Source organism: Arachis hypogaea, chromosome 14 (assembly GCF_003086295.3).
Source record: "Arachis hypogaea cultivar Tifrunner chromosome 14, arahy.Tifrunner.gnm2.J5K5, whole genome shotgun sequence".
Classification (NCBI taxonomy): Eukaryota; Viridiplantae; Streptophyta; class Magnoliopsida; order Fabales; family Fabaceae; genus Arachis; species Arachis hypogaea.
Window position 1 is genome coordinate 79,031,630 of NC_092049.1, and position 57,315 is coordinate 79,088,944.

A 57,315-nucleotide genomic window follows, 5' to 3' on the forward strand; every position below is an offset into this window, starting at 1 on the left:
CTATAAATGCACTGGAGCGCCCAGGTATAACTCATACTCTGATTCTACATAAAAACCTGCTTAATACCCGTGCTAACTTAAGCATTGGAGTCTCTTGCAGGTACCCCCACCCTCCGGTGGCAAGGATCAGCAGTACTACAAGTCCAACGAGTCGGACCCAACAGCTTCGGCCGTCATCAGCCAGCCGGACACATCATCTCCGACCAGTACAGAAGATCTCATCCGAGATCGGCCTCCAGTTTCAGGTAACCTCGGAACAGTTTCCAAATAGGTGGAAGCAATTCCTACCCGCACTGATGATACTAACACTGTTGTTTCCTTTGTGAGAAACCACATTATTTGTCGCTTTGGATCACCACGAGCAATCGTGAGTGATCAAGGCACCCATTTTTGTAATAGGAGACTATCAGGATTAATGAAAAAGCATGGATAATTCATAAGTTGCAACAGCCTACCATCCTCAGACTAATGGGCAAGCCGAGGTGTCAAACAGAGAGATAAAGTGTATCTTGTAGAAGATAGTCAAACCTCATAGAAGAGATTGAAACACTAGGCTACAAGATACACTCTGGGCATACAGAACCGCATACAAAACACCCATTGGGATGAGTCCTTTCTGCTTAGTTTATGGAAAAGCTTGTCATCTCCCTGTTGAAATAGAGCACAAAGCCTTTTGGGCAGTAAAGGAGTGCAACATGGGAATTGAGAAAGCCGAAGCTGAAAGAAAGTTGCAACTGCAAGAACTAGAAAGCCTTCGCCTAGAAGCTTATGAGAACTCAAGGATTTACAAGGAGAAGATGAATGTTGTACATGATCAGCACATCAAGAGAAAAGAGTTCCAACCTGGGGACTTAGTCCTCCTTTACAAATCTCGACTGAGGCTCATGCCAGGCAAGTTGAGATCAAGATGGGAAGGTCCATACATTTTGTAGCATCTGCATTTACATACTTTATTTTTAAAAAAATAAAATGAAAAAAAAAAAAAAAAAAAAAAAAAATATTTTTCACGCTATCGCGACCGCATCATTTGACGGCGTCCGTGCGCCGCAGGTGATGGGAGAAATAATAAACGAACAGAGAGTCACGCAAGAGCATGGCTGGAGGCATCCCCAGTGGCACAAATCGCCCCCATCCGACCGCGTCGCGACGCGTCCGCGTCAAATGGAAACATTGGCCTCCCACGCGACCGCATCACTCACGCGGCGCGTGCCTGGATTCGACGTGAAAAGGGTGCCACCGAAATTGTGCCAGAGTAGTGCTGGATGGCGCTGAATGCATAATTCTTCCCACGCGGCCGTGTGACCGCCGATCGCGTCATATCCTTCAATGGCCACTCACGCGATCGCATGCCCTACGCAATCGCATCACCCAAAATTTGGCAAAATAAGATTTGACAGAGAGTTGTGCGAGTGTAGGCTGCCCTCGGCCAGTAGCATAAAACGGGTCACCGACGCGTCAATCAGTATAAGTGCAAGTCGCGCGACTGCGTGCCACGCGACCGCGTCGCTTGCGCCGCAAAACTTCCCTAATTTTCCAATTTCTTATCTTTTTCTCCCCAAATCCTATTTTCTCGTTTCCCTCCTTACTTCTCCCTTCTCTTCCCTTCTTTCTCCCTTTCTATCTCTCTCTCTCTCTCATCCCTATTCACAAGGTTCTTTTCTTTTCTTCTTCCCCCTCTTTACTTTTCCATTATTCTCCTTATTTTTTTATGTTATCTTCTTTCTTTTCTTTTTACTTCCATTATCCATATTTTCTTTTTCTTTCTTTTTCCTTTTTACTTGGTGTTGGATATTTATTTGAGTCATGTTTCTCATATATACTTGTGGATTGTTGTAAATTTTTTGGCAATTACATATTGCTTTTAAAAGGGTTGCTTGCATGTTTAATTTAATACTTTCTATACCCAATTTACCATGCATACTATGTGTTTGTGAAAAAGCCCATATGGCATTATGCACTTTCCTACGTTATTCTACTCTAACATTCAATGCTTGCTTTTCACAAATTCCCTTTTACTATTGTATTAATTAAATTTAATTGTCAATACAAACGTGATGGCTAGTTTGTACGAGTGATACAAATTGACTAATTAAATGCTTGATCTATGCTACTCATGCCTTTTCCTGGCAACCTCTTCAACTGCGGTTAAACCCTCAACAAAAAGAACTAAGAGGATTATAAAGGTTGATGATAAAGAAAAAGCCTTCCCAGCAAAGGACACTGCACGATTTTCCAATCGCTACTGTGAGCAGATGTTCCCCACCCTGGCAGAAAGGAGTTACAACAATGATACCTTCTTCTCCTCCCAAACCATATTGCTACCTTTGTTGAGCCGCAAATTGCACAAAGACAATGGGGTTTCCTACAGAGACAGCCGAGGCAGGTCAATCTTTCTTGGGTAGTCGAGTTCTACTCCAACTTCCACCTGCCAACCCTGCAGTCTGTCTTTGTCCGTCAGAAGCAAGTCCCCATTACAGAAGAGGCCATTCAAAGAGCTCTAGGTCTTCCCCCTGTTCCAGAAGGATTGGACGCCTTTCATGAAGCCGCACTCAAGCGCCAGATGTACCAATTTAACTAGGACGCCGTTCTCAGAGTTATCACACTACCTGGCAGCCGTTGGATCTACGGATACTATCGTACCCGCCCTAAGGGAATATCGGCTTCAGCACTTACCTTGGAGGCTCGTGTATGGGCACAGATCATGTCCCATTACGTCTTTCCGAGCACTCACGAGTCCTCCTTCACTGCGGACATGGCCGTTCTACTACGGTGCATCCTTATAGACCAACCTCTGAACCTACCAAGACACATCCGGAATGCCATGGGACACGTACAAATTGCGGGCAACTTACCTTTTCCCGCCTTGGTCTCAGATCTTGTCTCAGCAACCGGAGTCTCCTACAGAGCTGGGGACACCAAAGCCATGCTTCCACGGGATGATCAGTATGTCCCTAACGGGAAATACATCAGACCTCTACCAGCCGCCACAAGCCATCCTACTGAACCGGTTGAAAATATTCCTTCTTCAACACCACAAGCACCTACAACAGACCAACTGCTCCATCAGATACTCGAAAGGTTGGATCGGCAGGAACACAAAGCTAAGATGAGAGATCACTATAACAAGCGCCGATTCACATACCTCAAGGAGCTGATTATGGGAAAATTCAAGGATTCAGACACCCCGGACTCCACTTTCTTTACCAACACAGGAAGACATGATGGTTCTGCCTGTGGAGATACTGCTACCAGCCCCCTTTGTTCTTGACAGATGGCACCGAGGACGGTGCAAAGCCATAGGTGTGGGGAGGTCGGTTAGTACTTTACTTCCGGAGGTAATTTCTCTTCCCTAAACACCAATAAATTAGGATATTTAGTTAGTTTTTCTTTTGTAGAATAGGATAAATTGCATAGTAATAGATTAGTTGCATGCATGTTCTACTTGATTGAAAAGACAATAAGTTTCTTCTAAGACTCTATTTTTGGAACAAAATTTCACTAATTTTAATTAAAACTTTTATGTTAAATTTGCTTGAAATTGTATTTGGAACATGATTTTTGAGCTAAAGAACACACAACTTGTGAGATTCGAGCCTTTATGCATGGTTACATTATTTAACCATAATTATTTTATTCTTGTGTGTTTACTTCTCTATGATTGTGATCTATATTTTGTTCCATCCTATATGTCCAATGTTTATTATATTTATATGTTTGCATATGATTGAGGCCATTAATTGTTTAGCTCACTTATCCAAATTAAGCCTACCCTTTCAATTACCTTTGTTAGCCACTTTGAGCCTTTAAATCCCATTTGTTCTATATTTTACCAAATTACTAGCCTTATGCAGAAAAATAATTATATATCGTAAATTGAATCTTTGGTTAGCTTAAGATAGAATTGTGTGTACTAATTAAGTATGGGAAATTGTGGGAACAAAAGATAATAAGGGAATGTGTCATGATAATATAATGGGAATTTGGACACCTACTCATGTGAAACTATAAGAATCGAAAATCTATGTGCATTGATAAGCTATGTTTATTTTTATGTTTATGTTGAAAAAAAAAACCAAAAATATTCAATAAATAAATAAGGGGACAAAATTACCCCAATGTTAGGTTAAGAATTCAAAGATCAATGCATGTATGATAAAATTAAGATAAAAAGCTGATACATGAGTGTGGAATGTGAAAGGAAAATTCTGGGTAGCTAGGTATGAATTCTAAAGTTATATAGAATATACATATGTTATGTTAAAGCTTGGGTTAATTAAAGATTCAGTTTATAAGCTTACTTAGCCATATATGTATCCTTACCATTACCTTGGCCCCATTACAACCTTGAAAAGACCTCATGATGTTTGCATTGGTATATTAAATGTTGTTGATTGATTAGGAGAAGAACAAAAATTAGAGAGCATGATTAGAGAAGGATAGAGTGATTGCCCTATACACCAGAGAGATTAGAGCGTACATACATCATCAGTGAGGGTTCAATGCTTAAAATTCTATGTTCCCTGCTTTCATGAGCTACCTTCTTGCATTTTTATCTGTTCTTACTGTATGAGAATTGAATTAGTAGAATCTGATTTGTAATGGTTTTGAAGAGCTTATTTACTATTGATCAAGTGGACAAAATCATATAGTTGCATTCACATATATAGGTTGCATTGCATTGCATGAGTTTTACATGTTCCTACTCATGTATTTTATCTCCTTTAACTAAGCATGAGGACATGCTAATGTTTAAGTGTGGGGAGGTTGATAAACCACTATTTTATGGTTTATAATGTGCTTAATTGTGTGGTTTTATCATGATCTTTACCCACTTATTCATATGATTAGCATGCATTTATATTTCCTTCCTAAAATTATTACAGGATTGAAGACTTGCTTCCTAAGAGAGTTTTAATTATGTATTTTAATTCTCCTTTATTCCATTCAATGTTGTGATCTGTGTGTTAAATGTTTCAGGCTTTATAGGGCATGAATGAGTTGGAGATTAGAAAGGAAGCTTGCAAAAATGGAAGGAACACAAGAAATTAAGGAGATGACCAGCGAGAAGTGACGCGGCCGCATGGCTCACACGACCGCGCGGATTGCAATAGCATAAATGACGCGGAGGCGTGGACGACGCGCCCGCATGGCAAAGCAAAACGCCGAATGATGCGTCCGCATGAATGACTCGATCGCGTGACGTGCGCGATCTGCATAATCTGCAGAATTCGCTGGGGGCGATTTTGGTCCCTGTTTTGACCCAGTTTTCGGCCCAGAAAAGCAGACTAGAGCCAGAGAACATGCAGAAACCAGAACAACATTCATTCCACACAATTTTTAGCTTTTAGATCTAGTTTTACTCTTCCTCTAGGTTTTCTCTCTACACATTCATAGTTCTTAGGATTTTATTTCTATTGCTCTTTGCATTGTGATATTGAGAAGAGTTATTACCTCATCAAGACTTCGTCATTCTAGTTCATTTTCTTTACTTGGCTTTACTCTTCCATGTCCTTTAATTTACTCAATTTTACTATTGGATTATTTTAGAATTTATTAATACAAGAATTACTTTTATTTTTAATTGATTCCTTTGAGTTTTGTTTATCATGTCTTTCTTTAATTCCCTTTCCTATGTTATGAGTTCTACATTCACAATGAGCGAGTAGTTCCCTAACTTGATATGGAGTTGATTGAAAGGAACTCTTGAGTTGGGATGCTTAAAAGAAAAATTGTAATTGGGTTTATTGTTGGAATGCTCTCTAGTCACTGACACTAATCCTTTTCAATTGAGCAGATTGGAACTTGTGAATAGAAACAGCATTCCAACTTGTTTGACTTTCCTTTACCTAGTAAGGGATAACTAAACAAAACAACCTTCAATTATCAATTAATCTTGAGAGTATTTCAACAAGAATAGGGCTTCCAACTAATCTACTCCCAGTCAAGGCTTTTATTTAAATTACTTAATTTCGCCAATTTAATTTCCTGTTTATTCAACTCAAAACCTTTTTTTGAAAACATCTGATTAATAAAATAGCACACCTTTCTGCAACTCATTGGGAGACGACCTGGGATTCATACTCCCAGTATTTTAATTTTAATTTTTGTGACAACCCTTCTAAATTGATAAGCGGATTTCTGGTTGGTTAAGAACTATACTTGCAATGCATATCTCATAACAATTCTTAATTCACCGATTTCTGCCACGTCAGACGTGCAGAAGTTTGTTATGCCTCTGTCCTAATACTGCACCAATGGCGTAGTCACTGGTATCACACATTAGTTCAAATGGTAATGTCCAGTCTGGTGCAGAAATCACTGGTGCTGTGACCAGCTTAGCTTTCAGAGTTTCAAACGCCTGCAGACACTCTGGGTCAAACACAAATGGAGTGTCAGCAGCTAGTAGATTGGTCAGAGGTTTTACAATTTTTGAAAAATTCTTTATAAACCCCCTATAGAATTCTGCATGCCCCAGAAAGCTTCTGATTGCCTTAACGTTGGCAGGGTGTGGTAATTTTTCAATTACTTCTACTTTAGCTTGATCCACCTCTATTCCCTTGTTTGAAATTTTATGCCCAAGGACAATTCCTTCAGTCACCATAAAGTAACATTTTTCCCAGTTTAAAACTAGGTTAGTCTCCTAGCATCTTTTTAGAACAAGTGCCAAATGGTCAAGACAGGAGTTGAATGAGTCTCCAAATATTAAAAAGTCATCCATGAAGACTTCCAAAAATTTCTCTACTATATCAGAAAAGATAGAAAGCATGCACCTCTGAAAAGTTGCAAGTGCATTGCATAGACCAAAGGGCATCCTTTTGTAGGCAAATACTCCAGAAGGACATGTGAACGCTATTTTCTCTTGGTCCTGAGGATCTACTGCAATTTGGTTGTAACTTGAATAGCCATCCAAAAAGCAGTAGTATTCATGACCTGCTAGTCTCTCTAGCATCTGGTCTATGAATGGTAAAAGAAAATTATCCTTTCTGGTGGCTGTATTGAGCCTTCTGTAGTCAATACACATACGCCACCCTGTAACTGTTCTTGTAGGAATCAGTTCATTCTTTTCATTATGAACCACTGTCATGCCTCCCTTCTTGGGGACAACGTGGACAGGGCTCACCCAGGGGCTATCAGAGATAGGATAAATAATCCCAGCCTCTAGTAACTTAGTGACCTCTTTCTGTACCACCTCCTTTATGGCTGGATTTAGCCACCTCTGTGGTTGAACCACTGGCTTAACATCATCCTCCAATAAGATCTTGTGCATGCATCTTGCTGGGCTAATGCCCTTAAGATCACTTATGGACCACCCAAGGGCTATCTTGTGTGTCCTCAGCACCTGAATTAGTGCTTTCTCTTCCTGTGGATTTAAAGCAGAGCTTATGATCACTGGAAAGGTGTCACCTTCTCCCAGAAATGCATATTTCAAGGATGGTGGTAGTGGTTTGAGCTCGGGTTTAGGAGGCTTATCCTCTTCCTGAGGAATTTTTAGAGGTTCTTTTATTTTCTCTGGTTCCTCCAGATCAGGCTGAACATCTTTAAAGATGTCCTCTAGCTCTGATTCGAAACTCTCAGTCATATTGATCTCTTCCACCAAGGAGTCAATAATATCAACGCTCATGCAGTCATTTGATTTATCTAGATGCTGCATAGCTTTGACAACATTTAACTTGAACTCATCCTCATAGACTCTCAGGGTCACTTCCCCTTTTTGGACATCAATGAGAGTTCGTCCAGTTGTTAGGAAAGGTCTTCCTAGAATGAGAATTGCACTCTTGTGCTCCTCCATTTCCAGCACTACAAAGTCAGTGGGAAAGGCAAATGGCCCAACCTTGACAATCATGTCCTCAATTATGCTTGATGGATATTTAATGGAGCCATTAGCAAGTTGAAGACATATCCAGGTTGGTTTGACTTCTTCAGTCAAGACAAGATTTCTGATAGTGGATGCAGGTATTAGGTTGATACTTGCTCCAAGGTCACATAGAGCTGTCTTGGTACAACCACCCTCTAATGTGCATGGTATCATAAAGCTTCCTGGATCTTTAAGCTTCTCTGGTAAGCTTTTCAGAATGACTGCACTGCATTCTTCAGTGAGAAAAACTTTTTCAGTTTCTCTCCATTCCTTCTTATGACTTAAGATCTCTTTCATGAACTTAGCATAAGAGGGTATTTGCTCAAGTGCATCTGCAAACGGGATCTTTATCTCAAAAGTCCTGAGATAGTCTGCAAAGCGGGCAAATTGTTTATCCTGTTCCGCTTGGCGGAGTTTCTGAGGATAAGGCATCTTAGCTTTATATTCTTCAACCTTAGTTGCTGCATGTTTATTCCCTACAGAGGTGGTTGGAGAAGCCTTCTTAGAGGGGTTACTATCAGCACTTACAGGTGTCTGATCCTTCATTGGCGTTTGAACGCCAGGATTGGGTGCTGGATGGGCGTTTAACGCTAGCTTCCCACCATTTTCTGGTGTTTGAACTCCAGAACTGGGCAGGGAATGGGCGTTTAATGCTAACTTTTCTCCCTTTTCTGTTGTTTGAATGCCAAAAGTGGGCATCCACTAGGCGTTTGACGCCAATCTTTAACCCTTTTCTGGCGTTTCAATGCCAGAATTATTCCTCTCTGGGCTCTTGTTGTCCTCAGAGGGATTTTGGACAGTGGTTTGGTCATCCTCTGTCAGTTGTTCCTTTCTTGGCTTTCTGCTACTTTGAGCTAAATTATTCAATGTCTTCTGGTGCACGAAATTGTGATCTCTGGTAATGGCTCCGAAAACCTGGTGCTCTAATCTCAATTCATAATTTATCACAACTTCGATACAACTAACCAGCAAGTGCACTGGTTGTCCAAGTAATAAACCTTACGTGAGTAAGGGTCGATCCCACGGAGATTGTTAGTATGAAGCAAGCTATGGTCATCTTGTAAATCTCAGTCAGGCGGATATAAAATAATTATGGAGTTTTCGAAATTAAATAATAAAAGAAGGATAGAAATACTTATGTAAATCATTGGTGAGAATTTCAGATAAGCGCATAGAGATGCTTTCGTTCCTCTGAACCTCTGCTTTCCTGCTGCCTTCATTCATTCAATCCTACTCCTTTCCATGGCTGGCTTTATGTAAGGGCATCACCGTTGTCAATGGCTACATCCCATCCTCTTGTGAAAATGGTCCAAATGCTCTGTCACAGCACGGCTAATCATCTGAGGTTCTCGATCATACTGGAATAGGATTCACCCTCCTTTTGCGTCTGTCACTAAGCCCAGCACTCGCGAGTTTGAAGCTCGTCACAGTCATTCAATCCCTAAATCCTACTCGGAATACCACAGACAAGGTTTAGACTTTCTGGACTCTCATGAATGCCGCCATCAATCTAGCTTATACCACGAAGATTCTGATTAAGAGATCCAAGAGATACTCATTCAATCTAAGGTAGAACGGAAGTGGTTGTCAGGCACGCGTTCATAGGGAATGATGATGATTGTCACGTTCATCACATTCAGGTTGAAATGCGAATGAATATCTTAGAAGCGGAATAAGTTGAATTGAATAGAAAAACAGTAGTACTTTGCATTAATCTTTGAGGAACGGCAGAGCTCCACACCTTAATCTATGGAGTGTAGAAACTCTACCGTATGAAAATACATAAGTGAATAGAGGGTAGGCATGGCCGAGTGGCCAGCCCCCAAACGTGATCAATAGATCAAAATATAATCCAAAGATGATTCCAAAGATATCTAATACAATAGTAAAAAGTCCTATTTATACTAAACTAGTTACTAGGGTTTACAGAAGTAAGTAATTGATGCATAAATCCACTTCTGGGGCCCACTTTGTGTGTGCTTGGGCTGAGCTTGAAGTCTACACGTGGAGAGGTCATTCTTGGAGTTGAACGCCAAGTTTTGTGCCAGTTTGGGCGTTGAACTCCACTTTGCAACTTGTTTCTGGCGCTGGACGCCAGAATTGGGCAGAGAGCTGGCGTTGAACGCCAGTTTGCGTCATCTAAACTTGGGCAAAGTATAGACTATTATATATTTCTGGAAAGCCCTGGATGTCTACTTTCCAACGCAATTAAAAGCGCGCCATTTCGAGTTCTGTAGCTCCAGAAAATCCATTTTAAGTGCAGGGAGGTCAGAATCTAACAGCATCAGCAGTCCTTCTTCAACCTCTGAATCTGATTTTTGCTCAAGTCTCTCAATTTCAGCCAGAAAATGCCTGAAATCACAGAAAAACACAAAAACTCATAGTAAATTCCAGAAATGTGAATTTAACATAAAAACTAATGAAAACATCCCTAAAAGTAACTAGATCCTACTAAAAACATACTAAAAACAATGTCAAAAAGCGTATAAATTATCCGCTTATCACAATACCAAACTTAAATTGTTGCTTGTCCCCAAGAAACTGAAAATCAAATAGGATAAAAAGAAAAGAATATACTATAAATTCCAAACTATCAATGAAACATAGCTCCAATCAAATGAGCGGGACTTATAGCTTTTTGCGTCTTGAATAGTTTTGGCATCTCACTTTATCCATTGAGGTTCAGAATGATTGGCATCTATAGGAACTCAGAGTTCAGATAGTGTTATTGATTTTCCTAGTTCAGTATGATGATTCTTGAACACAGCTTCTTTATGAGTCTTGGCCGTGGCCCTAAGCACTTTGTTTTCCAGTATTACCACCGGATACAGAAATGCCACAGACACATAATTGGGTGAACCTTTTCAGATTGTGACTCAGCTTTGCTAAAGTCCCCAATTAGAGGTGTCCAGGGTTCTTAAGCACACTCTTCTTTTGCTTTGGACCTTGACTTTAACCGCTCAGTCTCAAGTTTTCACTTGACACCTACACGCCACAAGCACATGGTTAGGGACAGCTTGGTTTAGCCGCTTAGGCCAGGATTTTATTCCTTTAGGCCCTCCTATCCACTGATGCTCAAAGCCTTGGGATTCTTTTTATTTGCCCTTACCTTTTGGTTTTAAGGGTTATTGGCTTTTTGCTCTTGCCTCTTGATTTTAAGAGCTTTGGCTTTTTCTGCTTGCTTTTTCTTTCAATTTTTTTTTCTTTTTTTTTTCTGCAAGCTTTGCTCTTTGCTGCTTTTTCTTGCTTTAAGAATCATTTTTATGATTTTTCAGATTATCAAATAACATGTCTCCTTGTCATCATCCTTTCAAGAGCCAACATATTTAACATTCTTAAACAACAACTTCAAAAGACATATGCACTGTTCAAGCATTCATTCAGAAAACAAGAAGCATTGTCACCACAACAATATAATTAAACTAAGTTCAAGGATAAATTCGAAACTCATGTACTTCTTGTTCTTTTGAATTAAAACATTTTTCATTTAAGAGAGGTGATGGATTCATAGGACATTCATAACTTTAAGACAAAGTTACTAACCACTAATGATCATGTAATGAAGACACAAACATAGATAAGCACTTAACATAGAGAAAACGAAAATCAGGGAATGTAAGAACAAGGAATGAGTCCACCTTAGTGATGGTGGCGTTTCCTTCTTGAGGAACCAATGATGTCCTTGAGCTCTTCTATGTCTCTTCCTTGTCTTTGTTGCTCCTCCCTCTTTGCTTTTTGATCTTCTCTTATTTCATGAAGGATGATGGAGTGCTCTTGATGTTCCACCCTTAGTTGTCCCATGTTGGAACTTAATTCTCCTAGGGAGGTGTTGATTTTCTCCCAATAGTTTTGTGGAGGAAAATGCATTTGAGGCATCTCCGGGATCTCATGGTGATGAGCTTCCTGCGCCTCTTGAGTTCCATGAATGGGCTCTCTTGCTTGCTCCATCCTTTTTTTAGTGATGGGCTTCTCTTCCTCAATGGAAATGTCTCCTTCTATGAAAGCTCCAGCTGAGTAACATAGATGGCAAATAAGATGGGAAAAAGCTAGCCTTGCCATGGGGGAGGAATTTTCGGCTATTTTGTAGAGTTCAAGGGAGATGACTTCATGAACTTCTACTTCTTCTCCAATCATGATGCTATGAATCATGATGGCCTGATCCACAGTAACTTCAGATCGGTTGCTAGTGGGGATGATGGAGCGTTGGATGAACTCCAACCATCCTCTAGCCACAGGCTTGAGGTCCAGTCTTCTTAGTTGAACCGGCTTGCCTTTGGAGTAAATCTTCCATTGAGCTCCTTCCACACATATGTCCATGAGGACTTGGTCCAACCTTTGATTAAAGTTGACCCTTCTAGTGTAGGGGCGTGCATCTCCTTGCATCATAGGCAAGTTAAACGCCAACCTCACATTTTCCGGGCTAAAATCTAAGTATTTCCCCCGAACCATGGTGAGATAATTCTTTGGGTCTGGGTTCTTACTTTGATCATGGTTCCTAGTGATCCATGCATTGGCATAGAACTCTTGAACCATTAGGATGCTGACTTGTTGGATGGGTTTTGTTAGAACTTCCCAACCTCTTCTTTGGATTTCATATCTGATCTCCAGATACTCATTCTTCTTGAGCTTGAAAGGGACTTCAGGGATCACCTTCTTCTTGGCCACAACATTATAGAAGTGGTCTTGATGAGCTTTAGAGATGAATTTTTCCATCTCCCATGACTCGGAGGTGGAAGCTTTTGTCTTCCCTTTCCCTTTTCTAGAGGATTCTCCGGTCTTGGGTGCCATCAATGGTAATGGAACAAAAAGCTTATGCTTTTACCACACCAAACTTAGAATTTTGCTCGCCCCCAAGTAAGAGAAGAAAGAATAGATGAAGAAGAAGAAGAAAATATGGAGAGGAGGGGGGAGGTGTGTTTCGGCCCAGAAGAGAAAAGAGGGTTGTGTTGTCTGAAAATGAGGAAGAATGGAGGGTTATATATAGGGAAGGGAGGAGGGGTAAGTTCGGCCATTTAGGGTGGGTTTGGGTGGGAAATTGATTTTGAATTTTGAAGGTAGGTGGAGTTTATGAGGTAGGTTTATGGGGGAGAGTGGATGGATTTGAGTGGTGAAGAGGTGATGGGGAAGAGAGATTGAGGTGATTGGTGAAGAGTTTTGGGGAAGAGTGTTTATGGGATTGTGTGAAAGAGGGGTGAGAAGAAATGAGTGGAGGTAGGTGAGGATCCTGTGGGGTCCATAGATCCTGAGGTGATCCTGTGGGGTCTACAGATCCTGAGGTGTTCAAGGATTTATAACCTTGCACCAAATTAGGCATGCAAAATGCCTTTGCACACAACTCTGTGCGTTCAGCGCCAGATTGGTGCTTGTTCTGGGCGTTGAACACCCATTTGTTGCCCATTTCTGGCGTTGAACACCAGAACCATGCTTGTTCTGGGCGTTCAGTGCCAGCTCTTTTCCAGGGTGCATTTCTGGCGTTCAAACGCCCAGATGCTACCCATTTCTGGCGTTCAGCGCCAGAACCATGCTCTGTTCTGGCGTTGAACGTCCAAAACATGCTTCTTACTGGCGTTTAAACGCCAGTAAGGTCTTCCTCCAGGGTGTGTTTTTTTTCTGCTGTTTTTTATTCTGTTTTCAATTTTTTGATTTATTTTGTGACTCCACATGATGATGAACCTAATAAAGCATGAAAACCAATGAAAATTAGATAAATAAAAATTGGGTTGCCTGCCAACAAGCGCTTCTTTAATGTCAATAGCTTGACAGTGGGCTCTCATGGAGCCTCACAGATGTGCAGAGCTTAGTTGAGACCTCCCAACACCAAACTTAGAGTTTGGATATGGGGGTTTAACACCAAACTTAGAGTTTGGTTGTGGCCTCTCAACACCAAACTTAGAGTTTGACTGTGGGGGCTTTGTTTGACTCTGCTTTGAGAGAAGCTTTTTATGCTTCCTCTCCATGGATGCAGAGAGAGATCCTTGAGTTGTAAACACAAGGTTGTCCTCATTTATTTGAAGGATCAATTTTCCTCTGTCCACATCAATCACAGCTCTTGCTGTGGCTAGGAAAGGTCTTCCTAGGATGATGGATTCATCCTCATCCTTCCCAGTATCTAGGACTATGAAATCAGTAGGGATGTAAAGGCCTTCAACCTTTACTAACACGTCCTCTACTTGTCCATAAGCCTGTTTTCTTGAATTTTCTGCCATCTCTAATGAGATTTTGTGGCTTGCACCCTAAAGATTCCTAGTTTCTCTATTACAGAGAGGGGCATGAGGTTTATCCCTGAACCAAGGTCACACAGAGCCTTCTCAAAGGTCATGGTGCCTATGGTACAAGGTATTAAGAACTTTCCAGGATCCTGTTTCTTTTGAGGCAATCTCAGTTGATCCAGATCACTTAGTTCATTGGTGAATAAGGGAGGTTCATCTTTCCAAGTCTCAATACCAAATAATTTGGCATTCAGCTTCATGATTGCACCAAGAAACTTGGCAGCTTGCTCTTCAGTAACATCCTCATTCTCTTCAGAAGAGAAATACTCATCAGAGCTCATGAATGGCATAATAAGGTTCAATGAAATCTCTATGGTCTCTAGATGAGTCTCAGATTCCTTTGGTTCCTCAAAGAGAAGCTCCTTATTGATCACTGGACGTCCCAGGAGGTCTTCCTCCTTGGGATTCACGTCCTCTCCTTCCTTCACAGGTTCGGCCATGGTGATTAATTCAATGGCCTTGCACTCTCCTTTTGGATTTTCTTCTGTATTGCTTGGGAGAGTACTAGGAGGGATTTCAGTGATCCTTTTACTCAGCTGGCCCACTTGTGCCTCCAAATTTCTAATGGATAACCTTGTTTCATTCATGAAACTTACAGTGGCCTTAGATAGATCAGAGACTAAGTTTGCTAAATTAGAGGTATTTTGTTCAGAGTTCTCTGTCTGTTGCTGAGTGGATGATGGAAAAGGTTTACTATTGTTAAACCTATTTCTTCCACCATTATTAAAGCCTTGTTGAGGCTTTTGATCCTTCCATGAGAAATTTGGATGATTTCTCCATGAGGGGTTATAGGTGTTTCCATAAGGTTCACCCATGTAATTCACCTATGCTATTACAGGGTTTTCATGATCATAAGCTTCTTCTTCAGAAGATGCCTCTTGAGTACTGTTGGATGCAGCTTGCATCCCATTCAGACTCTGAGAAATCATATTGACTTGCTGAGTCAATATTTTATTCTGAGCCAATATAGCATTCAGAGTATCAATTTCAAGAACTCCCTTCTTCTTAGGCGTCCCATTATTCACAGGATTCCTTTCAGAAGTGTACATGAACTGGTTATTAGCAACCATGTCAATGAGTTCTTGAGCTTCTGCAGGTGTTTTCTTTAGGTGAATGGATCCACCTATAGAAGTATCCAACGACATCTTAGCTAATTCAGACAGACCATCATAGAATATATCCAGGATGGTCCATTCTGAAAGCACGTCAGAAGGACACTTTTTGGTCAGTCCTTTGTATCTCTCCCAAGCTTCATAGAGGGATTCACCTTCTTTCTGTCTGAAGGTTTGAACATCCACTCTAAGCTTACTCAGCTTTTGAGGAGGAAAGAACTTGGCTAAGAAAGCCTTGACCAGCTTATCCCAAGAGTTCAGGCTATCCTTAGGTTGAGAGTCCAACCATATTCTAGCTCTGTCTCTTACAGCAAAAGGGAAAAGCATGAGCCTGTAGACTTCAGGATCTACTCCATTAGTCTTAACAGTATCACATATCTGCAAGAATTCAGTTAAGAACTGAAAAGGATCTTCAGATGGAAGTCCATGAAACTTGCAGTTCTGCTCCATCAGAGAAACTAATTGAGGTTTCAGCTCAAAATTGTTTACTCCAATGGCAGGAATGGAGATGCTTCTTCCATGTAAATTGGAATTTGGTGCAGTAAAGTCACTGGTGCACAGAAATTGCGCAGAAATTATGATTACACTTTGATTATGTAAAATTCATTGCTCTTTCTTTCCCTGGTAATGGCGCCAAAAGACATGATGCCAATACCATGGTTCACAACTTCGCACAACTAACCAGCAAGTGCATTGGGTCGTCCAAGTAATACCTTACGTGAGTAAGGGTCGAATCCCATGGAGATTGTTGGTATGAAGCAAGCTATGGTCACCTTGTAAATCTCAGTCAGGCGGATATAAAATAGTAATGGGGTTTTCGAAATTAAGGAATGAAATAAGGATAGAAATACTTATGTAATTCATTGGCTAGAATTTCAGATAAGCATGTAGAGATGCTTTCGTTCCTCTGAACCTCTGCTTTCCTGCTATCTTCATCCAATCAATCATACTCCTTTCTATGGGTAGCTTTATGTAAGGATGTCACCGGTGCCAATGGCTACTTTCGATCTCTCGGGAAAATGATCCAAATGCTCTGTCACAGCACGGCTAATCGTCTGGAGGCATCACCTTTGTCGTTGGTTGCATCCTATTCCTCCTTGTGAAAATGGTCCGATGCGCTGTCACTGCATGGCTAATCATCTGGAGGTTCTCGATCATACTGGAATAGGATTTACTATCCTTTTGCGTCTGTCACTACGCCCAGCACTCGCGAGTTTGAAGCTCGTCACAGTCATTCAATCCCAGAATCCAACTCAGAATACCACAGACAAGGTTTAGACTTTCCGGATTCTCATGAATGCCGCCATCAATCTAGCTTATACCACGAAGATCCCAATATCTCGGACTCGGTCCCCTGTATTAGTAATCTAAGAGATACTCACTCCGTTTAATGTAGAACGGAAGTGGTTGTCAGGCACGCGTTCATAAGGAATGATGATGATTGTCACGTTCATCACATTCAGGTTGAAGTGCGAATGAATATCTTAGAAGCGGAATAAGTTGAATTGAATAGAAAACAGTAGTACTTCGCATTAATCTTTGAGGAACAGCAGAGCTCCACACCTTGATCTATGGAGTGTAGAAACTCTACCGTTTGAAAATACATAAGTGAGAGTTCCAGGCATGGCCGAATGGCCAGCCCCCTAAAACGTGATCACAGGACCAAAAATACAATCCAGGATACCAAAGATGTCTAATACAATAGTAAAAGGTCCTATTTATAATAAACTAGCTACTAGGGTTTACAGAAGTAAGTAATTGATGCATAAATCCACTTCCGGGGCCCACTTGGTGTGTGCTTGGGCTGAGCTTTGAGTGTTACACGTGTAGAGGTCATTCCTGGAGTTGAACGCCAGTTTTGGGGCCAGTTTGGGCGTTGAACTCCACTTTACAACTTGTTTCTGGCGCTGGACGCCAGAATTGGGCAGAGAACTGGCGTTGAATGCCAGTTTGCGTCATCTAAACTTGGGCAAAGTATAGACTATTATATATTTCTGGAAATCCCTGGATGTCTACTTTTGAATGCAATTGGAAGCGCGCCATTTTGAGTTCTGTAGCTCCAGAAAATCCACTTTGAGTGCAGGGAGGTCAGAATCCAACAGCATCAGCAGTCCTTTTTCAACCTCTGAATCTGATTTTTGCCCAAGTCCCTCAATTTCAGCCAGAAAATACCTGAAATCACAAAAAAACACACAAACTCATAGTAAAGTCCAGAAATGTGAATTTAACATAAAAACTAATGAAAACATCCCTAAAAGTAACTAGATCCTACTAAAAACATACTAAAAACAATGTCAAAAAGCGTATAAATTATCCGCTTATCACAATACCAAACTTAAATTGTTGCTTGTCCCCAAGAAACTGAAAATCAAATAGGATAAAAAGAAAAGAATATACTATAAACTCCAAACTATCAATGAAACATAGCTCCAATCAAATGAGCGGGACTTATAGCTTTTTGCGTCTTGAATAGTTTTGGCATCTCACTTTATCCATTGAGGTTCAGAATGATTGGCATCTATAGGAACTCAGAGTTCAGATAGTGTTATTGATTTTCCTAGTTCAGTATGATGATTCTTGAACACAGCTTCTTTATGAGTCTTGGCCGTGGCCCTAAGCACTTTGTTTTCCAGTATTACCACCGGATACAGAAATGCCACAGACACATAATTGGGTGAACCTTTTCAGATTGTGACTCAGCTTTGCTAAAGTCCCCAATTAGAGGTGTCCAGGGTTCTTAAGCACACTCTTCTTTTGCTTTGGACCTTGACTTTAACCGCTCAGTCTCAAGTTTTCACTTGACACCTTCACGCCACAAGCACATGGTTAGGGACAGCTTGGTTTAGCCGCTTAGGCCAGGATTTTATTCCTTTAGGCCCTCCTATCCACTGATGCTCAAAGCCTTGGGATCCTTTTTATTTGCCCTTGCCTTTTGGTTTTAAGGGTTTTTGGCTTTTTGTTCTTGCCTCTTGGTTTTAAAAGCTTTTGGCTTTTTCTGCTTGCTTTTTCTTTTTCTTTTTCTTTCTAATTTTTTTTCGCCTATTTTTTTTTTCTGCAAGCTTTGTTCTTTGCTGCTTTTTCTTGCTTCAAGAATCATTTTTATGATTTTTCAGATTATCAAATAACATGTCTCCTAGTCATCATTCTTTCAAGAGCCATCATATTTAACATTCTTAAACAACAACTTCAAAAGACATATGCACTGTTCAAGCATACATTCAGAAAACAAGAAGCATTGTCACCACATCAATATAATTAAACTAAGTTCAAGGATAAATTCAAAACTCATGTACTTCTTGTTCTTTTGAATTAAAACATTTTTCATTTAAGAGAGGTGATGGATTCATAGGACATTCATAACTTTAAGACAAAGTTACTAACTACTAATGATCATGTAATGAAGACACAAACATGGATAAGCACTTAACATAGAGAAAATGAAAAACAGAAGAAAGAAGAACAAGGAATGAATCCACCTTAGTGATGGTGGCATTTCCTTCTTGAGGAACCAATGATGTCCTTGAGCTCTTCTATTTCTCTTCCTTGTCTTTGTTGCTCCTCCCTCATTGCATTTTGATCTTCTCTTATTTCATGAAGGATGATAGAGTGCTCTTGATGTTCCACCCTTAGTTGTCCCATATTGGAACTCAATTCTCCAAGGGAGGTGTTGATTTGCTCCCAATAGTTTTGTGGAGGAAAATGCATTTGAGGCATCTCCGGGATCTCATGGTGATGAGCTTCATACGCCTCTTGAGCTCCATGAATGGGCTCTCTTGCTTGCTCCATCTTTTTCTTAGTGATGGGCTTGTCCTCTTTAATGAGGATATCTCCCTCTATGTCAATCCCAGCCGAATTGCATAGGTGGCAAATGAGGTGAGGAAAGGCTAACCTTGCCATAGTGGAGGACTTGTCAGCCACCTTGTAGAGTTCTTGAGGTATAATCTCATGAACTTTCACCTCTTCTCTAATCATGATGCTATGGATCATGATGGCCCGGTCTATAGTAACTTCAGACCGGTTGCTAGTGGGAATGATTGAGCATTGAATGAACTCCAACCATCATCTAGCTACAGGCTTAAGGTCTAGTCTTCTTAGTTGAACCGGTTTGCCTTTTGAGTCAATCTTCCATTGAGCTCCTTCTACACATATGTCCATAAGGACTTGGTCCAACCTTTGATCAAAGTTGACTCTCCTTGTGTAGGGGCGTGCGTTCTCTTCCATGTTTAGCAAGTTGAACGCCAACCTCACATTTTCCGGACTAAAATCTAAGTATTTCCCCCGAACCATTGTAACATAGTTCTTTGGATCCGGGTTCTTACTTTGATCATGGTTCTTGGTGATCCATGCATTAGCATAGAACTCTTGAACCATTAGGATGCCGACTTGTTGTATGGGATTTGTTAGAACTTCCCAACCTCTTCTTTGAATTTCATGTCGGATCTCCAGATACTCATTTCTTTTGAGTTTGAAAGGGACCTCGGGGATCACCTTCTTCTTGGCCACAACATCATAGAAGTGGTCTTGATGGGCTTTGGAGATGAACCTTTCCATCTCCCATGACTCGGAGGTGGAAGCTTTTGTCTTCCCTTTTTCTTTTCTAGAGGATTCTCCGGTCTTAGGTGCCATCAATGGTAATGGAAAAACAAAAAGCTTATGCTTTTACCACACCAAACTTAGAATTTTGCTCGCCCTCGAGCAAGAGAAGAAAGAATAGATGAAGAAGAAGAAGAAATGGAGGAGAGGGAGAAGGGGTTGTGTTTCGGCCAAGAAGAGAATAGAGGGTTATGTTGTGCGAAAATGAGGAAGAATGGAAGGCTTTATATAGGGAAGGGAGGAGGGTAAGTTTCGGCCATATAGGGTGGGTTTGGGTGGGAAATTGATTTTGAATTTTGAAGGTAAGTGGAGTTTATGAGGTAGGTTTATGGGGAAGAGTGGATGGATGTGAGTGGTGAAGAGGTGATGGGGAAGAGAGATTGAGGTGATTGGTGAAGGGTTCTGGGGAAGAGTGTTTATGGAATTGTGTGAAAGAGGGGTGAGAAGAAGTGAGTGGAGGTAGGTGGGGATCCTGTGGGGTCCACAAATCCTGAGGTGTTCAAGGATTTACAACCTTGCACCAAATTGGGCATGCAAAATGCCTTTGCACATAACTCTGGGCGTTCAGCGCCAGGTTGGTGCCCATCTTGGGCGTTCAACGCCCATTTGTTGCCATTTCTGGCGTTGAACGCCAGAACGATGCTTGTTCTGGGCGTTCAGCGCCAGCTCCTCTCCAGGGTGCAATTCTGGCGTTCAGCGCCCAGATGATGCCCATTTTGGGCATTCAGCGCCCAGACACTGCCCATTTTGGGCGTTCAGCGCCAGAACCATGCTCTGTTCTGGCGTTGAACGCCAGACAGGTGCTTCCTCCAGGGTGTGATTTTTCTTTTGCTGTTTTTGATTCCGTTTTCAATTTTTTTGTTTATTTTGTGACTCCATATGATCATGAACCTATAAAGACATATAACTAAAAAATATAGTTAGATAAATAAAAATTGGGTTGCCTCTCAACAAGCGATTCTTTAATGTCAGTAGCTTGACAGTGGGCTCTCATGGAGCCTCACAGATGTTCAGAGCATTGTTGAGACTCTCCAACACCAAACTTAGAGTTTGGATATGGGAGTTCAACACCAAACTTAGAGTTTGGTTGTGGCCTCCCAACACCAAACTTAGAGTTTGACTGTGGGGGCTTTGTTTGACTCTGCTTTGAGAGAAGCTCTTTATGCTTCCTCCCTATGGATGCAGAAAGAGATCCTTGAGTTGTAAACACAAGGTTGTCCTCATTTAATTGAAGGATTAATTCTCCTCTGTCCACATCAATCACAGCTCTTGCTGTGGCTAGGAAAGGTCTTCCTAGGATGATGGATTCATCCTCTTCCCTTCCAGTATCCAGGACTATGAAATTAGCAGGGATGTAAAGGCCTTCAACCTTTACTAACACATCCTCTACTTGTCCATAAGCCTGTTTTCTTGAATTTTCTACCATCTCTAATGAGATTTTAGCAGCTTGCATCCCATAGATTCCCAGTTTCTCTATTACAGAGAGGGGCATGAGGTTTATTCCTGAACCAAGGTCACACAGAGCCTTAAAGATCATGGTGCCTAGGGTACAAGGTATTATGAACTTTCCAGGATCCTGTCTCTTCTGAGGCAATGTCAGTTGATCCAGATCACTTAGTTCATTGATGAACAAGGGAGGTTCATCTTCCCAAGTTTCAATACCAAATAATTTGGCATTTAGCTTCACGATTGCACCAAGAAACTTGGCAGTTTGCTCTTCAGTGACATCCTCATTCTCTTCAGAAGAGGAATACTCATCAGAGCTCATAAATGGCATAAGGAGGTTTAATGGAATCTCTATGGTCTCTAGATGAGCCTCAGATTCCTTTTGTTCCTCAAAGGGAAACTCCTTATTGATCACTGGACGTCCCAGGAGGTCTTCCTCCTTGGGATTCACGTCCTCTCCTTCCCTTACAGGTTCGGCCATGGTGCTTATGTCAATGGCCTTGCACTCTCCTTTTGGATTCTCTTCTGTATTGCTTGGGAGAGTACTAGGAGGGATTTCAGTGATCCTTTTACTCAGCTGGCCCACTTGTGCTTCCAAATTTCTAATGGAAGACCTTGTTTCATTCATGAAACTCACAGTGGCCTTAGATAGATCAGAGACTAAGTTTGCTAAATTAGAAGTGTTTTGTTCGGAGTTCTCTGTCTGTTACTGAGTGGATGATGGAAAAGGTTTATTATTGTTAAATCTGTTTCTTCCACCATTATTAAAGCCTTGTTGAGGCCTTTGATCCTTCCATGAGAGATTTGGATGATTTCTCCATGATGGATTATAGGTGTTTCCATAAGGTTCACCTAAGTAATTCACCTCTGCTATTGCAGGGTTTTCAGGATCATAAGCTTCTTCTGCATAAGAAGCCTCTTGAGTACTGTTGGATGCAGCTTGCATTCCATTCAGACTCTGAGAAATCATATTGACTTGCTGAGTCAATATTTTGTTCTGAGCCAATATGGCATTTAGAGTATCAACTTCAAGAACTCCCTTCTTCATAGGCGTCCCATTACTCACAGGATTTCTTTCAGAAGTGTACATGAACTGGTTATTAGCAACCATGTCAATGAGTTCTTGAGCTTCTGCAGGCATTTTTTTTAGGTTAATGGATCCACCTGCAGAAGTATCCAATGACATCTTTGATAACTCAGACAAACCATCATAGAATATATCCAGGATTGTCCATTCTGAAAGCATGTCAGAGGGACACTTTTTGGTCAACTCTTTGTATCTTTCCCAAGCTTCATAAAGGGATTCACCATCTTTTTGTTTGAAGGTTTGAACATCTACTCTAAGCTTGCTCAGCTTTTGAGGAGGAAAGAACTTGGCTAAGAAAGCCGTGACCAGCTTATCCCAAGAGTTCAGGCTATCTTTGGGTTGAGAGTCCAACCACACTCTAGCTCTGTCTCTTACAGCAAAAAGGGAAAATCATGAGCCTGTAGACTTCAGGATCTACTCCATTAGTCTTAACAATATCACATATCTGCAAGAATTCAGTTAAGAACTGAAAAGGATCTTCAGATGGAAGTCCATGAAACTTGCAGTTCTGCTGCATCAGAGAAACTAGCTGAGGTTTCAGCTCAAAGTTGTTTGCTCCAATGGCAGGAATGGAGATGCTTCTTCCATGTAAATTGGAATTAGGTGCAGTAAAGTCACCAAGCATTCTCCTTGCATTATTATTATTTTCGGCTGCCATCTCCTCTTCCTGTTCGAAAATTTCTGAAAGGTTCTCTCTGGATTGTTGTAATTTAGCTTCTCTTAGTTTTCTCTTCAGAGTCCTTTCAGGTTCTGGATCAGCTTTAATAAGAATATTCTTGTCCTTGCTCCTGCTCATATGACAAAGAAGAGGGCACAGAAAATAATAATAATAATAATAATAGGGATCCTTTATACCACAGTATAGAGGTCCTTATGTAAGTGGAAGAAAGGAAGGGGACAAAGAATGTAATGTAAAGAAAGAAACACAAGGGTGAGGAGAGCAGAGATGTGAGATGAGGAGATGTTAGTAGATGAATAAATAATTAGAATGAGAGAAGAGAGAAGGAGAATTTTCGAAAATTATTTTTGAAAAAGAGTTAGTGATTTTCGAAAATAGTTTTTGAAAAAGGTTAGTAATTTTTGAAAATTAAAATTAAGAATTAAAATAATTAATTAATTAAAAAGAAATTTTGAAAAAGAGGGAAGATGTTTTCGAAAATTAGAGAGAGAGAGTTAGTTAGGTGGTTTTGAAAAAGATAAGAAACAAACAAAAAGTTAGTTAGGAAGTTAGAAAAGATATTTTGAAATCATATTTTTTGAAAAAGATAAGATAAGAAGATATTTTTGAAAAGATATGATTGAAATTGGTTTTGAAAAAGGTTTGATTTTTTTTTAAAAATCACAATTAATGACTTGATTCACAAGAAATCATGAGATATGATTCTAGAACTTAAAGTTTGAATCTTTCTTAACAAGCAAGTAACAAACTTAAAAACATGGAAGAATAAGAAATAAGAAAAATATTTTTGAAAAATATTTTTGGAATTTTCGAAAATAACTAAGAAATTTGAAAAAGATTTGATTTTTAAAAAAGATTTTGAAAAAGATAAGATTTTTAAGTTGAAAATTTGATTTGACTCATGAAAACAACTAGATTTTAAAAATTTTTTGAAAAAGTCAAATCTAATTTTCGAAATTTTAAGAGAGAAAAAGGGAAAGATATTTTTTTGATTTTTGAATTTTTATGATGAGAGAGAAAAACAAGAAAAATGATGCAATGCATGAAAGTTATGGATCAAAACAATGAATGCATGCAAGAATGCTATGAATGTCAAGATGAACACCAAGAACACTATGAAGATCATGATGAACATCAAGAACATATTTTTGAAAAATTTTTATATGCAAAGAAAACATGCAAGACACCAAACTTAGAAATCCTTCATGTTTAGACTCTATGGATGCAAGAATGCACATGAAAAACAAGAAAAGATGCAAAACAAGAAAACATCAAGATCAAACAAGAAGACTTACCAAGAACAACTTGAAGATCATGAAGAACGCTATGAATGCATGAAAATTTTCGAAAAATGCAAGATGAGTATGCAATTGACACCAAACTTATAACATGACTCAAGTCTCAAACAAGAAAAACAAAAATATTTTTGATTTTTATGATTTTCTAATTTTTTGTATTTTTTTTTAAAATTATTTGAAAAACAAAAATAAGGATTCCAAAATTTTTAATATGAATTCCAGGAATCTAGCATTCTTAGTCTAAAGCTCCAATCAAAGGGTCAGGCAAGGCTTAATAGCCAGCCAAGCTTTAGCATGTAATCCAGATATGACATGCCTGACATTCCCTACAGACATGACTTTACAGCCAGCCAGGCTTCAACATGCTTCATGAAACACTAGAATTCATTCTTAAAAATTCTGAAGAAAAATATATTTTTGAAAATATTTTTATTATTATTATTTTTTTTTTCGAAAACAAAGGAGAAATTTTTGAAAGATTTTTGAAAATTTTTTTTTTGAAAACAAAACAAAAAGAAAATTACCTAATCTGAGCAACAAGATGAACCGTCAGTTGTCCAAACTCGAACAATCCCCGGCAACGGCGCCAAAAACTTGGTGCGCAGAAATTGTGATTACACTTTGATTATGTAAAATTCATTGCTCTTTCTTTCCCTGGTAATGGCGCCAAAAGACATGATGCCTATACCATGGTTCACAACTTCGCACAACTAACCAGCAAGTGCACTGGGTCGTCCAAGTAATACCTTACGTGAGTAAGGGTCGAATCCCACGGAGATTGTTGGTATGAAGCAAGCTATGGTCACCTTGTAAATCTCAGTCAGGCGGATATAAAATAGTAATGGGGTTTTCGAAATTAAAGAATGAAATAAGGATAGAAATACTTATGTAATTCATTGGTTAGAATTTCGGATAAGCATGTAGAGATGCTTTCGTTCCTCTGAACCTCTGCTTTCCTGCTATCTTCATCCAATCAATCTTACTCCTTTCTATGGCTAGCTTTATGTAAGGATGTCACCGGTGCCAATGGCTACTTTCGATCTCTCTTGGGAAAATGATCCAAATGCTCTGTCACAGCATGGCTAATCGTCTGCAGGCATCACCTTTGTCGTTGGTTGCATCCTATTCCTCCTTGTGAAAATGGTCCGATGCACTGTCACTGCATGGCTAATCATCTGGAGGTTCTCGATCATACTGGAATAGGATTTACTATCCTTTTGCGTTTGTCACTACGCCCAGCACTCGCGAGTTTGAAGCTCGTCATAGTCATTCAATTCCAGAATCCTACTCAGAATACCACGGACAAGGTTTAGACTTTCCGGATTCTCATGAATGCCGCCATCACTCTAGCTTATACCACGAAGATCCCAATATCTCGGACTCGGTCCCCTGTATTGGTAATCTAAAAGATACTCACTCTGTCTAATGTAGAACGGAAGTGGTTGTCAGGCACGCGTTCATAGGGAATGATGATGATTGTCACGTTCATCACATTCAGGTTGAAGTGCGAATGAATATCTTAGAAGCGGAATAAGTTGAATTGAATAGAAAACAGTAGTACTTCGCATTAATCTTTGAGGAACAGCAGAGCTCCACACCTTGATCTATGGAGTGTAAAAACTCTACCGTTTTGAAAATACATAAGTGAGAGGTCCAGGCATGGCCGAATGGCCAGCCTCCTAAAACATGATCACAGGACCAATAATACAATCCAGGATACCAAAGATGTCTAATACAATAGTAAAAGGTCCTATTTATAATAAACTAGCTACTAGGGTTCACAGAAGTAAGTAATTGATGCATAAATCCACTTCCGGGGCCCACTTGGTGTGTGCTTGGGCTGAGCTTTGAGTGTTACACGTGTAGAGGTCATTCCTGGAGTTGAATGCCAGTTTTGGTGCCAGTTTGGGCGTTGAACTCCACTTTGCAACTTGTTTCTGGCGCTGGACACCAGAATTGGGCAGAGAACTGGCGTTGAACGCCAGTTTGCGTCGTCTAAACTTGGGCAAAGTATGGACTATTATATATTTCCGGAAAGCCCTGGATGTCTACTTTCCAATGCAATTGAAAGCGCGCCATTTTGAGTTCTGTAGCTCCAGAAAAGCCACCTTGAGTGCAGAGAGGTCAGAATCCAACAGCATCAGCAGTCCTTCTTCAACCTCTGAATCTGATTTTTGCCCAAGTCCCTCAATTTCAGCCAGAAAATACCTAAAATCACAGAAAAACACACAAACTCATAGTAAAGTCTAGAAATGTGAATTTAACATAAAAACTAATGAAAACATCCCTAAAAGTAACTAGATCCTACTAAAAACATACTAAAAACAATGTCAAAAAAGCGTATAAATTATCCGCTCATCAGTCACCAAGCATCCTCCTTGCATTATTATTATTTTCGGCTGCCATCTCCTTTACTTGTTCGAAATTTTCAATAATGTTGTCTCTGGATTGTTGTAATTTAGCTTCTCTTAGTTTCCTCTTCAGAGTCCTTTCAGGTTCTGGATCAGCTTCAACAAGAATGCCTTTTTCCTTGTTCCTGCTCATAAGAAAGAGAAGAGAACAAGAAAAGAAGAGGAATCCTCTATGTCATAGTAAAGAGGTTCCTTATTGTTAGTAAAAGATGAAAAGGAATAGGGGTGAATAAAATGAAGAATCCAAACACAAGGTTAAGGATAGGAGCAGTGATGTAAGATGAAGAGAAGTGTTAGTAGATGAATAAATAATTAGAAGGAGATGAGGGAGAAGGATTTTTGAAAATTATTTTTAAAAAAGGGGTAGTGATTTTCGAAAATAGTTTTTGAAAAAGGTTAGTAATTTTCGAAAATTAAAATCAAAAATTAAAATAATTAGTTAATTAAAAAGAATTTTTGAAAAAGAGGGAAGATATTTTTGAAAATTAGAGAGGGAGAGTTAGTTAGGTAGTTTTGAAAAAGATAAGAAACAAACAAAAAGTTAGTTAGTTAGTTGAAATAAATTTTGAAAAGATAAGAAGTTAGGAAGTTAGAAAAGATATTTTGAAATCAAATTTTTGAAAAAGATAAGATAAGAAGATATTTTTGAAAAGATATGATTGAAATTAGTTTTGAAAAAGATTTGATTTTTAAAATCACAATTAATGACTTGATTCACAAGAAATCACAAGATATGATTCTAGAACTTAAAGTTTGAATCTTTCTTAACAAGCAAGTAACAACTTGAAATTTTTGAATCAAAACATTAATTGATGATGTTATTTTCGAAAATTATGAGATAAAGATAAGAAAAAGATTTTTGAAAAATATTTTTAAAATTTTCGAAAATAACTAAGAAAAGTGAAAAAGATATGATTTTTGAAAAAGATTTTGAAAAGGATAAGATTTTTAAATTGAAAATTTGATTTGACTCATAAGAAACAACTAAATTTTAAAAAGTTTTGAAAAAGTTAACTCAAATTTTCGAATTTATGAGAAGAAAAAGGAGAAGATATTTTTTTTATTTTTGAATTTTTAATGATGAGAGAGAAAAACACTAAAAATGCTCAATGCATGGAAATTTTAGATCAAAACAATGAATGCATGCAAGAATGCTATGAATGTCAAGATGAACACCAAGAACACTTTGAATGTCAATATGAACATCAAGAACTTATTTTTGAAAATTTTTATATGCAAAGAAAACATGCAAGACACCAAACTTAGAAATCTTTCATGTTTAGACTCTATGAATGCAAGAATGCATATGAAAAACAAGAAAAGACGCAAAACAAGAAAACATCAAGATCAAACAAGAAGATTTACCAAGAACAAATTGAAGATCATGAAGAACACCATGAATGCATGAATTTTTCGAAAAAATGCTAGATGAATATGCAATTGACACCAAACTTTCAACTTGACTCAAGACTCACAAGAAACATGAAATATTTTTTATTTTTATGATTTTATGAATTTTTTTTTTGTATTTTCTTTTAATTAATTTTTTTTCGAAAATCATTTTGAAAAAGAAAAATAAGGATTCCAAAATTTTTAATATGAATTCCAGGAATCTTATGCTCTTTAGTCTAAAGCTCCAATCAAAGGGTCAGGCATGGCTTAATAGCCAGCCAAGCTTTAGTATGTAACTCAGACATGACACGCCTGACATTCCCTACCCAGAATAATTAGACATGGCTTTACAGACAGCCAGGCTTCAACATGCTTCATGAAACACTAGAATTCATTCTTAAAAATTCTGAAAAAATATAATTTTTTGAAAACATTTTTTTTTCGAAAACAGATGAGAAATTTTTGAAAGGTTTTTAAAAAATTTTTGAAACTAAAACAAAAAGAAAATTACCTAATCTGAGCAACAAGATGAACCGTCAGTTGTCCAAACTCGAACAATCCCCGGCAACGGCGCCAAAAACTTGGTGCACGAAATTGTGATCTCTGGTAATGGCTCCAAAAACTTGGTGCTCTAATCTCAATTCATAATTTATCACAACTTCGATAGAACTAACCAGTAAGTGCACTGGGTCGTCCAAGTAATAAACCTTACGTGAGTAAGGGTCGATCCCACGGAGATTGTTGGTATGAAGCAAGCTATGGTCACCTTGTAAATCTCAGTCAGGCGGATATAAAATAATTATGGAGTTTTTGAAATTAAATAATAAAAGAAGGATAGAAATACTTATGTAAATCATTGGTGAGAATTTCAGATAAGCGCATAGAGATGCTTTCGTTCCTCTGAACCTCTGCTTTCCTGCTGCCTTCATCCAATCAATCCTACTCCTTTCCATGGCTGGCTTTATGTAAGGGCATCACCGTTGTCAATGGCTACATCCCATCCTCTTGTGAAAATGGTCCAAATGCTCTGTCACAGCACGGCTAATCATCTGACGTTCTCGATCATACTGGAATAGGATTCACCCTCCTTTTGCGTCTGTCACTACACCCAGCACTCGCGAGTTTGAAGCTCGTCACAGTCATTCAATCCCTGAATCCTACTCGGAATACCACAGACAAGGTTTAGACTTTCCGGACTCTCATGAATGCCGCCATCAATCTAGCTTATACCACGAAGATTCTGATTAAGAGATCCAAGAGATACTCATTCAATCTAATGTAGAACGGAAGTGGTTGTCAGGCACGCGTTCATAGGGAATGATGATGATTGTCACATTCATCACATTCAGGTTGAAATGTGAATGAATATCTTAGAACCGGAATAAGTTGAATTGAATAGAAAAACAGTAGTACTTTGCATTAATCTTTGAGGAACAGTAGAGCTCCATACCTTAATCTATGGAGTGTAGAAACTCTACCGTATGAAAATACATAAGTGAATAGAGGGTAGGCATGGCCGAGTGGCCAGCCCCCAAACGTGATCAATAGATCAAAATATAATCCAAAGATGATTCCAAAGATATCTAATACAATAGTAAAAAGTCCTATTTATACTAAACTAGTTACTAGGGTTTACAGAAGTAAGTAATTGATGCATAAATCCACTTCCGAGGCCCACTTGGTGTGTGCTTGGGCTGAGCTTGAATTCTACACGTGGAGAGGTCATTCTTGGAGTTGAATACCAGCTTTTGTGCCAGTTTGGGCGTTGAACTCCACTTTGCAACTTGTTTCTGGCGCTGGACGCCAGAATTGGGCAGCGAGCTGGCGTTGAACGCCAGTTTGCGTCATCTAAACTTGGGCAAAGTATGGACTATTATATATTTCTGGAAAGCCCTGGATGTCTACTTTCCAACTCAATTGGAAGTGCGCCATTTCAAGTTCTGTAGCTCCAGAAAATCCATTTTGAGTGCAGGGAGGTCAGAATCCAACAGCATCAGTAGTCCTTCTTCAACCTCTGAATCTGATTTTTGCTCAAGTCCCTTAATTTCAGCTAGAAAATACCCGAAATCACAGAAAAACACACAAACTCATAGTAAAGTCCAGAAATGTGAATTTAACATAAAAACTAATGAAAACATCCCTAAAGGTAACTAGATTCTACTAAAAACATACTAAAAACAATGTCAAAAAGCGTATAAATTATCCGCTTATCACAATACCAAACTTAAATTGTTGCTTGTCCCCAAGAAACTGAAAATCAAATAGGATAAAAAGAAAAGAATATACTATAAATTCCAAACTATCAATGAAACATAGCTCCAATCAAATGAGCGGGACTTATAGCTTTTGGCGTCTTGAATAGTTTTGGCATCTCACTTTATCCATTGAGGTTCAGAATGATTGGCATCTATAGGAACTCAGAGTTCAGATAGTGTTATTGATTTTCCTAAAAACAATGCCAAAAAGCGTATAAATTATCCGCTCATCATCTTCCCGCTCCTTAGTTGAACAACTTGACATTCTTCTGTTATCTGTTTAGATAGCTGCTGTCTTGTCTGATTCAATTGTGCTTCTATATTCTTGTTAGCATTTTTAGTGTCTTGGAGCATCTCTTTAAATTCTGCTAATTGTTTTGTCATAAGGAGTAATTGCTGATTAAGTTCAACAATCTGTTCTTGAGGATTAGGATCAGTAGTTACTGCCCTAGCCTCTTCTTTTATGGAGGACTCACTGCTTGAGTACAGATGTTGATTTCTAGCAACCGTATCTATGAGTTCTTGAGCCTCTTCAATCATCTTTCTCATGTGTATAGATCCACTAGCTGAGTAGTCTAGAGATATTTGAGCTCTTTCTGTAAGCCCATAGTAGAAGATGTCTAACTGTACCCACTCTAAAAACATTTCAGAGGGGCATTTCCTTAGCATCCCTCTGTACCTCTCCCAGGCCTTATAAAGGGATTCATGATCATCTTGTTTAAAGCCTTGGATGTCCAACCTTAGTTGTGTCATCCTTTTTGGAGGGTAAAATTGATTCAGGAATTTGTCTGATAACAATCTCCATATGTTTATGTTTGCTGTAGGTTGGTTATTTAACCACCTCTTAGCTTGATCTTTTACAGCAAATAGAAACAGTAATAATCTGTAGACATCCTGATCTACTTCTTTATCACGTACTGTGTCAGCAATTTGTAAGAACTATGCCAGAAACTCAGTAGGTTCTTCTTGTGGAAGACCGGAATACTGGTAATTTTGCTGCACCATGATAATGAGCTGAGGATTTAGCTCAAATCTACTTGCTTTGATGGGAGGTATACAGATGCTACTCCCATATGCAGTTGTAATGGGGTTAGCATATGACCCCAGAGTCCTTCTGGGCTATTCATTTCCACTTATGTCTATGATGGAGAAAAGAGAATTGATATGAATTGCAAATAAATTATATTTTTAAATTTTTTATTTTATTTAATTAAAAGTAACCGAATAAAATAAAATAAAATAAATGGAAGATAAAATAAAAGTTTCAAAAATTAGAAGAAAATGAAATAAAAGCAAATTGAAAACTAAATTAATTAATTAATTAAAAATATTTTGGAATTAGCAATCAGAAAGATATGATTGAAAATTATTTTGAAAAAGATATGATTGAGAAGATATGATTGAAAAGGTCACTCTACAACTACTATAAATACACTGGAGCACCCAGGTATTACTCATACTCTGATTCTACATAAAACCTGCTTAATACCCGTGCTAACTTAAGCATCGGAGTCTCTTGCAGGTACCCCTCACCCTCCGGTGACGAAGGATCAGCAGTGCAGCAAGTCCAGCAAGCAGTGCAGCAAGTCCAGCAAGCAGTGCAGCAAGTCCAGCAAAGTCAGACACAACAGTGCCGGCTGCCACCGACCAGCCAGACACGACATCTCCGACCAGTACGGAAGATCTCGTCCGAGATCGACCTCAAGTTTCAGGTAACCCTCGGAACATTGGCGCCGTTGCCGTGGACCTGGAAGTCATCCCATGGCGGATGACCATGACAACGACCACGATTCAGATCTCGAGGATAGAACGCCGCACAAAAACGGGGACACTATACTGAAAGATACCCCGGAATCTAATGGGGACAAAAATTCATCAAATCCGGGAGCAATAGAAGCGCTTTAAGATCGCTTAAAGCAACTTGAGAAAGAAACCCAACAACAACGAGAGATCGGAAAGGATCTACAAAGAGAGGTACGGCGACGTCGCAAATTGGAAGAAAAACTACAGCAATTAGAAACCGACCTCAAATCGAAAGCTCCTCGGACTGTTCCTGAGGAAAACTCATGCAAAGAACAAAATCCATTCACCAGGGAAATCATGAAAACCAAAATTCCAAAAGACTTTAAACTCCGGGATATGATTTTATATGATGGCACCACAGGTCCCAACCATCATCTCAGCAATTTCAGAAGCAGAATGTACCTCACCGACGCCTCAGATGCCGTTCGCTGCAAAGCTTTTCCAACAACTCTCACGAAGACAGCAATCAGATGGTTCGACAACTTACCTCCAAAGTCTATCTCAAACTTTGATGACCTGGCCAAAAAGTTCCTGGCTAGATTTTCCATCCAGAAGGATAAAGCCAAGCACGGCCCCAGCTTGCTAGGGATCAAGCAAGGAGATCGGGAGAGCCTCCGCAACTACATGGAAAGATTCAACAAAACATGCATGGACATACAAAGCTTACCAACAGAGGCCGCCATCATGGGACTCATCAACGGCCTACGAGAAGGACCTTTCAGCCAATCTATATCAAAAAAGTACCCGACCTCCTTGGATGAAGTACAGGAACGAGCAGAAAAATACATCAACATGGAAGAAAACGCTCGGTTAGGAGAAACCTCAAAATCAGGGGCCTCCTACCGAGACAGAGACAAGGATTCCAAGAGAAAAGAAGATCGACAAGGGGGGAAAATAAAAAAATACCATAATTACACTCCTCTCAGGGCATCCCTGGTCGAGATATACAAAGAAGTCTGCCATACAGAAAAAATCCCCCCAGCACGGCCACTCAAAGGCAAAAAGGGAGGAGGAAACCGGAAGGAATATTGTGAATACCATCGAGTCCGAGGACACTCCACAAACGAATGTTTCGACTTAAAAAACATCATAGAAAAATTGGTGAGAGAAGGAAAATTAGATCGATTCCTGGCCACCCGAGATGATGATCAAAGAAAGAGACGAAGGGATGAAGATACCGAACGAACAGAACGATCACCTCGGACACCAGAAAGACATGTCCACATGATACATGGCGGATTCACAGCAGGTGGGATCTCCAAATCCTCTCGCAAAAGATATCTCAAAGAAGTATATCAGGTCGAAGGAGAGGAGGAAGCACTCAACATCCCGGCAATAACATTCACTAAAGAAGACGCATCCGGCATCATCGCAGGACACGACGATCCCATGGTCATCACCATCATATTAGCAAATGCTAACCTACACCGCACCTTAATAGACCAAGGGAGTTCTGCCGACATCTTATTCAAAACAGCCTTTGATAAACTCGGCTTAGAAGAAAAAGAACTTCAAGCATATCCAAACAGTCTGTTCGGATTAGGAGACACCCCGGTTCGACCACTAGGATACATACCGCTACATACAACCTTCGGAAAAGGGAACCAAATTCAGGACCCTCAAAATAGACTACATCGTGGTCGATGTAAGTTCAGCTTACAATGCTCTCATAGGTCGGACAACACTCAACCAACTCGGCGCAATAGTCTCGACCCCACACCTATGTATGAAATTCCCAACACCAAAAGGGATAGCCACGATAAAAGCAGATCAAAAGATGGCACGTCGCTGTTACAACGAAAGCCTAAACCTCAGAGGCAAAGGAGAAGAGTTCCACACAATCGAGCTGGGCGGAGTTCAACGACGAGAAGAACTTCGTCCCCAGCCAGAGGGTGAGATAGAAAAGATCCAGATCGGGGACACCTCGGAAAAAATAACTAATATCGGCACAATCCTAAAAGGAGATTCAAAGGAATTACTAATACAATTCTTACGAGATAATGTCGATCTCTTCGCGTGGAAAGCCGCAGACATGCCGGGCATAGACCCTAAGCTAATGTGTCATAAGTTAGCGGTCTATTCAAGATCTCGGCCGGTACAGCAGAGACGAAGAAAACTTAGGCCAAAGCGATCCCAGGCTGTGGAAGAACAAGTACAGGCACTACTGGAAGCAGGATTCATAAGAGAAGTCAAATATCCACTATGGCTAGCCAACGTTGTCTTGGTGAAAAAATCAAATGGGAAGTGGCGAATGTGCACCGATTACACCGATCTCAACAAGGCTTGTCCAAAAGATCCATACCCACTCCCAAATATCGACGCTCTGGTAGACGCTTCCTCCGGATATAAATATCTCTCGTTTATGGACACATACTCGGGATACAATCAAATCCCCATGTATCCACCAGATCAAGAAAAAACTTTGTTCCTAACACCAAAAGCAAACTACTGCTACATTGTGATGCCTTTCGGTCTCAAGAACGCAGGAGCTACTTCCAAAGGCTAATGAATAAAGTCTTCTCGGATCACATCAGAAAGACCATGGAAGTCTACGTGGACGACATACTAATAAAAACACAAAGTGAAGAGACACTATTGTCTGACCTGGCCCAAGTTTTCGACACCATAAGAAAGCATGACATGCGACTCAACCCCGCGAAATGCACATTTGCAGTAGAAGCAGGCAAATTCTTAGGTTTCATGCTCACACAAAGAGGAATTGAAGCAAATCCAGACAAATGTCAGGCCATACTAAACATGAAGAGCCCAACCTATGTCAAAGAAGTACAGCAACTCAATGGGAGATTGGCCGCCCTATCCCGATTCTTAGCAGGAGCTGTGATAAGATCTCTCCCCTTCTATGCTACTTTAAGAAAGGGAAGGCAGTTCGAATGGACGACAGAATGTGAGCAAGCCTTCCAAGACTTTAAGAAGTTCTTAGGACAGCCACCTATCCCCTCTCGACCACGAGAAGGAGAACCACTCATATTATATCTCCCTGAAGGAAACCGGGCGATAGCCTCAGCACTAGTCAGAGAAGACGAAAGTGGGCAGCAACCTGTCTACTTCATTAGCAAAGCACTACAGGGATCCGAGCTGAACTACCAGAAAATAGAAAAATTTGCCTATACTCTTATTCTAACATCTCGACGACTCCGCCCGTACTTCCAAGCTCACACCATTAAGGTCCGAACAAATCAGCCCATAAAAAGAATATTGCAGAAAACAGATTTAGCAGGCAGAATCCTACAATGGACAGTCGAGTTATCAGAGTTTGACCTCCAATATGAAGCTCGAACGGCCATCAAATCACAGTATATGGCCGACTTTATCGCAGAATTCACAGATGCCCTGGAAACCCCCACAGAATGGAATCTCTATGTGGACGGTTCTTTAAATAAAACTGAAAGCGGCGCAGGCGTGATAATAGAAAGCAACCAAGGAACCCAAGTTGAGCTCTCCCTCAAGTTCGGGTTCCCGGCCTCAAATAACCAGGCGGAATATGAAGCATTGTTAGCTGGTTTGAAGCTGTCTAAAGAGATTGGAGCTCAAAAACTCAACATCTACAGCGATTCACAAGTGGTCACATCACAAATAACGGGGAGTTACCAAGCCAAAGATCCCACCATGAAAAAGTATTTGGATAAAATCAAGGAACAGCTCGGACAAATTGGGGAATATAAGATCTGCCACATACCCGGCGAACAAAATGCCCGAGCTGACGCACTCTCGAAACTAGCCAGCACCAAACCAGGGGGCAACAATAGAAGTCTCATCCAGGAAATATTACAGAACCCGTCAATGTCGGAAGAGGAAAAAAAGGATGGATGACCCCCATAATCATCTATCTCAGAGCAGGAACACTCCCCACAGAAGAAAAGGAGGCAAAGAGGCTAAAAAGGGAAGCACAGTACTACACCATTATAAACAACATCCTGTACAAAAGAGGGATCTCAGTACCATTACGGAAATGCGTACCGACCTCCCACACAAAGAAAGTGTTAGAAGAAGTACACGGCGGCATTTGTGGTAATCATCTCGGAGCACGAGCTCTCGCCAAAAAAGTACTCCGGGCAGGGTTTTATTGGCCAACTCTACAGAAAGAAGCTACAGAATTTGTAAAGACATGCCCACCATGTCAGAAACATGCCAACTTTCACATCACCCCGCCAGAAGAGCTCATCAGCGTAACTTCGCCTTGGCCGTTTGCAAGGTGGGGGCTCGACCTTCTCGGCCCCTTCCCCCAGGGGTCAGGACAAGTTAAATTTCTCATAGTAGGGGTAGACTATTTCACAAAGTGGATCGAGGCAGAGCCCCTAGCCAATGCCACCGCTCAAAGAAGTCGGAAATTCCTATATAGAAACATCGTCACAAGGTTCGGCGTTCCATATTCAATAACCACAGACAATGGCACTCAATTCACAAATGCAGGCTTCAGAAAACTAGTAGCCGACTTAAATATAAAGCATCAGTACACCTCCGTTGAACATCCACAAGCCAATGGACAGGCCAAAGCTGCCAACAAAGTCATATTGGCCGGGTTAAAACGGAGATTACAAGATGCAAAGGGAGCTTGGGTAGAAGAGCTTCCACAGGTCCTATGGGCATATCGAACGACGCCACATTCCACCACGAAGGAATCCCTCTTCCGGTTAGCATATGGAATAGAGGCAATGATTCCAGTAGAAATTGAGGAAGGATCGCCTAGAGTAGTTCATTACAATGAGGAAGCAAACTCTCAACTTCAGAGGGAAGAGCTCGACCTACTACCTGAAATCCAAGAGAGAGCTCGAATCAGGGAAGAAGCTCTAAAGCGCCGAATGGCTTCCAGATATAATCAAAGGGTAGTGCCGAGAAGTTTCGCAGAAAACGATCTCATCCTAATCCGAAATGATATTGGAATAACTCGACCAGGAGAAGGAAAGCTGGCAACAAACTGGAAGGGACCCTACCGAGTTGTAGAAGTACTTGGGAAGGGCTACTACAGACTGTCTGATCTCGATGGACGAGAGCTTCCCAGATCATGGCACGCTTGCAACCTAAGAAGGTACTACAGTTAGGAAGGTAACAGATCTCATTATTGGATGCACTCTTTTTCCTGAAAAGGTTTTTTAATGAGGCACCAAGTTGAGACCCAGACACTATCCGACTTAAAGGGATGAAAAAATTCCCACATGTATATATTTGCACTTTCCTTTGAATAAAATATATTTAGATATTCTACAAGATCTCAAGATGCATTAATCTGAAGTATTCATCATCCGATTATAAAAGCAACAGATCGGCAGAAAGTGAAAAAACAATTTTACTGCATGATCACGATAAAGATAACCGTCCGATAAAGGTGAAAACGCGATTCACCCAAAAGATGATCTAACGATGACAACCACTTTCTACAAATCGGCAGTGATGAACACGGAATAATGTAAGAAGTTATCGAAAGCAATCCAAAAAGAACCTGACGAGGTCTTACGGATAGCTAAAATAATAACTTAAAGACTGGCCGACGTCCAGAAGTCGGACCAAGTCAACCCAAGTTATAAGTAAACCCTGGAAAGAGGTCTGTCCAACCCTATTAAAGAGGATTACTTTAACTTAGAAGGGCTCGACCTAACAAAGTCAGCCCAAAATAAAAAGGTTATAAAAGTAATCCCTGAAAGAGACCTGACAAAGGTCCAAGAAAGAGGATTACAAAAATAACCTAGAAAGAGATCGACCTAATGAAGTCGATCTCCTACAAAAAGAAAAGGTTGTAAAAGTAATCCCTGAAAGAGACCTGACAAAGGTCCAAGAAAGAGGATTACAAAGATAACCTAGAAAGAGATCGACCTAATGAAGTCGATCTCCTACAAAAAGAAAATGTTATAAAAGTAATCCCTGAAAGAGACCTGACAAAGGTCCAAGAAAGAGGATTACAAAAATAACCTAGGAAAGAATCGACCTAATGAAGTCGATCTCCTACAAAAGAAAAGGTTATAAAAGTAATCCCTGAAAGAGACCTGACAAAAGTCCAAGAAAGAGGATTACAAAAATAACCTAGAAAGAGATCGACCTAACGAAGTCGATCCCCTACAAAATGAAAAAGTTATAAAAGCAATCCCTGAAAGAGACCTGACAAAGGTCCAAGAAAGAGGATTACAGAAATAACTTAAAAGGGGACCAGCGCAAAAGAACCACCGAGAAACAAGTTGGACCCATAAGTCACAACCTCAAAGGATCCAAGCTACAAACAATAAAACAAAGCAATCCGAGGAAGTCGAGATGCAAGATTTCAAGCATCAGTAGAAAACAGAAAAAATGCCAAGTCAAAAAACTACTTCTTTTACTCTATAAAAGTTATAAGGCCCGGAAGGCCACCAAAATCTACCGTGAAAGGATAGCGAGCAACCTTTTGTTTTTCAAAAAAGTAAAAAGTTGCTAAAGAAGCAACCAGGAAATGTCAGCAATTAAATAAAAAGTTTTAAAGCCCACAAGCCGGGCCAACTACATATCCAGAAAGAGATCAGCAAACATCAGGAGCCTTCTTGGCAGCATCAGGACAAGGAGAAGGAGGACGAGTATGAATTGGCACAGCATCCACAGTTCCATCCTCCTGGTTCAGAATTTGGCAATCCGAGTCAGGCGCAACCGAAAGAGCAAATGAGGTCGACACTTTGGCAGACGACGCAGGGGGAGGAGCAACCTCATCATCATCATCCTCATCATCAGGGATAATCTTGCCATCCCTGACAATTTTATCCAGGCTAAAGGGGGTGAGATCGGCCTCGGGAGCAATGACCCGAACTTGCTCCTTGAAGTTTTCGTAAGCAGCAGTAACGCTACCAACGAGATGACTTTGGAGCTCAGAATAATCTTCCCGGACATTGTCGAGCTCCCCCCTCAGGCGCATCATCTCCCGATAGGATGTAACGTAACTATCCTTATGCATCATGGCTGTGTCCTCAGCCAACCTTAAAGAAGCTGCCAGTGATTGAGAACTCGCCTTCTCGTTCTCTAAGTCCTTCTCCAGCTTGGCTACCTTTATCTCAAGTTCCTCCTTCAACTCCTTCATCCGATCAAACTCTTGTTTTGCCTCCTCCATAAACGCTTTAGTGGCATGGAGAGGGAGATTCTGAGCAGTCCGATATATGGCAGCCGCCATATACGCCATCTTTACGTGATTTCGGGCCATAAATTTCAAGTGATGGAGGATGGACACATCATCCATGGAGAGGGCGCCATAGGGACCGATTTGCTGATCCACAAATTCAATGGCATTAAAATCAGGAGCATCGAGGTCGAAGGGCTCAGCTGTTTTTTGTTTTTTATTGGGAGGAGCAACAGATGGAGCGACAGAAGTGGGGTGAGGATCCACCAAACGGACTCGGGGTGTAGGGATCACCTTCTTCACCCCAGGAGAACTCGGCACTGATGGCTTCTCGCGCACTTGGGAGGACCCCTCTCCAGCCGCCTTGGCCGCAATATTTCTGGCAGCAGTCGCCCTCTACGCCCTCTTAAAAGCTTTCATGGATTCATTATTCTTCATTGCCTCTGAAAATAAAACAGAAATTAAGCTACAAGTCAGATAAGTCGGAAAGACAGCTACAAGCAACATAAACAGATAATAAAGGAAATACAAGTTACCCAGTTTAGTTTGAAGAAGAGAAAGATTGGTCAGAAATTTCTTTGTGTCAAGATGGGGAGGATGACCCCAGCGTTCTTCCAAGACAGTTGCAAAAGCTCGCTCAGCCTCATCCAACATTTCCCACGCATATCTAGAGACCCTCACATCTTTTCGCCACTCCAAGGGAAAAGCAGGTTCGTCATTTTCATCCAAAAAAAAGGGCCGAGCTCCTTCAACAGCTCGGACCTTAAAAAAGTAGTTTTTAAAATCACGGAATGACTCGTCAAACATGGAAAAGACCTTCTTTCCCTGGGTGGAACCAAAGGAGACCTAAGCTGACTTCTTTTTTATCACACCGGGCTTAGTCAAGACAAACAGATAGAAAAAGAGAGATTGGGAAGCAGGAATACCAGAACCATTGCACAACAATTGGAAAATTTTTATGAAACCCCAAGAATTGGGGTGAAGTTGAGAAGGGGCAACATTACAGGACCATTAGAGGTCGGTTTCAAATTGAGTAAAAGGAAGGGTGATACCCAGCTGACCGAAGAAAAAATCATAAACATAAAAGAAAGGGCGATCATCAACAACCCGAGTAGAAAAGCAAACTCTCTCCTCAGAAGAGGGAGGGACAAGTTCATAATTCTTCTCATCACCAGGATTACTACAGACCCTATGAAACTGCCTAAGCTGCGCGCAAAACTCAGAATCAACTAAAGAGACACACATAAGAACCATCGAGTCCACCCAATCGGCCATGCCCTCGGGAACCTGGGAAGACATCTCTACAACGTTATTGCGAGAAGACATGAGGCCAACTAAACCCTACAATAAGAAAAGAAGAGTGGATTACTAACAAAACATCTCGGATGAAGTGCAAAACAACTCGACAGACGAACAAACAGGAAAGGAAAACCCCAAGACTCAAACCAAAGCCTTGGGGCATCCTTTGGAGGCAGTAACAAAACAAGGTATCAAGGAAAATCTACTTACATCCCGGCATCTCGCAAAAAAGAATAGAAGATCTCAAACAGCAAGCATTTTTCATAGGAGAAAGACAAAACACAAACATTTTTTATTTTAATTTGATTTCATTCCTAATTTTCGAAAATCACTAACTCTTTTTCAAAAATTATTTTCGAAAACTTCCCCCTCTCATCTTCTTCTATTTATTTATTTATTTACTAACATCTCTTCCTCACTCACCAAAAATCCGAACCCCCTCTCTCTCTCTGAGTTCAGATTTTCTCTTCTTCTTTTCTTCTACTCTTCTTTTCTTCTACTCACACAGGGGAACATCTATACCTGGGCAAAAAGGATCCCTATTATTATTATTTTTCTGTTCCCTCTCTTTCATATGAGCAGGAGCAAGGACAAGAACATTCTTGTTGAAGCAGATCCAGAACCTGAAAGGACTCTGAAAAGGAAACTAAGAGAAGCTAAATTACAATAATCCAGCAAGCACCTTTCAGAAATTTTCGAACAGGAAGAGGAGATGGCAGCCGAAAATAATAATAATGCAAGGAGGATGCTTGGTGACTTCACTGTACCTAATTCCAATTTACATGGAAGAAGCATCTCCATTCCTGCCATTGGAGCTAACAACTTTGAGCTGAAACCTCAATTAGTTTCTCTGATGCAGCAGAACTATAAGTTTCATGGACTTCCATCTGAAGATCCTTTTCAATTCTTAACTGAATTCTTGTAGATATGTGATACTGTAAAGACTAATGGAGTAGATACTGAAGTCTACAGGCTCATACTTTTCCCTTTTACTGTGAGAGACAGAGCTAGAATATGGTTGGACTCTCAACTTAAGGATAGCCTGAACTCTTGGGATAAGCTGGTCAAGGCTTTCTTAGCCAAGTTCTTTCCTCCTCAAAAGCTAAGTAAGCTTAGAGTGGATGTTCAAACCTTCAGACAGAAAGAAGGTGAATCCCTCTATGAAGCTTGGGAGAGATACAAGGAACTGACCAAAAAGTGTCCTTCTGACATGCTTTCAGAATGGACCATCCTGGATATATTCTATGATGGTCTGTCTGAATTAGCTAAGATGTCATTGGATACTTCTGCAGGTGGATCCATTCACCTAAAGAAAATGCCTACAGAAGCTCAAGAACTCATTGACATGGTTGCTAATAACCAGTTCATGTACACTTCTAAAAGGAATCCTGTGAATAATGGGACACCTCAGAAGAAGGGAATTCTTGAAATTGATACTCTGAACGCCATATTGGCTCAGAATAAAATATTGACTCAGCAAGTCAATATGATTTCTCAGAGTCTGAATGGAATGCAAGCTGCACCCAACAATACTCAAGAGGCATCTTCTGAAGAAGAAGCTTATGATCCTGAGAACCCTGCAATAGCAGAGGTAAATTATATGGGTGAACCTTACGGAAACACCTATAACCCCTCATGGAGAAATCACCCAAATCTCTCATGGAAGGATCAACAAAAGCCTCAACAAGGCTTTAATAATGGTGGAAGAAACAGGTTTAGCAATAGCAAGCCTTTTCCATCATCCACTCAGCAACAGATAGAGAATTCTGAGCAGAATCCATCTAGCTTAGCAAATTTAGTCTCTGATCTATCTAAGGCCACTGTGAGTTTCATGAATGAAACAAGGTCCTCCATTAGAAATTTGGAAGCACAAGTGGGCCAGCTGAGTAAAAGGATCACTGAAATCCCTCCTAGTACTCTCCCAAGCAATACAGAAGAAAATCCAAAAGGAGAGTGCAAGGCCATTGATATAACCATCATGTCCGAATCCAAGGAGGAAGGAGAGAACGTGAATCCCAAGGAGGAAGACCTCCTAGGACGTCCAGTGATCACTAAGGAGTTCCCCTCTGAGGAACCAAAGGAATCTGAGACTCATCTAGAGACCATAGAGATTCCATTGAACCTCCTTATGCCCTTCATGAGCTCTGATGAGTATTCTTCTTCTGAAGAGAATGAGGATGTTACTGAAGAGCAAGTTGCCATGTTCCTTGGTGCAATCATGAAGCTGAATGCCAATTTATTTGGTAATGAGACTTGGAGAGATGAACCTCCCCTGTTCACCAATGAACTAAATGCATTGGATCAACTGAGACTGCCTCAGAAGAAACAGGATCCTGGAAAGTTCCTAATACCTTGTACCATAGGCACCATGACCTTTGAGAAGGCTCTATGTGATCTTGGGTCAGGAATAAACCTCATGCCACTCTCTGTAATGGAGAAACTCGGAATCTTTGAGGTACAAGCTGCTAAAATCTCATTAGAGATGGCAGACAATTCCAGAAAATAGGCTTATGGACAAGTAGAGGACATAGTAGTAAAGGTTGAAGGCCTTTACATCCCTGCTGATTTCATAATCCTAGATACTGGGAAGGATGAGGATGAATCCATCATCCTTGGAAGACCCTTCCTAGCCACAGCAAGAGCTGTGATTGATGTTAATAGAGGTGAATTAGTCCTTTAATTGAATGAGGACTCCCTTGAGTTTAAAACTCAAGGACATCCTTCTGTAAACATGGAAAAGAGGCACAGTAAGCTTCTCTCAAAACAGAGTCAACCAGAGCCCCCACAGTCAAACTCTAAGTTTGGTGTTAGGAGGCCACAACCAAACTCTAAGTTTGGTGTTGAACTCCCATATCTAAACTCTAAGTTTGGTGTTGGGGAGTCTCAACAATGCTCTGAACATCTGTGAGGCTCCTTGAGAGCCCACTGTCAAGCTATTGACATTAAAGAAGCACTTGTTGGGAGGCAACCCAATTTTTATTTATCTAATTTTATTTTTATTTTTATTGTTCTTTCGTGTTTTATTAGGTTCATGATCATGTGGAGTCACAAAATAAATAGAAAAATCAAAAACAGAATCAAAAACAGCAGAAGAAAAATCACACCCTAGAGGAGGATCTTACTGGCGTTTAAACTCCAGTAAGGAGCATCTGGCTGGTGTTTAACGCCAGAACAGAGCATGGATCTGGCGTTGAACGCCAGAAACAAGCAGCATCCTGGCGTTCAGATGCCAGAAATGCACACTGAGGAAGAGCTGGCGCTGAATGCCAAAAACAAGCATCTGGGCACTGAACGCCCAGAACAAGCATCAATTCGGCGTTTACATGCCAGAATTGCATGCAAAGGCATTTTACATGCCTAATTGGTGCAGGGATGCAATTCCTTGACACCTCAGGATCTGTGGACCCCACAGGATCAACTCAGCATCTGTGGACCCCACAGGACCCCCACCTACCACCACTCATTCTCTTCCCTCTTCTCAATGTTCATCCTCTCTTCCCAATAAACACTCTTCCCCAAAACTCTTCACCAATCACCTCAATCTCTCTTCCCTATCACCACTTCACCACTCACATCCATCCACTCTTCCCCAAAAACCTACCTTATAAACTCCACCTACCTTCAAAATTCAAACCAATCTCCCACCCCAAACCCACCCTATATGGCCGAACCTTAACCCCCCTCCCCTCCCTATATAAAGCCCTCCCTTCTTCCTCATTTTCACACAACACAACATTCTCTTCCCCTTCTTGGCCAAATACACCTCTCCCTCCTCTCCTCCATATTTTCTTCTTCTTCTTCATCTATTCTTTCTTCTCTTGCTCGAGGGCGAGCAATATTCTAAGTTTGGTGTGGTAAAAGCATAAGCTTTTTGTTTTTCCATTACCATTGATGGCACCCAAGACCGGAGAATCCTCTAGAAAAGGGAAAGGGAAGACAAAAGCTTCCACCTCCGAGTCATGGGAGATGGAAAGATTCATCTCCAAAGCTTATCAAGACCACTTCTATGATGTTGTGGCCAAGAAGAAGGTGATCCCCGAGGTCCCTTTCAAGCTCAAGAGAAATGAGTATCCGGAGATCCGACATGAGATCCATAGAAGAGGTTGGGAAGTTCTAACAAACCCCATCCAACAAGTCGGAATTCTAATGGTTCAAGAGTTCTATGCTAATGCATGGATCACTAAGAACCATAATCAAAGTAAGAACCTGAACCCAAAGAATTATCTCACCATGGTTCGGGGAAATTACTTAGATTTTAGTCCGGAAAATGTGAGGTTGGCGTTCAACTTGCCTATGATGCAAGGAGATGCACGCCCCTACACTAGAAGGGTCAACTTTGATCAAAGGTTGGACCAAGTCCTCATGGACATATATGTGGAAGGAGCTCAATGGAAGATTGACTCAAAAGGAAAACCGGTTCAACTTAGAAGACTGGACCTTAAGCCTGTGGCTAGAGGATGGTTGGAGTTCATCCAGCACTCCATCATCCCCACTAGCAACCGATCTGAAGTTACTGTGGATCGGGCCATCATGATTCATAGCATCATGATTGGTGATGAAGTAGAAGTTCATGAAGTCATCTCCCTTGAACTCTACAAAATAGCCGAAAAGTCCTCCCCCTTGGCAAGGCTAGCTTTCCCTCATCTTATTTGCCATCTATGTTACTCAGTTAGAGCTTTCATAGAAGGAGACATTCCCATTGAGGAAGAGAAGCCCATCACTAAGAAAAGGATGGAGCAAACAAGAGAGCCCACTCATAGAGCTCAAGAAACACGTGAGGAAGCTCATCATCAAGAAATCCCTGAGATACCTCAAGGGATGCACTTTCCTCCACAAAATTTTTGGGAGCAAATCAACACCTCCCTAGGAGAATTAAGTTTCAACATGGGACAACTAAGGGTGGAACATCAAGAACACTCCATCATACTCCATGAAATTAGAGAAGATCAAAGAGCAATGAGGGAGGAGCAACAAAGACAAGGAAGAGACGTAGAAGAGCTCAAGGACATCATTGGTTCCTCAAGAAGGAAACGCCACCATCACTAAGGTGGACTCATTCCTTGTTCTTGCATTCTCTGTTTTTCATTTTCTCTATGCTAAGTGTTTATCTGTGTTTGTGTCTTTATTACATGATCATTAGTGTCTAAGTGTCTATGCCTTAAAGTAGTGAATATGAATCCATCACCTCTCTTAAATGAAAAATGTTTTAATTCAAAAGAACAAGAAGTACATGAGTTTCAAATTTATCCTTGAACTTAGTTTAATTATATTGATGTGGTGACAATACTTTTTGTTTTCTGAATGAATGCTTGAACAGTGCATATGTCTTTTGAAGTTGTTGTTTAAGAATGTTAAATATGTTGGCTCTTGAAAGAATGATGACAAGGAGACATGTTATTTGATAATCTGAAAAATCATAAAAATGATTCTTGAAGCAAGAAAAAGCAGTGAATACAAAGCTTGCAGAAAAAAAAATGGCGAAAAAAAATAGAAAAAAAAAGAAAAAGCAAGCAGAAAAAGCCAAAAGCTCTTAAAACCAAGAGGCAAGATCAAAAAGCCAATAGCCCTTAAAACCAAAAGGCAAGGGTAATAAAAAGGATCTCAAGGCTTTGAGCATCAATGGATAGGAGGGCCTAAAGGAATAAAATCCTGGCCTAAGCGGCTAAACCAAGCTGTCCCTAACAATGTGCTTGTGGCGTGAAGGTGTCAAGTGAAAACTTGAGACTGAGCGGTTAAAGTCAAGGTCCAAAGCAAAAGAAGAGTGTGCTTAAGAACCCTGGACACCTCTAATTGGGGACTTTAGCAAAGCTGAGTCACAATCTGAGAAGGTTCACCCAGTTATGTGTTTGTGGCATTTATGTATCCGGTGGTAATACTAGAAAACAAAGTGCTTAGGGCCACGGCCAAGACTCATAAAGTAGCTGTGTTCAAGAATCAACATACTGAACTAGGAGAATCAATAACACTATCTGAACTCTGAGTTCCTATAGATGCCAATCATTCTGAACCTCAATGGATAAAGTGAGATGCCAAAACTATTCAAGAGGCAAAAAGCTACAAGTCCCGCTCATCTGATTGGAGCTATGTTTCATTGATAGTTTGGAATTTATAGTATATTCTCTTCTTTTTATCCTATTTGGTTTTCAGTTGCTTGGGGACAAGCAACAATTTAAGTTTGGTGTTGTGATGAGCGGATAATTTATACGCTTTTTGGCATTGTTTTTAGTAGAATCTAGTTACTTTTAGGGATGTTTTCATTAGTTTTTATGTTAAATTCACATTTCTGGACTTTACTATGAGTATCTGTGTTTTTCTATGATTTCAGGTATTTTCTGGCTGAAATTGAGGGACTTGAGCAAAAATCAGATTCAGAGGTAGAAGAAGGACTGCTGATGCTGTTGGATTCTGACCTCTCGGCACTCAAAGTGGATTTTCTAGAGCTACAAAACTCAACATGGCGCGCTTTCAATTGCGTTGGAAAGTAGACATCCAGGGCTTTCCAGCAATATATAATAGTCCATACTTTGGCCGAGTTTAGACAACGCAAAAGGGCGTTGAACGCCAGTTCTACGCTGCAGTCTGGAGTTAAACACCAGAAACACGTCACAAGCCAGAGTTGAACGCCAGAAACACGCTACAAACTGGCGTTCAACTCCAAGAATGACCTCTCCACGTGTAAACTTCAAGCTCAGCCCAAGCACACACCAAGTGGGCCCTGGAAGTGGATTTATGCATCAATTACTTACTTCTATAAACCCTAGTTACTAGTTTAGTATAAATAGGACTTTTTATTATTGTATTTGACATCTTCGGATCATCTTATGATTTTTAGTTCATCTTAGGATCATATTGATCACGTTTGGGGGCTGGCCATTCGGCCATGCCTGAACCTTTATCACTTATGTATTTTCAACGGTAGAGTTTCTACACTCCATAGACTAAGGTGTGGAGCTCTGCTGTTCCTCATGATTTAATGCAAAGTACTACTATTTTCTATTCAATTCATCTTATTCCACTTCTAAGATATCCATTCGCATCCAAGAACATGATGAATGTGATGATTATGTGACGCTCATCATCATTCTCACTTATGAACGCGTGTCTGACAAACACTTCCGTTCTACATGAAAACAAGCTAGAATGAATATCTCTTAGATATCTAATACAGGGGACCGAGTCCGAGATATTAGAATCTTTGTGGTATAAGTTAGAACCCATGGATGGCCATTCCTGAGATCCGGAAAGTCTAAACCTTGTCTGTGGTATTCCGACTAAGATCTGTGAAGGGATGGCTGTGACGAACTTCAAACTCGCGAGTGCTGGGCGTAGTGACAGGCGCAAAAGGAGGGTGAATCCTATTCTAGTATGATCGAGAACCTCAGATGATTAGCCGTGCCGTGACAGAGCATTTGGACCTTTTTCACAAGAGGATGGGATGTAGCCATTGACAACGGTGATGCCCTTACATAAAGCTTGCCATGGAAAGAAGTAAGACTGATTGGATGAAGATAGCGGGAAAGCAGAGGTTCAGAGGAACAAAAGCATCTCTATATGCTTATCTGAAATTCTCACCAATGATATACATAAGTATCTTTATCTTTATTTTCTGTTTATTTATTATTATTTTCGAAAACTCCACAACCATTTGATATCCGCCTGACTGAGATTTACAAGGTCACCATAGCTTGCTTCAAGCCGACAATCTCTGTGGGATCGACCCTTACTCACGTAAGGTTTTATTACTTGGACGACCCGGTGCACTTGCTGGTTAGTTGTGCGAAGTTGTGAAGTTATGTTTAGACCATGGTATTGTGCACCAGTTTGTTGGCGCCATTACCAGAGAGAGAACGAACAACAAATTTTACAACCTGAGTAACAATTTTGCATTATCAGTGAGAAAGAAGGAAGAAGGGAGAAGGAAGAAATAAGGAGGGAAAAGAAAAAGTAGGATTTGGAGGAGGGAAAGATAAGATATGTGGCAATTTTAGGTTGAGCTGTGCGGCGCATGCAACACGGCCGCGTGGGGCACGCGTTCGCGTGGATGCACTTCAAGTATGGTGACCCGATCGCGTCGGTCAAGCAATCGCGTGACCCATGTTATGCTTCTGGCGCGAGTGCAGCCTCGCGCCAGCACCACTCTCTGTTCAAATTAATTTATTTGCCAAAATTGGAGTGGCGCGATCGCGTGGGTCACGCGATCGCGCCAGTGTGCTTCAGAAAATGGATGACGCGGCCGCGTCGGCGACGCGGTCGCGTGATAAGGATTGTGCTTCCAACACGAATCCATCACCACTCTCGCACAATATTTCATTGTGCACCCTTTTTACGTCGAAAACTCAAGGCACGCGGCCGCGTGGGGCACGCGGTCGCGTGGGAGGCCATTATCCCCATGAGACGCGGACGCGTCAGCGACGCGGTCGCGTGGGTCGATTGGTGCCATTGGCACGCCTCTAGCCACGCTCCAGCGTGACTCTTTGTTCATTTTTATTTTTCTTTACTCTCCTTGCGACGCGGACGCGTCGCTGATGCGATCGCGTTGCTTAGCAAAATTTTTTTTTTTTCAAAAATAGAAACATGTAAATGCAGATGCACAAAAGTACTAATAAAGAGAAGAGTTATTGAATAGGAGAAACTAAAAATAAAGAAAAAAAAATCATACCATGGTGGGTTGTCTCCCACCTAGCACTTTGCTTTAACGTCCGTAAGTTGGACGCTCCACTAGCTCAATCTTCTGCTATGTGGGGATCTTCCAAGAGGAAGATCTCAAGCTCCTTGTTTCTCTGCATCTTCTCGCCATGGTATAGCTTCAGGCGTTGTCCATTAACTTTAATAAGTTCAGAGCTTGAAGGATGGCTTAGGTGATAAACTCCGTACGGTTCGGCCTTTTCTACTCTGTATGGACCTTCCCATCGTGATCTCAACTTACCTGGCATGAGCCTTAATCGAGATTTGTAAAGGAGGACGAAATCCCCAGGTTGGAACTCTTTCTTCTTGATGTGCTGATCATGTACAGCCTTCATCTTCTCCTTGTATATTCTTGAGTTCTCATAAGCTTCTAGGCGAAGGCTCTCTAGTTCCTGCAGTTGCAACTTCCTTTCAGCTCTGGCTTTCTCAATTCCCATCTTGCACTCCTTAACTGCCGAAAAGGCTCTGTGCTCTACTTCAACTGGGAGATGACAAGCTTTTCTATAAACTAAGCGGAAAGGACTCATCCCAATGGGTGTCTTATACGCTGTTCTATATGCCCAGAGTGCATCTTGTAGCCTGGTGCTCCAGTCTTTTCTATGAGGCTTTACTATCTTTTGTAAGATATGCTTAATTTCTCTGTTTGACAACTCGGCTTGCCCATTAGTTTGGGGATGGTAAGCTGTTGCAACTTTATGAATTATCCCATGTTTCTTCATTAATCCTGTTAGTTTCCTGTCACAAAAATGGGTGCCTTGATCGCTCACGATTGCTCGTGGTGATCCGAAGCGACATATAATATGGTTTCTCACAAAGGAAACAACAGTGTTAGCATCATTAGTACGGGTAGGAATTGCTTCCACCCATTTGGAAACATAATCCACAGCTAACAATATATAAAAATATCCATTAGAATTTGGAAATGGACCCATGAAGTCAATACCCCAAACATCAAAAATTTCATAGAAAAGCATAATTTGTTGAGGCATCTCATCCCTTCTGGATATATTACCAAATTTCTGGCATGGGAGACAAGATTTACAAAACTCAGCAGCGTCTCTAAAAAGAGTAGGCCACCAGAATCCACAATCTAAGATCTTTCTAGCTGTTCTTTGAGGGCCAAAATGTCCTCCACTCTCAGATGAGTGACAGGCCTCTAAAATGGACTGGAATTCTGATTGAGGCACACAACGTCTAATTACTTGGTCAGCGCCACATCTCCATAAATACGGGTCATCCCATATATAATATTTAGACTCGCTTTTCAGCTTGTCTCTTTGATGCTTAGAAAATTTTGGAGGAAATGTGCGGCTAACTAAATAATTAGCTACAGGTGCATACCAAGGGACTACCTCAGATACTGCTTGCAGGTTATCAAAAGGAAAATTATCATCTATAGGAGTAGAATCATCCTTAATATGCTCAAGGCGACTCAGGTGGTCTGCCACTAAATTCTGATTACCACTCCTATCCTTTATTTCTAAATCAAATTCTTGTAACAGTAGTATCCAACGTATAAGTCTTGGTTTGGACTCCTTTTTAGCTAGTAGGTACTTTAAAGCTGCATGGTCCGAATACACTACTACTTTAGTACCAAGTAAATAAGCTCGGAATTTATCCAGAGCAAAAACAATAGCAAGAAGCTCTTTCTCAGTGGTAGTATAATTGGACTGGGTAGTGTCTAAAGTCTTCGACGCATAAGCAACAACAAAGGGATCCTTACCTTCACGCTGAGCCAGCGCTGCTCCTACTGCATGGTTGGAAGCATCGCACATGATTTCAAATGGCTGGCTCCAGTCTGGTCCTCTCACAATTGGAGCTTGAGTCAGAGCAGTCTTCAGCTTATCAAACGCTTGTTTGCAATCCTCACTGAACTCGAACTCAATATCCTTCTGCAGTAATCTGGATAAGGGAAGTGCTACCTTACTAAAGTCCTTAATAAATCTCCTGTAAAAACCTGCATGGCCAAGGAACGAATGAACTTCCCTCACAGAAGAGGGGTAAGGTAAACTAGAAATAACATTCACCTTTGCGGGGTCTACAGAAATGCCATTATTAGATACCACATGTCCCAATACAATCCCTTGTTTTACCATAAAGTGACATTTTTTAAAATTTAATACAAGGTTTGTATTAACACATCTATCTAACACTCTAGATAATCCATCCAAGAAAAGGCTAAAAGAATCACCATAAACGCTAAAATCGTCCATAAAAACTTCCATACAATCCTCAATAAGGTCAGAGAAAAGACTCATCATGCACCTTTGGAAAGTAGCTGATGCATTGCACAAGCCGAAGGGCATTCTCTTGTAAGCATAAGTCCCAAAAGGACATGTAAAAGTAGTCTTTTCCTGATCCTCAGGAGCTATATGAATCTGGAAATAACCTGTGTAACCATCTAAAAATCAATAATGTGATTTACCTGACAGGCAATCCAACATTTGATCAATGAATGAAAGTAGGTAGTAATCCTTACGGGTAGCTTGGTTGAGACGCCTGTAATCAATGCAGACTCTCCAAGCATTCTGAACTCTAGTCGCTATGAGCTCTCCATGCTCGTTCTTCACTGTAGTGACTCCAGACTTCTTGGGCACCACTTGTACTAGGCTTACCCATTCACTGTCTGAAATAGGATATATGATACCTGCTTCCAATAGTCTGGTCACTTCCTTTTTGACAACTTCCAAGATGGTGGGATTCAATCTTCTTTGGGGTTGACGGACAGGTCTTGCTCCCTCTTCTAAAAATATTCTGTGCTCACATACTTGAGGGTTGATTCCTACTATGTCTGCCAAACTCCACCCAATTGCCTTCTTATGCTTTCTCAGCACATCAAGTAACTGCTCTTCTTGTTGAGAAGTAAGTTCCCTTCCAATAATAACTGGAAACTTCTGCTCATCTTCAAGATAAGCATATTTGAGATGCGGAGGGAGGGGTTTTAATTCTAACTTCTGATCATGGGCAGGCTCTGGATTATCTGGAGCTTGTGAAAATGACGAAGTGCCCTCATTGTCAGTTAAAAGGGTCCCCACATTTGGACCTTGTCCAGTGTGCCTCTCTTCTAACTCTTCCTTGTGAACTTCAGCTACACTTTCATCTATGACATCAAACTGGAAGATAAAACGATCTTCTGGAGGGTTGTCAATGACTCCATTCAGATTGAAAATTACTATACGGCCATCTATTTCAAAGGAGTATGTTCCTGAAAAAGCATCCAATTTGAATTTTGATGTCTTCAGGAATGGTCTTCCAAGTAGGATTGATGATGGCTTATCTGAATCATTATGGGGCATCTCCAAGATATAAAAATCAGTGGGAAATATAAGCGCTTTAATGTTCACCAAAACATCTTCAGCAACTCCAGCCACTGTAATAATGCTTTTATCTGCTAACAAAAAACGAGCTGCCGACCTTTCTAAGGGAGGGAGCCTCAAAATATCATATATAGACAAAGGCATTATACTAACACATGCTCCTAAATCACACATGCAATCATAAATTACTACACCACTAATAGTACAGCTAACTATACAAGGACCTGGATCACTACATTTTTCAGGTAATCCTCCCATTAAAGCAGATATGGAACTACCTAAAGGAATAGTTTCTAATTCATTAATTTTGTCTTTATGAATACACAAATCTTTTAGAAACTTTGCATATTTAGGTACTTGCTGAATAACATCAAAAAGAGGAACAGTTACCTCGACCTTTTTGAATATTTCTACCATTTTAGGATCGGGTTCCAGCTTCTTCCTGGGCTTCCTTGCAAGTTGTGGAAATGGAATAGGAGTAGTGTTTTCTGTAGTGTCTGCGCCTTTTGGTGCTTTCTTTTGTGGTTGAGCTATTTCTTCTCCAGCTATGTCCTCTATGTCCTCTTCCTCCTCAACATCTTCTATTTCTACCACCTCTTCAGCTGAGGCGTGTTCTGGTGGGCTTGGTTCCTCCTGGTTCCTCTCCTGCAGAGTGGTTCCGGACCTTAGGGTGATGGCATTAATGCCTCCCTTTGGATTGGGTAATGGTTGAGAGGGGATTCCAGTGGAGCTTAAAGGTTGGTTACTGGAATTTTACGTTGCTCCAATCTGTGAGACAAGAGCTTGCAAAGTAGAGGTCAGACCGTTCAAACTGGCATTAATACTATTCATGATGTTATTTTCCATGGTCTGTTGTCTTCGCTCAAAAGATTGTAGTAACTCTTCATTAGGAGATGAAGAAGAATGAGTGAATTGAGAGGTCTGCTGTTGATTGTGCTGTGGTCCTTGGTTTTGCCTCAGGTGAGGTGCTTTGTAAGGTTGATTCTGCTGCCTGTTGTTGTTATTATTCCACCTCTGATTTCCCTAATTATCTCTGCCTCCTCTGTTATTGTTGTCCCTCCAATTTTGGTTAGAATTGTCCTGCCATCCATGGTTATTATTTCCACTTTGATTGTACCCTTGGTTGGGGCGGTCATAGAAGTTATGAGTGGATGCCACCATGTTGTCTTCTTGTTAGAGCTGCGGGCATTCATCAGTATAATGGCTATAATCAGCACAGATTCTACAAACTCTCTGTGGGACTAGTTATTAGTTTTGCTGTGGTTGAGGGGTTGAGCTTGCTGAGCTTGTTGTTGATTCAATTGCATCTGCTTCAGCAAGTTGGTCATCTCACATATACTCTGAGCTCGAGCCGCAGTCTCTCTGTTAGAGGATACTTCTGCAACGGCTTTTGAACGGCCTTGCTTTTGCCTGTGGTTCCTAGTACATTCAGCTAAATCACTGATCAATTGCCATGCTTCATCAGTGGTCTTGTACTTCTTCATAGACCCATTGCTGGCACTTTCCAATGTGGTCTTATCTTGGGGCCTCATACCCTGTGTGATATAGCTGAGTAACACCATCTTATTAATCCTATGGTGGGGGCATGCTTCCAGAAGATTATTGAAGCGCTCCCAGTATTCAAAGAGAACTCATTGTCATCCTGAACAATAGTGGAAATATCCTTCCTCAGTTTATCAATAACTTCAGATGGAAAGAATTTCTCCAAAAACTCCTTTCTGAGTGTATCCCAGTTGGATACATTTGCTAGAGGTTGAGTGTAGTACCACTCTCTTGCCTTTCCCTCAAGAGAAAATTGGAAAGCTTTCAGCAAAATTGAAGTTTCATCAGTACCATCACGCCTGACAGTGGAACAGGCTGCCTGGAAATCTCTCAAGTGCTTGATGGGCTCTTGAGCAGGTAAGCCATGAAACTTGGACATCAAATTTAGCAGTGCGGTCTTTATTTCAAAATCTGTAGCTACCGCTGGATGATGCGCTTGAAACGGTTGCATTGTAAATCAGGAGCTCCTTCCTCCTGGATGGTAACTCTCCTAGCTGCCATGTCTCCGGCTCGTAAAACAACCGAATTAGTAGAACGGGGGCTGGTTTCTTCCTCAACTGACGTTTTAGATTCGTCTTCAGAGAGGACTAACCGACGCTTAGCTCGCCTTATCGTGAAATAGTCCTTTCAATTTCAGGATCGAATATGGCAAGTTGGGGTCAGGTAGTGAACGCGTCATTTGACGAAAAAAACATGCAGCTCATAGAAAAAAATAAAAGAATGCAAACTAATCTAATTAAAACTTTGCACTCATTGCACTGCACGTGCCAAAAATTGACGGAGCACAGAAGTTGGTGAATTAAAAATTATTAAAATAGTTACGTTGTAAGTATAGTTCTTAACTCACCGAAAATCTGCCTATCAATTTAGAATATGTCACAGAGAATTTAAAGTAAAAATTATTGGGAGTTTGAGTCCCAGGTCGTCTCCCACGAGTTGCAGAAAGTGTGCTATTTTATTAATCAGATGTTTCCAAAGAACTAGGTAAGTAGATGGAAAATTAAATTGAAAAATAAATAATATAGTAAAAGCTGAGTGGGAGTTGATTATTCGAATCTCTTTATTATGGAATGATTTCAATTATTGATAATTAATGATTGTTCTGTTTTTATCCTTTACTAGGTAAAGGAAATCAACGAGTTGAATGCTAGATCTGTCCGAGTGCACCCACTTAGTCAAAGGATTGTGTTAGTGATAGATAGCAACCAACAGTAACCCAATACAAATTTCTTCAATCCTTCCAACTCAAGAGTTCCTTTCAATCAACTCCCCATCAAGTGAGGGAACTACTCGCTCATTGTAAATAATAAATCATAACACATGAAGGAATTAAAAGAAGACATGATTATTGGAATTAAAATGAATTAAATAAAAGAATAACCCTTGTACTAAATAATCATAAAGTATTCAATGACAAATGAGCAAAGCAAAGAAATGGAATAATAAAACCAAGTTAAGAGAACGAACTAGAATGACGAAGTCTTGATGAAGTACTAACTCTTCTCAATGTTCCAATGCTAAACAATTGAAATTAAATCTAAAAACTAAGAAAAAAAACCTAGAGGAGGAGTAAAACTCGATCTAAACTGAAAACTGTGTAGAATGAAGTTGTTTTTTTCTGCTGTTCTCTGGCTCTTTGTTGTTCGGGTCAAAACTGGGTCATAAGTATACCCAGCGATCCAAATCAGATCGCACATGTCACGCGATCGCGCCACCATGCGGACGCGTCATTCGCGCTTTTCCTTGCCACGCGTTCGCGTCGTCCATGCTACCGCGTCGCTTTAGCTCTTCCAATCGCGCGGCCGCGTGAGCCATGCGGCCGCGTCACTGCGATTTGCTCTCTTTCCGCGGTCGCGTGAGCCATGCGACCGCGTCACTTCTCGCTGGTTATCTCCTCAAATTCTTGTATTCCTTCCATTTCTGCCAGCTTCCTTTCCAATCTCCAACTCATTCATGCCCTGTAAAGTCTGAAACACTCAACACACAGATCACGGCATCGAATGGAATAAAGGAGAATTAAAAATACATAATTAAAGTCTCTAGGAAGCAGTTTTCAAACATGTAATAAATTCAGGAAGGAATTATAATTGCATGCTAATTTAATGAATAAGTGGGTAAGGATCGTGATAAAACCACACAATTAAACACAATATAAACCATAAAATAGTGGTTTATCAACTTAACAAGAATTTATCCTATTTCGTCATCTCCAATGTTGGAAGAAGGTGTAAGTTATCTTCCATAAGAGAAAGTCAAACAAGACTAGTTAATCTCAATCCAAAATTCCTAATCAACTTACTAATGGAATTAGCAAGAGATTAGAGTCAATGGAAATCATATTAACTAACAACTATAGATTGCCCACATGAGTTGGGTATTCATGACTCAAGATTACCTAATTACTCTTTTCAAGCCAAGATGCTCAGATCTACTCTAACATCCAACAAGCATTTTGTCAAACACTTGGGAGGCATAATAGGAAAGCATAGTAAAAGTGCAAGAAATATAAAGCTACCAACTATCAATTGTAAGGAAAATGAGATTCACAACTCAATCAACAATAAAAGAGCATCAATCATCAAATTGCATTAAAAGGGATTCAAATTCAACATGAGTGCATGAACATAAAAGAGGCATAAAAGTAAAATTAACATCACAAACTAAGAGAATGAAGTGTAGAAGCAAGAATTCATAAAGGAAACAAGAAGAGAACATGAAATCGGACCTAGATCTAAGAGAACTTAACCTAATCCTAACCTAATTCTAGAGAGAAGAGGGAGCTTCTCTCGCAAGAAAACTAACTAAAGGCTCATCATGACTAACTAAGTGCTCCCCTTGCTCAATCTTCAATTCTGAATCAAATACCCTCAGAAACAAGTTGGATTTGGGCCTGGGCAGCTCAGAAATTTCCCCAGTGTTTTGCGTTTAAGCGAGTCACGTTCGAGCATCGACGCATACGCGTGGGTCACGCGTGCGCATCACTTGGCGATTTTCCTATCCACGCGTACACGTCATGTGCGCGTACGCGTCGCCATGCAACTTCACTTCCACGCGTGCGTGTCTTCTGCGCGCGTGCGCGTGGGTTGATGTACTCCAAATCCTTGTTTCCTCATGCATTCTCCACTTTGTATGCTTTTTCTCCTCATTTCTTCCGTCCAATACTTGCCTTATGGACCTGAAATCAC

At 40.6% G+C, this 57,315-nt stretch overlaps 4 non-coding genes across 4 annotated transcripts; 3 read left to right on the forward strand and 1 right to left on the reverse strand.

The window, feature by feature from the left end:
* The first annotated feature begins 15,323 nt into the window (after positions 1-15,323).
* LOC112746625 (small nucleolar RNA R71) lies at positions 15,324-15,431 on the forward strand. The gene has a single exon (XR_003174497.1). It is a non-coding gene; the product is annotated as a small nucleolar RNA R71 (small nucleolar RNA).
* Positions 15,432-22,515: 7,084 nt separating this feature from the next.
* On the forward strand, positions 22,516-22,623 carry LOC112746476 (small nucleolar RNA R71). The gene has a single exon (XR_003174358.1). It is a non-coding gene; the product is annotated as a small nucleolar RNA R71 (small nucleolar RNA).
* Positions 22,624-41,694: 19,071 nt separating this feature from the next.
* Positions 41,695-41,802, reverse strand: LOC112746377 (small nucleolar RNA R71). Its single transcript, XR_003174266.1, has one exon. It is a non-coding gene; the product is annotated as a small nucleolar RNA R71 (small nucleolar RNA).
* A 12,355-nt stretch (positions 41,803-54,157) lies between these two features.
* Positions 54,158-54,263, forward strand: LOC112745152 (small nucleolar RNA R71). Its single transcript, XR_003173095.1, has one exon. It is a non-coding gene; the product is annotated as a small nucleolar RNA R71 (small nucleolar RNA).
* Positions 54,264-57,315: the final 3,052 nt, after the last annotated feature.